We start from the raw sequence: 72,089 nt of genomic DNA, 5'->3' as shown, positions 1-72,089 counted from the left end.
TTATCAGTAAAGCCACAATTATTAGGAAACTGCATTCACTGTGGGAAGCTTGATTCAAGAAAATAATGGAATGTGTAAATAATAAATTAGAGATTTGGCAACACAATTTTAAAACTATCACAAATAAATAAACCAATAAGATTTTTGCTTTTGCATGGGGTGTGTATTTATCCACCTGAAGAAATATGTACTGTGCATGTGGTAAAAAAAATAATATCACTGAACTGACTAATATAGTCTATGACAGGTAAAGCATTATCTTCTGGGGATGAGGGACTGTTCTGATTCTTAGAGTCTGGGCTTGCTGGTTACCTCTAACAAAAAGAAAGGAAAATAATACAATTTTACCAAACATCTATAAAATGGGATAAGAGCAGAACTCTCTCCTCATAGGTTTGTTTCTGAGAATTAAATGAGATAAGCCACCAAAGAACTTGGCACAGCAGTTGACACATTTATTTGAGGTGCTTAGACCATTTCTCTTTAATATGCATATTGCTATTGTTACATTTACATCTATCATCCTGTTGTTTGTTTTCTATTTGTTCCACCTCTGATGTGTTCCCATTATTCTCTTTTTCAGCTTGTGTTGGATTAATTCAGCATATTTATGATGTCATTTTTCTCTTTCATAGGCTCATTAGGTATAACTTTTTGTTTTGCTATTTTGGTGGTTGCCTTAGGGTTTATAGTATACATCTTTAATTCCTCGCAATTGACTTCAAGTGGTATTATTATACCATTTCACATACAGAATAAAAACCTTACAACAGTAAACACGCACGTCTCCCCTCTTAATCTTGTGCTATGTTATCATATATTTTACCTTTACATATGTTATAAACTGCAATATATCATAATATCATATTTGGTTTTAAACAGTAATTTATCTTTTTAAATCGTTTACATAATAAAAAGTTCTTTATATTTACTCAGTTTCCAGTACTCCTCGTTCCTTTATATAGATCCAAATTTCCATCTATTATCATTTTCATTTGGCCTGAAGGACTTCCTTTAACATTTATTCATGTGTTCATCTGCTTTGATAAATGTTTTCTGATTTTTTGTCTTTAGTTCTTCAATTTTGACAAATATTTTCTTTCAATATAGAATTCTAGGTCAACATGTCTTGCTTTCAGTGCTTTCAAACCGTTGTTCCACTGCCTGGCTTGTATTGTTTCTGATGACAAAATGTAGTTATCCTTATTTCTCCTCTATACATAATGTTTTTTGTTTTGTTTTTTTCTTTAACTGTTTCTAAGATTTGTATTATTTGTTTTGAGCAATTGAATGTGATGAGCCTTGGTGTAACTTGCTTGATTTTTCTTGTTCTTGGAGTTTATTGAGCTTCTTGGATTTATGGATTTGTAGATTTCCTTGAAATTGGAAACTATTTAGCTATTCTTCTTTAAATAATTTTTTTGTTCCCCTTTCTCTCCTCCTCAAGTACTCCAATTGCAGAGACTCTTATGGTTGTCCCATTGCTCACTGCTGCTCTGTTCATTTTTTTTATTCTTTTTTCTGTTTCATTTTGTAGCATTGCAAGGTCTTCTTTTTCACTGATCTTTCTTTCTGCTATGTCTAATTTTCCATTAATTCTACTTATTGTATTTTTTACCTGATTGTATTTTTTATCTACTTATTGTATTTTTATTGTATTGCAGTTTTAATCACTAACGTATTGATTTGGGTGTTTTTTCTCATCTTACTTGTGTCTACTTAGCTTTTTCAATGTGTAAAGTATAGAAAAAATAACTCTTTCAATGAGCTTGTCTTTAATTCTAGCCTCCATATCAGTTCTGGGTTACTTTAGTTTGGTTTTTCTTCTTATTCTGGGTCACATTGTCTTGCTGCTTTGCATGACTGGTAACTTTGAACTGGATGCCTATTAAATTGAGAATTTTATCTTGCTGAGTGCTCAATATTTTTATATTCCCATCAATATGCTTCAGCTTTTTCTGGAATTCAGTTAAGTTACTAGGAAAGAGTTTAATCATTTTTCGGTCTTGTTTTTAAGATTTGTTAGGCAGGACCAAAGTTCTGTATAGTAAAAGTCTGATTATTCCCCACCAATGAGTTAAGACTCTTCTGAATATTGTGCCCAATGCCAACAAATGATGAGGTTTTCCCAGTCTGGCTGGTGGGAACAGGCATTATTTCCAGCTTTCTGTGAGTGCCAAGTACTGGGTGATTCTTCTCTGAGCCACATGGTAGTATGTGCCTCACACATGGGCACTGATCAGTACTCTGCTGAACCCTCACGGAGGACCTTCTGCGTGTCTCTTGCGTTCTCTCTGCACGGTTCTCTCCTCTTCGGTACTCATCATGTGAACTTCAGCCCCTTTAGTCATCTGAAACTTTTAGCTATGTTTCCTCAACTCCTGCCCTATGCTGGGCTCTGCCTCAGTCTCCTTCACTGTGCTACAGCCTGGAAACAAAATGCAGTAAGCTAGGACAGTGATAGAGCTTAACTCATTTGTTGGCTATCTCTCAGGGATCACTCACTGTCCTATATGGCCTGGTGTCCAATGTCTTAAAAAACTTTGTTTTACAAATTTTATCTGTATATTTTTTTTCATTGTTTCAGATGGAAGGTTTATTCCATCTTGGCTGAAATAGATATTCTCATGTGGCATTTCTGAGTTCTTAATAGCAATATTTCATAGTCAAATTTAATTGTGTCTATTTTCATTACTTTTACAACTTTCAGCATGAATAATTTTTCATTCTTACTGAAATAAGATGATTTTATTCTAACATATTTGAGAGAACAACCACAGCTTTATAGGTGTTAGGAGAAGTGCTATCAAATCCTGCGTGTGGGGTGTGTGTGTGTGTGTGTGTGTGTGTGTGTGTGTGTGTGTGTAAGAGTTATAGCTAACTTTAACACAAGACTGTAGGTAAGAAAACATTGGTCATCAATAAACATTAAATACTGGCGCAACTTTATTAAATAATGTTAAAGGAAAAATAAGAAATAACATTTAAAATATTTTTAGCGTCTATAAGCATGACCCTCTCATTCTCTTATATTACATTTTAATTACAATGATAAAATTTGTGTGTAGGTCTTCCTTGCTTTTATAAAAACATCCAGTTTAATCCAACTTAAAGACTATCCTAATCTGATTTCTCATCTGGGATCTTCTTTTAATTTATTAAAACAATATTGATTATACACTGTTTCTAATGTTGTGTTTAATGCATAGAAACAAACTAAAAAAAAGACTATTATAAGTTGGTGTTGGAGGAAAAGACATAACTATTAGGTTGGTGCAAAAGTAATTGTGGTTTAAAAGGTTAAAAAATAATTGCAAAAACAGCAATTACTTTTGCACCAACCTAATACTACTTATTGCCTGGTCATATTTCAGTGAGGAGAACAGGTGTTAATTTGCATTTGAAGAATACAGTCACAATTGCCTATGACATGCAGTCTCTGCAGCATCTAAGCACTAACCAAAGAATTGACATCAGGTCACTACGGAGGACGCTCCAATTGAAAACCGATGTTAATGAGCACGAAGCTTTCTTTACGGTCCAGCCACAGCTCCTGAAATTATGGTCTGACTCAAGAATAAGCAGAATTACGGTGCTCAAAAGATCTTTATATAGAGTTTACTAAACAGATACTTTTCAATTTATAAATAGGCTAAACAACACAAAGTGTTAATTTTTAAATGGTTGTTTTTCAGATTAGTAAACAATTTTTATTATGCAAATATTTCAAATAATAATTGCTTCAATATTAACCTCAGAAAGCTAATTAAAGCATATACTCCTCATACATAGGCTCAATGGAAGTATTTTAAATGCAGGTAGCTACCATTCCTATTGCCATTTATAAGGGAAAATGCACTTCAGTAAACAACTAAGGATACCAGGAGTCTATCTTTCTCCAGAACTCCATTAGAATAGGAAGGACCACATTAGTTCTTGTGTGGGGGCGGGGTGGGGATCATCACACAGGGGATAGCCACTTTGGGGTGGGGATTACTCACTTATTAGGTGAATGGATAATTTTAATAAAATAAATTATTTTATTATAATAATTTTAATAAAATTAATTTTAATAAAATAATTTATTTTATTTGCATAAAATAAAATGTATTTATTAGTTACCCACTCCCAAAAGTTCCAAACTGAAGGATAAAAACAGACAAAAGTCAGGGATGCTAGGCAAAACATGTTTCTCATCCCCTCATGTCCTCTATTTTGTTAAGTAGAATCTTTACTTAGAATTTGTTTTAATGTAAAAAAAGAATGGAATGAAATAATCTTTGATTAGCTCATGAGAAAGTATAAGGATTATTACTTTATTGTTATTACTACTACTACTACTACTACTACTACTACTACTACTACTACTACTACTACAACAACCACCACCACTGGCTTATAAATTCAAATGTGGATAGGTCAATATTTTGTTCTTTTTTCAAAGGTATTACATTATTTAAAATACCTAATAAAACCTAACATTTATTACATGTGTTACAGTTTTTAAGTCATTTTCATGTACAGTGTCCTATTTGATCTTCAAAACCCAATGCTTGAGAAATGGAAAAGTTGATTATCATATATATTTTATTACTCATAAATAGCACAAAATATAGCCACTGGAAATTCACTTAGCTGCTAAGTGTTTAAGGTATCAGAGATATGAAATTGCAGCAATTCCAGTTTATTTTGTCACAGACACACAATTGCTTAATATATTAAAAAGCACTGAGCCTTATAGACCTATTAACTCTTTAGAGCTTGTACAATATACTATTATCTGTGGTTTATTTATTCAGCCATATTTATTTAACATAATGCCTAGCAGTGAAGTCTTTTAAGACCTCCTTTGAAATGAAAGAATTTCACAAGGACCAAATATAAAATAAGATCATGGATTATAATGGCCATAATAGTTTCTGCTTCTTCCTTTCTCCTTCAGTAACTGAAAACTTGTACTTTCAAGGAACTTTAAGAATTGGTTTACTATCTCTATTTTAATATATTTTTCATACACTATTTCTTAGAACTCATTTTGCATTATATTTGCTCCATTCTTTTCTCTTTTACCCTTTTTCTTTATGCTTGCATTCGATTTCAGTGGATATTATTTATCATTTCAGTCACCTTTAAAGAGAATTTGTCACCTAAATGCCTTTTTCTGTCTATGGCAAAGAAACCCAGTAAGCCTGAGCTCACATTCCAACTTAACAGCTAAAAAATCATACCAGAATTAAGACCATAGTTCTGGGTTTTTAATAAAATGTCATATATATATATATATATATATATATATATATATATCATATATATACACATATATATTTAATCAAATGTCACATATATATGACATTTGATTAAATATATGTGTATACATATACACACATATATGTATATATATATATACCATGTTTCCCCAAAAATAAGACCTAGCTGGACAATCAGCTCTAATGCATCTTTTGGAACAAAAATTAATGTAAGAACCAGTTTTATATTATATTATGTTAGATAAGACGCAGTCTTATATTAAAATAAGACCGGGTCTTACATTAATTTTTGCTCCAAAAGACTCATTAGAGCTGATGGTCCAGGTAGGTCTTATATTAACCAGGGGTGCAAAAAAAATGTATACAAGTAGACATTTTGGTCCACGTTGCTCAAGCAGGAGTTCGCCATAATCAGAAGTGTCTGGACGCTGATGGTTACCACTTTGAGCACCTCTTGTGATTGCAGAAGTCAAACGTGACTTGTATTCATCTTTTGGCATCAGTATATATTGAGTATTACAATTTTAATACAGTTTTCCCTTCTTAAAATGTGTATAATTTTTTTTTGGCACCGTGTGTGTGTGTGTGTGTGTGTGTGTGTGTGTGTGTGTGTGTGTAGTTTGAATAAATAAAATCAGTCTGCAAACAGACAAGCTTAAAAATATTAAACCCAAGCCTTCTAACTGATGGACATGCTAGAGAGACATGCTATGGTGTGTAAGCTCTTGTCTTTTGTGTAAAAAGGTTATCTGACCAGGCAAGCCTCTTAGGCTATGTGCGTAATTAAAGTCAATGGAGGGAAAAGCATAAGCATTTAAAAAAATGCAACTTAAAAATGGTCAGTTGACTATTTGCACTTTTGGGGTGAAGCGAAATGGTTGGGAGATTCTGCATTTTCCACAGCCAAGCAGGAGGTAAAGCTGTCCACCTCTAGTTAAATTCTATCCCCACCTGCCAAGGCAAAGCTTGGTAATTGCTCCACTGAGAACAGAGCAGGGTTAAATCTGCCTGTAATGTGCTTTATTGTGATTTGCATTTTTCTTCATAGTAATTCATAGTCTTTAATAAAACATTGATTTACATGCTGTTACAAAGTGCATCATCTTTCAGGCTTTAAATTAAACATTTCTGCAGTGCAGTGTGTGTTGGTGGGGGTGAGAGTGGGGTATAGATTAGCTTGAGTCTCTGCCCTAGGGAAGAAGTCTTTCCTTTCCCATCTGGCCTCTGAATGCAAAGCCTTACTTGAGCGTTTTTTTATTCGCGAGGAGTTTGTCACTCTCTAATTTCTGTTAAATTTCATAAGACCTGACACATTTAAATTTACAGGGCTGTTAGATAATGTTTATCACTTTTCAACCCCAAAGTGCCTCATAAATATTAACTAATCAAAGCAGCTAGCACACCCATGAGGCTGAGAAGTATTGGGTTGTTGTTTTTATCTTACTTGGTTTACCTTATGGGGAATTTGTAAGATCGCTGAATGTTACCCAGTGTTAAGTGGCTTTTCTCTACTGATAGTTAGGAATTTCATCTTTTCTGGGATCTGAACATGGAGGCCTGTGATTCATTACTTACTGCGTGTAGCCTTGAATACTTACTTAAATTTCTGCACTTGTGGATTGTTTTCTTCCTTAGATTATAACCTTCATTGCAATAAGGGCCATTGTTTGAGAACATTAGATGAAGGAACTATTTAGTAAATATGGATAGGGCTAACAGAGCTAAGCAGCACTGGTGAAGATCCAGGGACCCACAACAGTGGCAAGATATTATCTACCCCTAGGACTTGAGGGGTCAGAGCTGAAGCCATAGAATAGGGTCCGTCCAACAAGAGACATGATCTCAGAGAATGAAACCATTCCCAGGACTGTAGATAAGGAAGGAAGGAGTGGGGAAAGGAATACTCCAAACTCTCCATTTTCCCACCTTTTTATGTATTCCCAGAGCCTGGTGAAAGCTACCTGGAAACAAGAGGTAAAGAGAGCCTGTGTAACATATTCCCTGAAGGTCACAGCATACATCTCAGGACAGAGAAGGGATGGGAGACACACAAAGGCTGGCAGACAACATCCAACACAAGACTCTTACAAGGTAAGGACTGAGCTAAGCAAACTTATATATGTATGAAAATGTGTATAAGCATATGTATGGGAAGAGAAAAAGGAAAGATACATTTCTGTGTGTACATCAGAGATGGGAACATTCTGTCTGTAAGCATTCGAAAGGCTGTAAAAAGAATGTAAGTTTTTACCTAAGTCTTGAAGGCTAATATTTAGAATTATTTGGACTGTGAAGCTTAACATTGTTGGTTTGCAAAGCTACAAATGACAGAACAACTTCTTTTTTTCCCTGTGGTATTCACTAGATTGCATTTGACTAGACGTTGGCAATGACCCAGACAACTTCTATTCTGACCACTTACTAAGCTGTCAATTTAAAAAAACAAAAATCATTAACAGTCAATTAAAATTACTTCCTTGGAATGTTTCATTTTTTTCAACTGTTTAACTTTTTTCTTCTCATTAAATATTCTAACATAACTTGGAGGAAATTTGACTAGCCCAGCAGTGAATGTGCTATAACTGCTTCCCCAGGGGTAGAATCTAAGATTCACCGTCTACATAGGTGCTTCCCTATTCCATTGTCATTTCTTTCCATTAAAAAAACCAACACATAGGTAAAAGATGGCTAGTTTTATTTAAATAAGGAGTTTCCGTACAAGCATTGGTTTCTCTATATTTCTCAAGTATACAACATATGTCTCTTTTTTTCTCTAATTTGGAGGCTCTCATTTCTTCATTTTTCTCCAAAAGTAGCAATGAGTAATTGATGACTCAGGTTTTCTCCTTTATTATTATCCCTGAAGTCATTTTCATAGTATATCAAAACAACTGATTTTTCTTAGTGAGTGTGCTATGGCAGATGAATACAAAGTGAAGCAAATTCAGGAGGATCTGTGTTCCAACAGCTCCCGTTACAAGGTGTACAAATCTGCCTCATGCATTATCCAGATGTGTGTCCAAGAGTTTTACTTAATTCTGCTGGGTAGCAAGAAAAATGTTTCCCAAATAGCGATTACAATTTAGACTGCTGACCTTAATATGCACTTCTTTCCCTCAGTTCTGGTGATGTTCTTTTTCAGGGTTTCACAGAATGAATTCTGTGTAACATTTCCTGTGCAAGGCATAAAAGCAAAAACAAAGCACAAGTGGAGATGTAGTTCTAGAAGTTATCTTGCATCATGTCTATATCTGAATATCGCTTAGTGTCATTGGAGTATTATTGGAGGCTATCATATTTATGGTATTTGTTTGAAGGTATACAAAAAAATGTATACACATTTTAAGAGATGTTGTCTGCCTATTGGCACCCCCAGATTTGGAGGTATATTTTGAATGACTCACATATCTATTTTACTTTAGGATTCAGCAGTTGTTTCTAATCCTTTCAAGTTTAGGATTGTTAAATACAAGGATGAGTTTCCCAGTCAAGGGAGTGAAATTATTAGTCCCATCAGATTACATAGTCCCTACATTTTGAAAAATGCAAATATTTAAGATACAGTCTAACATGGTATGAACTATCTTATCACCACTCAATAGTAGATCATGGAATCTGCAACAAACTTGAAGATCATTATGAAAAAGATTGTAAGTAAATGATACCAGCTAGAGAGTAATATGTGTACATAGTTACCATTCATGACTGTACAGAAGGGGTGCAATATGAGAAAGAAGCGTCTCTCTCACACTTCCCTGACCCTCTCCCAAATGTAAGCATTATTCTCAGTTTCTTTCATAACTTTTATGGAAAAAATATGTATATACCAACATATAATTTTTTAGAATAGGAAATTTTATTACATTCACACTGATATTGATTTACTTCTCCCCCTTAATTATTTATCTTGGAGATACACAGATGTATGTATATATCATAATTCATTTTCATATCATAAACCATTTTTCAAATAATGGATATTTCCCTTTATTCCCAAAGTTATTGTTAATAAAACAGTGTTAAAACAAATATTTATGTATATGTATAAACATGTATTTATTTATGTGTATGTGTATATATATGTACAAATACAAACACACTTTTAAGTAAACTTTTACTAGTACATACACAGAAAGTAAATCATTAGAATGAATATCCTGAATCAAATGATATATCCACTTTACGTTTTGATGGCTATTGCTAAGTTGCCCTACAAAAATATTACAATTTATACTACCCAAAATAACACCTACCCATTCTTATTTCCTCCATCGACTCTTGTTGTTATCAAACTTTTAAGTTGCCAATCAAAACCATGAAAACAATATTTTGCATTTATTTTGATTTGTATTTTCTTACTTTTAATGAATTAATCTCATTCATTCACAAAGAAATATGAATGATGTGCCTTATCATATGTCTCACATAACCATAAACATTTCTTTTCCACATTTAAAATTCTGATTTGATATTACTAAGGGGGAAAATACGCTCTGGCTGTTTTTGAAAAATACACTTTTACGCTCTGGCTGTTTTTGAAAAATACAACAAAAAAAAGAATTTACTTTTCTGGGCCATTCTAGTGGAATTTTGTTCCACTTTGTAAAATACAGTGATAAAGAACAAAAATAATTTATAATTGAGAATCCAGAGTTCAGATCCCACTTACTAGCTATGTGACCTTAGGCAAGTCACTAAATTTTGTTTATTTGTAAATCAGATGAGAATGAACTCAATTTAGAGCACCATTATGAGTCCCAAATAAAATGATGGGTGAGAGAGATATTTGTATGCTATAGTGTTCTTCATAAATGTTGGTTGTTATTACAAAGAAACACATTATTAAATGGGTACCTAGTGCTTTAGAAAAAAATGCAGTTGATGGGGTGGGGGTCTTTACACCTGAGTGGTGGCAATAGGAGTAGCTCTTGATTCGTAAACTTCAACCGGTACCCAGTCTGTTGGAGCTTGGGTACATTAGTACGTCATTTCTTCTTCTTTCATGATTCTGCATACAGAAAGTTACTTTATAGGATGGGCTTGTTTGAAACACTGGAAGTTTAAGACAGCCCCCAGGCATTCTGGAATGGTAAAATTTACATGAAAGGGGAGAGATAATTCATTTTGTAGAATGCCTTGTTCCATTCTAAGTTTTCCTTTTTAGAAACACTTTTCTTGTGTTGTTTTTGTTTTGTTCTGTTTTGTTTTACTCATAGAGGGAAAAGTAAACATTTCTCTAGTTACTTAATCAAATTTACATATACCCACCCAATCAAAGTTGTCTTTCCTAAATCTGACACTTAGTAACGTTTATCCTCACTATTTTTTCCTCCTCCTTGTTCCTTACTCTTGTCTTTAATATATTAAAGTAAAATAATAAAGGTTGAGAACATTTTTATTGATTTGTGTTTTCAGAGTATTATTACCATTTAATTTTCGGAGTCTAAACAGCTACTAGATTCTTCTATTGTCAACTATTACTCAGCAATTTTGTTGGTTAGTTTCGTACCAAGTTTAGTTGCCAAAGGAACATCCAGCAATGATGCATTTATCCTCAGATAATAAAGTTAGCTTCAAACCTTATAACCTCAGCTGAAGGGATTGCATTTCTGCAATTACATTAGGCTCCCCTGAAGCAGGTTAATTGAACTGCTGTGTACTGTTTTGTCAAGATTTATCCCCTTGTGTAAATCTACTTTTGTCAGCTCGGTAGCACATTGTTCTAAAGAAAACTATCTGCCTCTAGAAAAATCCTAAACAAGTCTCAGTAATTAAATAGAATGGAGAGACAGATTCTTCCAAGCATTGGTTTAAGGGGAAAAGTGTCATCCTGTGGTTAGAAAGTTTCCAAGTTACATATAATTAATTGTGATTTTTGCTTGGGAGATCCATTGTTAGGTAGAGACAAGAGTCCTTAAGAAATCTTTCTTTTGTTTCATGGAGGACAATGAGTTGGAGGGGAGTGAGCATTATAGTTGTTATAAAAGGTTTGTATTTGGAGACTCAAAATCTAGGCTGGTCTTTTTTGTGAGAATGACAGGTATTGGCTTTTGTGCTGTTATTTGAACAGTTCCAAAAAGAAGTTAGTATATATGTACATATATATGAATTTATGGTTATATAATTTATTATTTACAATTATATAATTATAAAATTATATAGTTTATGTAATTTTAACATCTTCAACAGTGGTTTAAAGTAGTATCTTATGTATTGGGGGATGAAATGGAGTTGGTTAGGCATGGTTTGATAAGGGGCAAACTTTAAAAATTCTGATCCACAAATTGAACAGGATTTTGTGGATAAGAAAAAAAGAGTAGAGGAGGGTGAACAGAATTGCAGGAAGCTAGGGCCTAAGGAAGAAAGTGGGTCATAAGCAATTCCCACTCAGTAAAATTTAGCCACTGTTTTATGATTGCAAAGGACTTCATAATTTTGTTATTCCCATCACCAAATGGTACAGCTAATGGCAGTTTAGGAGTTCAGGAAAGAGAGGTCATAGTTAATTGGAGTGGACGGAAAAGATTTTGTGGAGAAATTTGAGCTGGGTTTATGGGAAAATTAGGTGGGATTTGACAAGGTAGAAATGTGAGTTAAATTAATCACAGGAGCAAGAAAAAACAACAGTGGTGTAAGAGACAGCAGGACGGGAGCACTGGGGTGTGAAGTTGCAATATGTTAGAGTTTGACTGTGGGGGCCTGGCTTCCAGGTCTAAGTAATTTGGACTTGATCGTGCTGACCATAGGAGTCTTTTAAGACTTGTTGGCAGGGGTCTGAAGTGATCAAAGTCATGTTTTATAGTCATTAATGTGGTCTTATTTTATAGAATAGACAGGAATTAATTGTTCATAGGTTTTTTGTTTTTTGTTTTTCGTTTTTTCCCCCCCAAAAAATATGAAGTTGGTGCCTTCTGAAGACTCACAATAATATTACAAGTCAGTATTTTGAATGAGTTCAATTCTGCCCCTTTTAACCTCCTTAACTCTGTGAGACTCATAAGCCAAGGCCTGAGTATTTGGATGCTGAAGAAAAATATGGGGAAGGTGAGACTTTCCTAATTAATTTATCCACAATTTCAGCATTTAAAGGGTTAGGAAGAAAATATCTGTGTGTGGCTGTGCAGCACCCGTGTGAATTTGTCTTTGCAAGTGGGTCATCTTCAGCCAAGCATGTGATACTTCATCTCTACATGCAATTTTATCAATTTCAATACGAAGTCATTTCCTTGGTCTTAAATCAGTCCATGTATGAGTGAATCACGAACTACATGGAGTCATTTTAGCAACTTATTGTCATCTGCAGTCTTAGATTTAGAAACTAACTTTCTCTGTCACGTGAACTCAGAGACTTAGCTTTTCTGTTCAGCTGGTATGTGTGTTCTTTTTAAGGGAAAGAACAAAGCCTATGTGACATTGTGGGTTGTGATGGGGTCAGGGGAAATCATTTAAGAACTAAATGTGGTTTTGATGATGTTGGAAATTGTTGTCTTTGGGAAGGGCAGTTGAGGAGGGGAATGGAGTACAGAAGCAGTTCTGGAATTCTTGGAAGAAAGGGTTTTTCTTGCAGAAGACTTGACCTTTTAAAAATGATTTTTTTTTTCATGATCCTCAGCTACTATTGGTTTTTCTTATCACTTTAATAAGGAATGTTTAGAACATCTTATTTAGGAAGATGTCATTTACCTTTCTAGACAGAGTTGAGTTCTTTTTCCCTAAAAAACCCTGTTGGAGGCTCTCAGACTTTGTAATTATTTTGCTATTATGTTGTCTCCACTACTACTCTCGGAGACCCTGGAGGAGGGAGCAGACCTGTGTCATACCAAGCTGTTGTAGCTCCAGCACCTAAGAGAGTGAGAGGCATACCGTAAATACTTAATGAATGTCAGTGAAATACATGGATAAATCAATCAATAAATCCATGATGAGATGAGTACTTCTCATTTGCAAGACATCATGTCAAACTGGTGGGGAAATATATAACTTTTATTTTTGATATCTGCTTATAAGGAATTAAACTTTAGTTTGGCAGCTAAAACTTTGATACAAAAGTAGTTAGTCATATTTGGTAGTTTATGTTCTCTGTCTCCATTTTCTCTCATTTATTACCAAGTTTTAATCTGCCTTCATCCTGTGTCTTCAAAGGATACTAAATGATTTCCTATTTGTCAAATCCAGTGTTTTAAATTTTATTAATTTACCCAACCTCGATGTAGCACTGGGCACTAAAGAATTTGAACTTCTCTTTTCGTTTTGCTTCCAAGACATTGCACTGGATTTTGATGTCTCCCTCCTTCCACAACTGTGTTCGTCATATGAGATGTGACAATTAAGATCACAAACTTGTTGCAATGATGTCGCTAACCTTTTGTGATATCACAGGGATTTTTCATTAGGAATTTGTACCAACTGGACAAACTATTTGGAAGTGCTGAAAAGGATGCCTGAAAAAGTTAGACAAAAATGGCCTGAACTTTTTGCCAACAATTCATGGCTCTTGCATCATGACAATGCACCAGCTCACATGGCGCTATCTGGCCCCCAATTACTTCTTTCTTTACCCAAAAATAAAGGAAATATTGAAAGGAAGACATTTGGATGACATTCAGAACAAGGGTAGTACAACGACAGCTCTGATGGCTATTCCAGAAAAAGTCTTCCAAAATTGCTTTGAAAAAGTCTTCCAAAATTTCACTAGGCGCTGGCTTCAGTGCATAGCTTCTCAAGGGGAATACTTCAAAGGTGACCCTAGTGATATTCAGCAATAAGGTATGTAGCACTTTTCCTAGGATGAGTTCGCAAACTTAATTGTCCGACCTTCATACAGCCTCCATAATCCGCGTTTTTCAGTATTCTCATCAATACATATGTGCTCCCTCTTCTCTGCCTTTTTACACTATATGTCCTTTAGAGTGTTTCCTAGGCTAATATATCTATTCATGATTTAAATTGGGTAGGTAAAACCTATTTCTGTCACTAAGTATCATGCATTTGAATACCATACCATCCTCTCAAACAACATTTTTAAGATTTAAAATCACATTTTCCCTTAAGTCCTTTTATTCCTTTCTTCAAATTTTCCTTTTCTGTCATGGTGCTTACAGTCTCCTTGTAATCCAGCCTTGAAACTCGGCACATGCTATTTTCTGCAGTTTCTTACTTTTTCTCTTCAACATTTGCTTCTTCTGGCAAAGACACAAAGATTTCCATTTCCTGAGACAACCACCAAGGCACTGGTTTCCCTGCATCCAGGTATTGCCTTCTTGAGTCCATGTTCTATACTATATTGAATGGAGCGTCATGAACTATGCGTGTTACCCCAGCCGCAGAATCCTTCAGTGATGCTTGTTGCTTGCAGTCTGCCTTGCTTAGTCTGGAACTCCAGGCCCTATGCATTATGACAGGCAGAAATCTCTAGCTGCTTTTTACCTCGTCACAAACCCAACGATTTAATGACAGTGCACTAGTCAACATACCTGATTCGGTGCATTTGCTCACACTATTCCCTTTTCCAGATTATTGAGTTAAGACTCAATCAGTATCTGAACTCCATCCTCATATCAAAGTCCAATTAAAGTCTAAGGGTCTCCCCAAAGCTTCTGGCATAGTAGTCTTTCCCAAAATGTGAGAGATATAATATTAAGTGACTGGTGTACAGGAAAGCATTGAAAGACGTGGATTATTTAACTAAAGAAGGGTATTCCCTTTTCTGTTTCCTTTCATCTTTCTAATTTTATTAAGGAGGATACCTCAGTTTGGTTCTAACTTGTTTTTAACATCACAATAATGCTTGATAATGTTTCTTTTAATCAGTAAGGACACAGGGAGATGATAGCTCCGTACATTTGGCACTCAACCTTATGTAAATAAATAACATCATTTTGTTTATATTTGTTTGTTACCTTCTATTATGGCAAAAATATTAGTTTTTTCCTTTAGAGTGATGATATTAAGCTACAATTTATATCATATTGTATTTACATATACAGAAAAGTACCAAGTAATAACATGGATAGTAATTATTAAGAAGAAAATTCAAGAAGGTGGAACATAGGGATACATAGAAATCATAAAAGCCGTTCATGAATGACTACAATCTGGAAAACCCTCCATTACCATTTTGGCCTACATTGTTTTTTCTTTTTCAAACCATGGAAGTTCAGGCACTCTTGTAAGTGGTTTTCCTGTATGAACTGATGGAATCCTCTCAAGAATCCTATATAAGATGCTATAGTTTTCCCTATTTTAGAGAAGATGTAATTTGTCCAATTTCTCCCAGGTAGTAAAATTGTAGACAGATTTTGAACCCAGGTTTTCAGCCTCCAGAGTATGTGCTCTTCTTAACCACAAAGCAACTCTGCCTCAGGAGAAACACATCAATCTTCGGTTTGAAACAAATAGGATCTTCTGTGCTCACTATCTTTCATTTTTCCCTTTCCCCCAGAAGGAGGAATTTGACTCTGATATGAAGCCAAACTCTGAAGAAACCTGCTATGAGTAATTGTATTTAGAATTGATTTCCATCTCTACTGACAACTTGAAAAACCTTTGCTTCTAACAGTTTATTTAAACTGAGGGAGCACTCAGTCTATTGCCAGTTAGCTCGAGGTTCAATAACAAATAGGAAAACACCAGTCTCTGCATGAATAACTTTTACAGTTTGTCCATTAGAAAGTTCAGGAGCATGATGACCAAGCACAATTTGCATCTGCTTCCTCAGCAGACTGCCTCAGTAGATGAACAGCCCTTGGCAGTTCAAGTGAAATATTTAGTAACTAAACAGGGTGTAGTAGGAAAGCAAATTATATACACTGGAGAAATGCATCACAGAAAATGTTATGGCTGGGCTCAATGTTAGAATGTATTACATTACATTTGCCTTTTCAATTCTCTAAAAACAAAACAAACAAACAGAAAACTGAAGAGGTACTTTTTTGTGGAACTTCAGTGTCCTAATTTTATAACTGCTGTAAATCATAATTTGACTTAAAAATTTTATAATAAACACATATTTTCAGCATCCGTATATTTGAGATAAAGATCTCATATACAACTAAGAAATATTTAAGGTAGAAATTTATTCATAAACACCCCATGTTTGTTGTTGAACCACTTAATATAACCAGAATTGCTACATTTCTTTCATAATTCTAGTATCTACCAATTATTGATCTAACATGGGTAGGCCAATTATGGCCTGCAGGTCAAATCTGGCTCATGGCTTCTTTTCATGTGGTCCACAAGCTAAAATGATTTCCACATTTTTAGGAGTTATAAAAGAAGAAAGAAAAAGAATATGAGGCAATGATGGTATATGGCTGGTGAAGCCTAGAATATTTACAATATAACCTTTTACAGAAAAGTTTGCCACCCTCTAATCTATCTCCTAAATTCTTCTATAGCATGCTTCCAATTTTTATTTTTGCTATGAAATTATTTAATTTTTCTTAAATATTGCTAATTAAATTCCAGTATCTGGTAGTACTTTGTCTTTCAATTTATGATATGTGATTCTGGTGTTGTAATACAAGGTCAATCAGTTAAAGTCATTTCATTTTTACCTAAGTTAGTGTTTATTACATTTGGGAACTTCACTTTAGGAAATACACCCAAGGAACCAACTCCAAAGACTTCCATCTGTACTAGAATGTCACATCGGAGTCCGATAATGTTTTAAATGAAACTGGGAGGGTTGAGGGGTTATCCCTAGAGGAGATTAGTGTATTTTGCCTATGGGAGGAATGTGAGTCACTGAAGCCCGAGGGCTGACCATGGTCTCTAGAATCCAAAGACGGCCTGCCTGTGAACCATGCCTCCTGTTATATACATGCTTGTATATACCCATATTGACTTTGGGTTTTTCCTCAGTAAATAACAGAATGTAGCAGAAGTGACATAGTACTTCCAAGCTAAGTCTTATAGAAGTCTGGAAGCTTCAGCTTTGTATTCTTGGCATGCTTCCTCTTAAAATGCTTCCTGTCAAAATCCAGCAACCATTCAGTAAGAATCACAGCAAGAGCGCATGTAGGCATTTAGCCTCAGCTGAGCTCCTATAAAACAGCTAGCATCAATTACCAGTCATTTGAGTAAGCTATCCTGGACATCTATCTAGTCTAATCAGAACTTCAAATGATTCCAGCGTCACCTACCCTTTTTTTTTTTTTTAATCACTTGAGAGATTCCAAGTAAGAACCACCAAGTGGAGTTTCTACCACCATGAGAGATAATAATAAATTGTTTCAAACCATTAAATATTGGGTTAGTTTGTCATGCAGCAATAGATAATTGAAACAGCATATTCTTGTCATTTTTTGAGTACTTCCTTACTTATAGGCTTATTTTGTACTTTCTTGTGACAGCCTTGGAATCAACCATTTCTCCAAGAAACACTTGTTTCTATTATGGCAGAATGATATTTAGAAACTAAGCTCTGATTGTTAGATGATCTCATTGTAATAGGGATCTACTTTGAGGTCCTCCAAGGATCAGAACTAAAATAGATAATATAGGTTATGTATGTATGTAAATATGTATATATGTATTTATATTTATCTATCTATTCATGAGCTCACACAGAAAACCTTCAATTTTCTAAACCAAACACACAGAGATTATTATAGCCATTCCATTTATCATATTCATAACTCTCATTAATAACAATATATTTACATATTTGATTAGTTACCCATACTTCATACCAACTTCATATTGAGGGAGACTTTGCCTCGCTCAGTTTAGATATTGTTCTTATTGTACTCAAGTTTCAACTCATACCCAGAAAAGACACTAATGCTACACCCATCTACTATATGAGCTCCAATCTTTATTGACACATGAATGATTTTTGAACAGAATGATGAAAGAAGGAAAGAAGGAAGAAAGAAGGAAGGAAGGAAGGAAGGAAGGAAGGAAGGAAGGAAGGAAGGAAGGAAGGAAGGAAGAAAGAAGAAAAGAAAATCTATCAAATGGGAAAAAGCATAATATCAAAGATGAAAAATTCTTGATTGGCCTTATAAGCAGACTGAACAGAAGTGAAGAAATAATCAGTGCACTTTAAGATAGATCAATATGCTTTATTCAAGGTATAACACAAGAGGGGAAAACATTTAAAGAAGAGAATAATAGAACTGTGGGACAGTAGTATACATGTAATTGGAGTTCCAAACAGAGATGAAGAGAGATGATGGGGCAGAAGTAACATATGAAGAGAAAAAAGGAAAAGTATTTTTCAAAATTAATGAAAGACAAACCACAAATCCAAGAAGGCTGGAGAACATCAACAACCAGAATAAAGGAAAAATAAAACTAAAGCACACTTAGACATATCATAGTCAAGCTGCTAGAAAACCAAAGCCAAAGAGAAAATCTTGAAGACAGCCAGAGATAAAAGTAACTAGAGAAACAAAGATAAGAATTACAGCAGATTTTCATCTGAAATAGTGCAAATCAGAGACAAAGGAACATCTTCAAAATACTGAAAGAATAAAAGTTATCCACACAGAGCTCTATACCCAATGAAAATAACTTGCAAAATTGAAACTGAAAAAATATATTTTCAAAGAAACAAAAAACAGTTTATTTAAAATAGAACTTTATTACAACATTATAAGAAATCTTAAATTCCTTGAGGCAAAAGGAGGACAATATCACGTGTAAATCAGGATCTACACAAAGAAATGAAGTTAACCAGAAATAGGAAAACTAAGGGGAAATATAAAAGATACTTTTCTTATTTACATTTACTTTAAAAGTTACTTGACTTTGTAAAGCAAAAATATTAACAATATATTGTGTGGTTTATAACCAAAGAATGTAAGAGGAAAAGGAAGTATGCTGTTGTGAATTTCTTACAGCATACATGAAAATAGACTATAATAACTTCAAGATGCATTGTAAGCGCTCCCCAATTACTAAAAATAAAATCTTGGGAAAATGTTAAAGCTATTTACACTTATGAATACTGATGTATAATTTAAGAATGTACTTTAGCAAACTAAATCCCAAATATACTTTAAAAATGTTACTAGCAAACAGTTATCACATTTAAGAGATGAAAGGATTATCAATATTAGGAAATCTTTTAATATAAATTATCATGGGTGAAAAGCCTTATGACCATCTCTTGTAGATAGAAAGGATATTTGATAAAATTTAAAATCCAAATTTTAAATATTAAAATCGTCTTCACAAAACTGAAACATAAATATATTTCATTAACATCGTAGAATTATTTTAAGCCTGCAAGCTGTTTAATTACAATACACTGGACTGGAAGCATTGCTTTGAGAGACAGGAATACATTAGTATAGCCACAGCCTTGATTTTACATGGTTTTGAAAATGCTTACCAATGAGTCGAGAAAAAAAATGCATCAATGTAATTAATATCCTCAGATGAAACTATTATCTACTTGTACAAGAAAGAAATCATTACAAATATTTTAAAAGAAAATGATATCAAAAATTACCAATTTCAATATGGATATGTAAATAATAGTTCCCATATAAAACAAAAGGAAAAAACTGAAAATGCAATATAAATAAAATTCCTACTCATAAGACCAAGAAATATATAAATGTAAAAAATACAGAAAATACATAGAAATTACTTTAAATAAATGTCAGTGTTTCCTAAAAATTCTTATCAATTTAATAAACTCAAAACTATAAAAATCTTTAAAATAGGCTTGATTAGGGGAGAAGTATTTTCCTACAAAATATTATAATATTTTATAAAGTTACAATAACAACGCAGTATATTGTTGATGGGAAAACAAAGAGATTACTAAAATAGAATTGGAAATATAGAAAAAAAGCAAAGTATATTATGGGTAGGATACATGATGAAATTTTCACTACTTTCATTTCAAATCAGGAATAACAAATCTTTTTTCAATTAGATGGTAAAGTGACAAATGGGCAACTATTTGGGAAATATAAATATATAGAGAGTATGTACTCACACACAAATCTGTAACTGAAATTAAAGTGAATTCCATAAAAATTAAAATTTTCCATGGAGAAATGAAATCACAAAATATAAAGAAATTTTCCATGGAGAAATGAGCTCTTAAAATATAAACAATAGTAAAAGATACTTAAACAATAGTAAAAGATACATTAACAATTATAATGTAAAAGGCAGTGAGAAATTTCCTAAGTCTAATAATGCCAGAACTCTAACGAAGAAATGTTTAGAAGTGACCATGTGTTTAAAACATCTTTACTCCAAATTAAAGTAAATGAATAAACAAATATATAACAGGCAAATAAACCAATAGGAAAATGTTGCAATATATACCAAAAGATTATATTTCTTGATACCAAAAGATTATATTTCTTGATACATAGAATGTTCTTACACAACAATAAAAAACACACAAGCACCCAATAGAAAAATGGGAAAAGATATGAACAAACAATTCAAATGAATAACATTAGACATATTTAAAATGTTACCTCAATATAAATCAAGGAAATAGTAATTTAAAACTTATTTTTAAATTATCATATTGCAAAATACTAATGAAATAATGTTTGGGAGAGTGGGTAGTTTCATATACAACTATCACATTGTAGTTTGTATAACTCTAGAGGTATTATGAAACCAAAAGCTTTGATACATTTCTTTACACCTCAAAATTCTGCTTTTAGGAATATTCCCTTCTAGCCAAATGATTGGAGAAGTGCAAAGAAATGTAAATATATAAGAAAATGACATTAATGATTTTGTAAGTAAATAGTAAAAATACTTAAAAAAATAAACCCTCAGCCTGATTTCATCTCATGCAATCATAGGTCCTTCAAGAACCTGGAAAAAGGAAGTCTTTGTACATATACTTTTGATAATGGACATTTATTTGGGCTAAATAATCTTCTCAGATAAATTTTTTATCCCAATTTTATGTACTGTACTCCTCTAGTTTCCTGCATTCCCTTATGTACCTGTTCTGAATATACAACTATAGGTATGTGAACACTGGAATGTGAAAAGCCTCCGATATAATTTCAAGTATATAAGCTTCATTAACTTGCATTGATTCTTTATTGAATTGTTGTTCCTTCAGCCTGAATGTCCGAGATGGATTTCAAGCAAATGCAGCAATAAATCAAGTGTTCTTCCTTGGGAAGAGGTGATGTTTTGCCTATTGTCAACTCTGGGTAAGTTCCATTACCATCTCTTTCTCTTTGTATGGAGTTTTGAGTGTCTGTTTAAACATTTTATCAGTATTTTTTATAGTTCTGGTATCCTGAGTATTCTCAAGTAAATTTAATAGAGAAGATGGACTAAATTTGGGTATGCCAGTCTTCCCACAGTTGATAGGCAGCATGCATGATTATAAGCGCTATCATACGGATACCAAATCCTATCAGAGAGTCTCATTTGCTGTACAGGTTGTCAGAGGTTGCTGGACTTTGGACAAAGTACTTGAACATTCTCCCTGACCCTTACTGTCTTAATGTAAGATGATGAATTTGATCGCAATAGATGGATTCTGTAAATAATCTCTTTCAATTCAAAATTAGTGCAGTGGTTAACTCATGGACTTTGGATCAGACAGACCCTTATTGGTATCCAAATTCCATTATTTAGTGACTTGTGTAACCTTGGCAAAGTTACTTAACTTTAATCACTTCAGCTCTAAAATGAGTATAAAAACAGACTAACTTCTAAGCAAATTTGACTAAGAATTCCTGTGAAATGTGTAGCCCAGTGCCTGATGCCTGGATTAAGTGATGAGAGCTCATCTTTGATTTTCCGGCATTTGCAACCCTTTTCTGTATTTGAGAAATGTCCTACTTTGTAAGTCTCAGAACACCTCCCACCACAGAAGCCAGCTATCAGTTTTGCTAGTCTCCCTTGTAGCTATACACACGTCTGTGTGCTAAATGTTGCTAATCACATCACTGAATTACTGGATAATAAAATAAAGGCTTATGTCGAATTTACTTGACCAGATTATGGTAAAGGTAGACACTACACTTAATTTCCAGTGGACATTAAGGAAGCTTCCCTGTGATTTTTCAGCAGTGTCCTTGAACGTTTTATCTCCAATAAGCTTTTGATCCTTCTATAGATGATTTTATTTTTATTAAATACCCTGTTTTCCACTTAAATTAGCCAGCTTTTTTCTACTGTTTACAGCTAAGAACCTCCCCTGAAACACTAGCAGGTAATACTAGTCTTCAAATGGTGGTGGTGGTAGTTTTTAATAGTTTTAGTAGAAACTCATATTATACAAAAAGATGAATGACTAAATGTTGATAATTGTTGAAGCTGGAAGATGAGTATACAGGTTTATTGCACTATTCTGTCTTCTTTTACATATGTTTTAAATTTTCTGTGATAATTAAAAAACATGATATACATATGTGTGTGTATACACACACACACACACACACACACATATATGCATGACAGACACATGTGGTGACAGGAGGAAATAATTTGATTTCTAACAGCCGCTTTACAGTTTTATTTTTGAAACCAAGTAAAAGAGATAGCTGCAAGAACCAACAATTTCCAAATCAGGTTTTAATAAGTTTAATGTTTCGCTTAATATTGTGAGTATGTACTTGCCCCACCTAGAGGTTATAATCATAAATGCTGTTAGGGGTTAAGCAGTTCTTCATCCCATCTTAATATATTCATCAGCAATAAGTCTTATGTTTTAAACTTTAATCATGCAGTTTCTCTAAAGAATCATATTTTACATTAAAATGTGTAGTGAAGCAGGATGCAAAATAAATAAATTACAAGTAACTTTTAAAAATTGTGTTAGGAATAGATACTGCTAATAAAATTATACTTCTGTAAAACGATCTACTTTGAAATATATACTGTACTAATCAATCTCTTTAAAGTTTTAAAGGTTGAATTTAATTATTGTAAAAATGTTAAAATAATGCCAGGGATGTGCTTCGTAGTTAATGTTAGCTACATATGCACATCGGGAGATATTGTTAATGCAAATAAGATGTTTTATCCACTAAAATGCATAGCAAGAAAAAAATAGTGATGATATTTCAAGGTACAATCTGTCTATTTAATCATGAAGTGGAAGAGAATAAATCTAAACCAGTAACTGAACAGAAGGACAATTTGTACTGAATTACAAAGTATTATCATAATATTTTATGAGAGTATTGTTTCAGAAAAAGACTCCCTAAGCTACAGGAGTATGACCAGAAGCTGAGGTTGAACATCAGTGTTTAATAAATGGAAATCACTTGTGTGGAAGTTACCCTTTTTGCACACCCTACTGATACCCTAATATTGGCAACAGATTTCACTGAATCGGTATAAATCTACAAATTCATTAAGAACCATGAAATCATAAAAAGTTCTACAAATTTACAATGAGCCTCAGTCTTTATATAGAGATACCCATTTGTAAATATATGTTGTTTGAAATAAAATAACCGCTAATAAACTCCAGAACCTTTAATATAAGTGTATTAAGAGTATCTTCACTTAGGATCTTTTTCACTTTTTAGGATCTTTTTTACTTTAAATATCCATATTGGTTTTGCTTTTTAAATGCAACTCAAATCTCTTCTCAATCTACTGTTAATGTTCTAGTACAGGTCCTTGTCATCTTTTGCCTCGATCAAAACAAATGCCATGTAGCCCATTTTCCTAATTATTATTTATCCATTTGCAATTCTTCTTCATTTACCATAGTTTATTGATTCTAAGTACAAAATTTTTCATATTTTAGCTTCTTTGAAATCAGAATACTTGTTACAATCACTGTCAGCCAGGTAACAGTCATGATGAGGTTAATATCTTTGCCCAAACATCAAGTGGCCCAGTGTCATAGCTTGTGGATGTTAATAACTTAAGAAAAAAACAAACAAACCTAGGAATAACGGTAAAACAACTTTCATGAAGAGAAAGTCAAAAGTAATCCAGCTTCATATGAATGACCTCAAACCTAGCTTTTGAGCACTGATGACTTTTAGTTATTTTATTAATTCTTTAAGAAATGTTGTATTACCAACATTCTTGTTGGCACAGAGCAAGATTTAGTAGTAATCATAGATGTTGACTACTCTGAGTTGAGAAAGGACTCAATATTCGTATACTCCATATGAAGAAGTTTTGAAAATACTTTAACCATTTTATTTACATTGTGAATTCCATTTTTAATGTTTGCACCAAGAGATAATTGATAAAAAAATATGTGTCATTAACTCTAAAATGGTTTTCAAAAAATAGTTTTCAACAAATATAAAGTAATAATTTTAACTGATCAAGAAGCTTTGCTTTATTTAATAGCAGTGATTTTTTTTCTAGTGCACCTTAAAACATTTGGCATCTTCGTTTAGTAATCAGTAATTATCTTGTTACCTTTCTAATTGGTTAAGAAGACAATTGCCATTCAGCATCACTCTGTTAACTATGAAATACAGTCACAGCTCATAGCTATCATGCAGTCAGGTATAAATACAGTCATGGCATAACGGAGCCTGCTTTCGGTTGGGTTATCTAGAAACAGAGACCAAAGCAAAAATCTCGTGGAAGTGATTTGCTGATGTGAGACTTTCAGGGGAAACCTGGGAGTGTATGGGAAACAGAATGAGCAGAAGAAGAAGGAAGGTAAAAATGCGTGTTCAGCTGAATTCTATGTAAATTCTCGTCAAGATATGTGTTCGGCTGGTCCTATAGGGAACTCGTGGTGACTCTGGACTATGTCAACAGAGTTCAGTTGACACTCCGTTTTCTAGAATCCACTTCCCTCTGTGGTTGGCCACAAGAGCAACATGCATGCAATTTGGGAGGCAGAAGGGAAGCAGTAGCCATTTTACTTGTATGGTCAGTGAAGGTCACCACAAGCTGTTGTGAATCTATCGGGTCTTGGACTTTGCAGGAGGCAGCGGCTGGGTCCAGGGCGACTCCACCTCCATCTGATCTCTTTCTTCAGTTTCTCTAAGTCCTGGGCCGGGTGAATGCGCAGCTCCATGGTGCAGGTCTCCCGCTTTATCTATACGGCAGCTACGTCATTGCAATTGGAGGTAATGGGAGACAGACGGGGATTTCAGTCTGAACTCATTGGTTCTAGTCTATCCACGAGTTCTGGTTGGCTCTGTGCACTCCCACTTTATGTCCACTTTTTCTTCCTAATGGCCATTATGTTGACTTGGCAATTTCAGTTCTTCCATCAATGCAGAAGCCACAGTGTTCCTCAGACTTCTTCCCATCACTCATAATTGTATACGTCTAATGCCTTAATAAAACCACTTACTTCATATCACTACAAATGATCAGTTCTCTGACCAAACCCTGGAATGTACAGACTTCTAGAGCAAGAATGCTACCATAGATTTGTCCCATGACAAGGAGCTTTCTTTACTACCCCATGTGAGACATTGGCAATGGGCCGCGCTCCAGGAGGGGACAAGTAACCTCCCAAGGGTTTCTGGCAAAATGACTTTTGTGGATCAAAGCCAGGTGTCCTGAGAAGGATGCAGCAATGGGTTGTTGGTAGATCCACTAACAATAGCTGGGGGATGAGTCCACCATCCAAGGGAGGAGATCTGAGCAGGGAACCCATAGCATCTACTACAAGGTCCTACAATTTACCCTTTATGTAGTTTGTAGCCTCATTTCTTGACACTTCATATGGGCCCTAACTTTTTGTCTATTTTCTTAACATCCATTTTTTTTATACCTCAGACCTAAATAGATTTTCTTCTTTCTGCCTGGAAAACTGCTATGTGACCTATAAGATTATTCTCCAATGTACCGTCCTCCGAGCTATCACATCACCTGTACATGCTTCTATTATAGTGATTATTTTATTTGCATTATGGATATGTCTCTGATTTTTAGGTTGAGTGTTCGGTAACTCCAGATTAGCTATTATTCAAAGTAGATGAGATTATCTTTGAAAGGTTAAATTGCTTTGTACCTTGGCTAATTGAAATTAGAATGCTAGCAGTATTGCATTTTAAAATCTTAATATTTATAATGTATGTGTACATTAAGACGATTCTAATTCAGCTGTGCACAAGTTATCATATTCTTCTGGGGAAAGTTAGGGCAAATGGAAATTAGGGGCATGTGGCCTAGAGTTACTGTAGATTTCTTTTTTGTTTTGTGTTTCTGTTGTTGTTGTTTTTTTCTTTTTCTTTTTTAATCAACACTCCAAATGAAAGGCTCAACAGACAAATTGCTTGCATTTCTGTGTGCTCATGAAAAAATTACATGGGAGCATTTACTACAAGGTCCTACAATTTACCCTTTATGTAGTTTGTAGCCTCATTTCTTGACACTTCATATGGGCCCTAACTTTTTGTCTATTTTCTTAACATCCATTTCTTTTTATACTTCAGATCTAAATAGATTTTCTCTGTTTCTCTATTTCTTATTTTCTCTCTAACATTTTTCTGATAAGCAGTTCTAGTTTCACTAGTATTTTCACATAATGTGTTGTTAAAAATCAATAGAAGAAAAGAAAGTTAGTAGAAGAAAAGGTAGAAATATAGTTGAAGAACCAAATTCTTCTGACAATTATAGAGTTTGCAAATTTCTAGAATTGATGACAAGATTTTAAGACCAAATTAGAATCATATGTACTGTACTTTACAGAATCAGATTTTGGAACTGGCTTCTTATTCAGTGGTTAACAGAGAGATGTTTGGGGCATGAAAGCTCTATGCAGGTACTTTAAACAGGACAGCAATTAATGAACAACTGGACTGAAGCATACATGTTATAGAACCTGAAGATTTTTTCCCAGAAGATAGTGTCAGGAAAAAAAAAAATGCCAATGAAAGATATGAACAAGGAACTAACTGGAAAAAATGATCTAAGGGGTGGACAAGGGCATAAAGGTAAACATAATATGCTGAAGATTAAAGACCACAAATTTTAAATCGTTCCCATGTAATATAAACTACATATTTTTCCAGTAACTAACTAGCTGCTGTAACAATGCAAAATTATCAGTGCTTAACCCAATAGAGGTTTATTTCGTGCTCTCCTTACAGTTTAATCAGGTTTGGCAGAAGATCTTCCCCATAATTCAGGAATCATGATTTCTTGCACTGGTGTTGCTATCATCTTTAATGGCTTCCTCAGAGCCGTCCTCTGGGTCCTCCCTCTTCATTCAGCCAGTCAGGAGAGCACTGAGTAAAGAATCTGCATGGCATTTCATGACTTTTTTGTTTCTTCCCTGAAGCAATCACCTGACCCCAACCTAATTAAAATGGAGAGTGAGGTATGCAGTGTTCCTGTGTATTTAGCAGGAGGAAACAAATTCAATTCTGGCATGTTGCTACTTTTACCACTGCTGCTTTTAGGAGCTGAGCTGGGATTCTGTAGTCAGACTGCCTGAGTTCAAACTCTGACTATTTATCAGCTCTGAAAACAACAGCAAATTAACTTTCTCTCAATGTCTCAGTTTCTTTATCTGTAAAATAGGGGCAAATAATGGAATCTACCTCCTAAGATTGTAATGATTAAATTAGTTACTGCATTAAAGTATTTATCTCAATACCTTTGCATATTAGCTTTAATTTAGTGGGTTTTTTTTGCCGTTGATACTTATCATCTGCTAAAGGAAAATTAAAAGTAATAATTTCCAATTGGCATCTCTTAGAAGCATTTCATGCAAACACTACTGACACTTATATGATCCTCCAATGTAAACTAGAAGAATACTTTTGGGAAAATAAAATTCTACTAGACACTAGAAAAAAATGTTTGCTGATCCAAGTTTAACTCTCACCTCTCAGTGAGAATGAGAAGAGGAAATCAAGGAAGATAACTAAAATAGGGATGATGTGGGGACAGAACCCCAAAGAACATTTTACAGGCTCTCAGCCTCATGTGGAAAGGTGCTGGCTCAGCTAGTAAATGGCCATCAACTGTGATTGGATGGCCATCAGCTGTGGCTAGTTGGCCGTCAGCTGTAACCAGTGAGCCATTGGCCACTAATATAACTGCTGTGGCTATGCTAACAGCAAAATGGGGGCTTGTAAGAAGATGGTGGCTGAGCTAGCAAGCGCGGATTGCGAGAGGCGGATGCCGCCAGCCAGAATATAATGGTATGACTCCCCTATCTATGGCTCCATGGGTGTTCCTGTTTGGCCTCACCATGTCCTGCGTTCTTATGTGGGGAGCGGGAGCTGAGACCCTTGCAGGCCGCCCCGGACAGCAGATGATTTTGGCTCTATTCCTTTAATCACCTTCCTATTCTATCCTGGGAGCCTCCTGGATATTCATACAGTCATTATGTATTAGTGTTTCTCTAGATCATGTTGGTTGTACTCGGCATTATAAGTCAAACTGAAAAAAAAGGAGGATACAGCAATGCAAAAGGAAAACAGACAAAACTAGTCAAGGCTATATTTGAAACATCTGCACTTGATTATAAGTACTTCAGAGGCAAAGGGAAAATGGAAAGATACATTTACATCAGCAGAGGGTGATGGGAATTTGAATGGGAAAAAATATGTACTTTGGTATATCTGAGTGTCCTTCTCGATTGGCCTCATCCTTTTTTCATTTGTTTTTAATCGTTTTACTTTTTCCCTATTTATGACCTATATATACTCCTGACCCATTGGATTGTTGTATCACCACAAATATGTGTCACATTTTTCTAGTTTTATTTCCTCGTGCATACCATTTCCTCTACCAGACACGACTTAGTAGAGTTTTTACCAATCTGCACTGATGATAAGCCAGCTGCTGTCATAAATATACCCCCCAAAATATCATAGTTCAAGCACAAATTAATTGCTTGCTTAAGTGACAGTAGTCAATAGGCAACCCTCTGGCTACGTGGCCCTCTGTCACACAGTCATTCCGAAGGTTGGAGGCTCTTCCACATGTGGCCTCCAAGTCACCCTGAGGGGATCTTCTTTATTCCAATGAGGCAGAAGAAAGGAATCAATTAATTAAGGAATCAATTAAGAAATGAATCAATTAAGGAATTGATGTCTTAATAGGCCAAGTCTAACAGGGACACTTCTACTACTATTCCCCTTCAATTAGCTAGAACCAGTCATACAACAAAATTGCAAGGGTGTTGCAATGTTACTTGAGATGTGTGCTCAGGAAAATGAGAATACTGGTTTTGGTAAGCAGCTATGGCAGTAATCTCTACCAAACCTATGTTCAAAGTCCATGTCAGCAGATACCCCTTTTATAAAGCTTTTCCTGATTCCCCTTAGTTCTACTAATTTCCCTTGAATTGATCTAAGTCACCTATCTCGTTTGACTTGTATAAGACAGGGCTTTTGTTTGTTTCATGCCAGATCTGTCCTTCACATTAGAGTGAATGTAAGTTCCTCTGAGGAAAACAACTGAGTGCTAATCATCTTTGTGTCTCTTCTAGTAATTAGTGCAGTATCTTATGCACTGCAGAGACACAATATATTTTTTTTAATTTAGTAGAAAGACATAAATTCTTAAAAAATTAAAATCGTAAAAATCACAATTGGCAGCTTTATATAATTATTTATTTAGCTTTACTTATGTTGTGCAGGGCGTCCCGCGGGGTCTCTGGTCCCGCTCCCCACAAAAGAACGCAGGACATGGTGAGGCCATAAAGGAACACCTACAGAGCCATAAGTAGGGGAGTCATATCACTATATTCTCACCGGCGGCATCTGCCTCTCTGCAATCCACTCTGTCTAGCCCCCATCTTCTCTCTGCTAGCGTAGCCACAGCTGTTATATTAGTGGCCAATGGCTTACGGGTTACAGCTGACGGCCAACTAGCCACAGCTGATGGCCATCTGATCACAGTTGATGGCTATTTACTACCCGAGCCGGCACCTTTCTATGTGAGGCGGAGAGCCTGGAAACTTTTTTGGGGCTTTGTCCCCACAATTTAGGAGATTATTTTATGGCTTAGCATATACTCTAATAAAGATATACTTTAGAAAATGCATTCCAGGCATGAACAGTGATGGCATATCTATTAGAGATGGAAAAGAACAAAAGATGCCACTTACACATTCAACATACTGAAAATAATATAATAAAGGATCTTCTAAAGGACTGTGCTTGCTTCTCTCATATAATGAGGATAAAACAATTCACAAGAACAAAAGGACAGTTTTAGAATGAATGGTAAATGGAATAGAACTACTCAGTAAGGAAGGGAGTCATTATTGAAAGATGAAAGAGAAAGAAACAAATCTAAACAATAAGACTATACCCCTTGATTGTTTTCACATTTTTACTTTGAGAAGGTAGATAAGTTACAGAACTCAGCTTGATTCTATTAAGTATTTAAAGTAAAACTGTGGGAATAAAATTTTGAAAAAGTTTAAAAAAAAAAATGTCAATATTGACCATAGCTGCAGACTAATTAAGGAATTTCTTCATAGTGATAAGAAAGCTGGCTCATTCCCAATTCAGATTGATTATTCACCAAGACAGACAACATAATTGATGGCCACACAATACTATTAAGATATATATCAAGGAGTCTGTGAGGGAAAATTTGATAACTATAGTAGGATTGTCAATCCATGGGAAAATATAGTCAGCTCAGATCAGTTTTCAATTTTTTGTCTTGTAAAAAGATGTGTGGAATGATCAATTAATGGTGTACCACAAATGAAAGGTTAGTTCAATAACATTGTATACACTGTTAAAAAATTAAAAGCCACCTACTTAGAGCATTGGTCATACTAATCCCATGTTTAAATCTTAAAATGGAGATGAAACACATACATAAAAATAGCATGAGATGAAACACATACTGTAAAAATACTGTATTTTATTTCAAGTATTGGGAGACTTATTGGATTTGTTTACTGTACTGGAATTCAGTTGTATTTAATATTGCTTGAAATAAGTACACTTCTGAAAATTTCATGTTATAGCCTTTGGCTATAGTAGGATTTGTTATTATAAGAATAGAACAGAATTTAATTTTTTAAATTTCATTTAATTTTTTAAGGAGGGCACAGGTCACAGTGATCCATGCAGGGATTGAACCCGCAACCTTGGTGTTATTAGCACCATGCTCTCACCAACTGAGCTAACCGGCCACCCCCAGAATTTAATTTTTAAGAATAAAATAATCACATACATTGTCAGGCATATTATTACCTAGATTTGGATAAATTGCAGATCAGAATATATCCCTAAAATGTTAACAACCTTGCCCACTACTTCAATTGGTTTATAAATAGTTTAGCCAGATCCCACAACAGTAGCATTTGTAAATGCTCTCTGTCTTATTTGGGGTGAACACAAGATCTAAAGCCTCTTTGGGTTTAAAGATCAGTATCATTATTTCTGAAAAAGTAGATTCATTAATTCTAACAATAATTGAGATTCTTAGGAAGACTCTGTCTCCACCCAGATAATATATATTTTACTTGTCATGAGAATACTAAATTTTCAAATGAATCTAATATTTAACAATAATAGTTTGAGATAATAGCAGAGCCATTTTTTTTTTCTTAGAGACCAAAATTTCTCATCATCCTGAGGCCATTTGCCCCGTGAATCAGTGGCATTCATTACTTCTGGGAAAGGGTTGACCTGGACTAAAACAAAGAAGTCAGTTGAATATTTTATACATAGAGCAGACTTGGTATAAATGAGAATATCTATTGAAAATACTAGAATTTTTGTACACAAAGAGATTTGGGGCTCCATAATGTTAAAAGCTATCAATCTCAGAAAAGAACGATTACACTTAAAGCACATCAGAAAGGAAATACATGAATTATATAAAAGCTCATTTTTCTGCCATGGTAAGCGTTGAAAATAGCACAATCGAGCAGACAGAGAGAGATTTGAAAGAGATGTGGCTAAAGCTTTAGATATTCCTTGAGTCTCTTCGAAAGGACCTAATATCTTCTCTAGGGAAAATTGCAAAAGGTGTATGTGAGAATAAGTTTAGCAGAGTCTGAGACAGATGGAACTTCTGCTCCACTTCCCTGATTGTAGCATGGAGAAATTAGACTCTTTTAGAGTGCTCCATGTCCAGACTGAATCCTGAGTGGTTATTCTAACAATGGATAAAGGTGGAGCCAAGAGAAATGAGCTTAATGTCATATTTGCAGAGTCCTTGCAACCCATCACCATCTAGGAATATCTATAAACGTTCCCCAGGTCCAGTTAGAGTGTATGGTACTGCCTGGGAGCAAGTGAGGACCAAAGATGTATGGATCACAAAGGGACATTCACCTGGATACAAAATACACATGGGAGGATCACGGACATTAGCAGTAGATGCCATTGTACAATGATGGAGACCAAACAGATTGAGTTACTCTTGGAAAGCCCGTGAAGATAAAAAATAATGGTAGAAAATAATTTTCCCATAATGCCAAGGCAATGAATAAACCACCCTAACCTCACTCATCTAACTTAGATCACTTCGGAGAGAAGGAATAAAACAAACAAAAAGAGACTATTGAGGAAGATTCATAATTGACTGAATAGTTATGTAAGTATAGTCTTACACTGTTTAAGGACAGATACATGTTCTGAGAAGTGCATCATTGGGTGATTTCATCATTGTGCAAACATCATAGGGTGTACTTGTACAAACCTAATAGTACAGCCTACTACACACCTAGGCTGTATGGTACAGCCTATTGCTCCTAGGCTACAAAGCTGTACAGCATGTTACTGTACTAAATACTGTAAGCAGTTTTAACACAATGATAAGTATTTGTGTATCTAAACATAGAAAAGGTAAGAAAAGGTACTGTACTTTTATATGACTGGTAGCACAGTAGGTTTGTTTACACCAGCGTCACCTCAAAAACATTACACTACATTAGAGGATGGCTACAGGTATCATTAAGTGATAGGAATTTTTCAGCTTCATAATAGTCTTATGGACCCACCATCATATATGTGGTCTGTCGTTGACCAACCTGTCAGAATTTGGCTCCTGACCATATCAAACCTAAAAACTGAACTCATTACCTAAAATGTAAGACAACCAATGCCACACCAATAAGTTTAATAAAAACAAAACCATAATTTGGGGAATGTAATCAATAATGTTGTAAAGATTTTGTAGGGTATCCCATGGACACTTGTCTCATTAGGGAGACCACCTCAGGGATGATGTAGATGCCTGATCACTGCACCATACACCTGAAGCTGAACAATAATGAATGCCAACTATAATTATATATATATATGTATATATATATATATATATATATATATATATATATATATATATACATATATATGTATATATATATGTGTGTGTGTGTGTGTATAGTTACAAGAAGCGGAGTACAGCATTAGGAATAGAGACAGTGGAAATGTAATTAATGGCTCTGTGCGATGTCAGAGGGATAGTGGATGGGGGAGGGGGGTTGACACAGTGTGAGGGATATAAATGATAAATGTCTAACTATTACATTGTTTTGTGCACCTGAAACTAATAAAAAAACACTTTAGTTTAACAAAGGCCATGTTTGAATCAAAATACTAGCTATATAAACTTTGGAAGATTAAACTTCAACTGAGTAGCAATTTAAAAAGAAACAGAATAAGGTATAGTTAGGAAAAGCATACTTACCTACTTGGAACTCAAAATTGGAAGTTTTTTTATCTTGGCAAAACTTCTCCAAGATATATGTGCATTTTGAAATTTCTCATTGCAAAACTCTCTCCAATAAAAAATCTTTCTGATCTGCTCAATAGAAGAAAACCAAAACTATATGAATTAAGCCTTAATTGACCCATAAAACAACCCTTGTACTTGTTCATGTTTTCTCTGAATTACAATATATTCTTTCAATATATTTGCTTTGCTCTTGTATAGATAACATTATAGATACAAATTCATTTTAAAGATGCTGTAGGAAACATTTAATAAGCCATGAACATAAAATATATATATATGATTATTAGTGATTTGAGCTAATTGAAAAGCAATCTAATCTGTTTTGTCTTCCATAATTAATTTTAGGTACAAATTGTGATGCAGAGATGTGGGAAGAGAGTTAGGGAGTACACTGCATTTAGCGAACAGTTCAGTTTGACTAGGATATTAAGTGATAGGCTGGAAAGGAAAAAAAGCCACATCATATAGTATTGTGGGTGGTATTCTGAGTTGAAACTGAGATTTAGATGTTAAGACACCTAATTTTAGACCAGTCTGCACTTCAAAAGCATAGTGGAATTGAGCAGGTGAATTAATACCGTATCTTTTAATACATAAAAAAGGGGAAATTTAGAGTTCATAAATTTTATAGTCTCTTCATTACTTTGGAATTCTTCCATTTATATTTTTTCTGTACATTTTTGTGATTATACAACCTTATCAATTAAAGGTAATTACTCCTCATGCTATCTATCTACATGTTTAAAGTTATTTTCATGTTTATTAGAAATATAGACAAGCTATCAATCTTTAAAATAAGAGGTAAAACAAGTAAATGATATTTCAAAAATACTTTCTAATTTTATTCATTAAAGTAACAAAAGACCTCTTTGTTTTCCCTAAATAATATACTTAGCAGTGAAATACGTTTCAATAGTTTTGAAAAATTTGGTTTAACATTTTCTGATGTTAAATAGAAATATGTTCTATTACCTCAAATAGAAATATGTTTTATTACCAAACAAATAGAAATATGTTCTATTACCTCAAAGGGACAAATTAAGTACATTTTTAATAGATTCCTATCCATAGCCACTTGCTATGGTAAAGGTGAAATAACTGAAAATCTTCATCTTTTTGTTAAAGAAAATACTTTCAACTCATCTCTAAGTTAAACAGTTCTTCTACAGTTTTTGGTATGCGTTAGTTTATGAAGATTCATGTACTACAAAATATTTGATAACATTCCAAAATTTTGTAAAGATTTCACTACTTAAAGGTCTTGTTTTTTATAAAATCAGCAACATTACTATTATTCCCGTGCTTGCTGCAGCATTATGCCTATATTATTTGTGCCAAACCAGTGAAGAAATGAGTGCAAATTTATATTAATATATTAAGAAAGGAGGAAGAGGTGGGGGTGAGCAAAAAAGGTAAAGTGGATTAAGAGGTACAAACACCAGATACAAAATAAATAAACCATGGAGATTTAATATACAACATAGGGAATATGGTTGTTCACACAAGAAATGTTCGAAGCTGTAGAGAATTTTTATGAGTTTATTCGAGCCAAACTGACGATTGCTGGGAAGCAAAACCTTCTTAATCCTGGAGGATTAAGAAAATGCTCTAGAGAATGGTAGTTTTGCAGTCTATATTATACATTAGAATCAAAGGAGGAGACCTAAGGAGAGTTATATGAATTCCATTGGTGATAGATTAAGGGGATGGGAGAAAGCAAAGTGGGAAGGAAGTCTTTGGGATTGGATAAAACGTAAAATGGAGAGACACACACTTCTTTTACACTGGTGGGCACAGGATAGCTAACAACATTTACAACACATGGAGAGAGTATTCAGGGAACAAGATAACAATGAGGGGTTCTGTAGTCTGATGCTCTGGTGTGGTGGTTGGTGCCCCGAGGGATCTGGAAAAAGGAATTACCCTGATATTCCAAGGGCATGTTATTTTACATGCAAAAAAACAATAAATAGGCTCACCGAAGGTAAAGATTGACCTTTGGCAAGGAAGCTACAGGCCAAGGATGTGACTACGGCCTTGACCAGCTTTTAGTTAAGAATTTTTATGTTCAGACCATCCTATGTGGTTAATTTTGGTTTTTGAATTTGTAGGGTCTGCCATGCTGGACTCCCCTGAGTTTGTCAGTTTTAGTATGTGGCTTCTTTTTTATCCACATAGTCAAAAATATCATAACTTTGCATGGTGACAGATGGGTACGAGACTTACCACATTGATGACTTCGTAGGGTACATAAATGTTGAATCACTCAGTTGTACACCTGAAGCTAATATAGTATTATGTCAAATGTATTTTATTTTTTTAAAAAAGTGAGTTTTAAATGCATTTTTTTAAAAATAAAAGAGTAAGTAGAAACAAGTTCTACTGCTTTCATCCTGTATCCCAATATACCACTTTGGAGCTCATATCTTTATCTGTTCAATTTAGGGAGGAAAACAATCTATATGAACAGGTTTTTAACTACAAATTCTCTAATTATTAAATGATTTATAATTTAACATTAAGAGCCTAATGTTAGTTTGAAAATATTAAATTGTAAAAGAAACCATGCCAATGCTTTTTTCCTCTGGAAAATTATGAAAATTCTTTTCTGTAAAATGTAATTTGAAGTTTTATCTTTTAAGCTAAAGTTAATTAGCATCAGTTGCTTAGAGGATGTTTTGGGAGAGTGAAGACACAGGAAAGGCCACCTGCAGAGCACAATAATCAGAAGTTCTTCCATGGAAATTTTAGCATTAATATTTTTACAAAGGAAAGGCATGTGCTGCAGTGATTATTGATTGCCTGTTAAAAAAGGGAGGGTGGAGGTGAGAAAGAAGGGGTCTTGAGGGAATTCAAGGGTTTGAACATCCGATTAAGAAGCACAACTAAAGGATCCAGTAAGGAAAATAAATTTGTGCAGATGGCTGTGAAAGGAAAACAATTGTCTTTGCTCTCATGGGTCATAAATTCACTCTTTTTCTCTAAAAAGAGATAATTAATGCTTCAAACATTATAGACCAAAAGCACAGCAATGAATTCACAGTTAGTATGTTGGGTTAATATTGTCTTTTCTTAAATGTTAACTGGGAGCTTTCCTTCATAGAATGGCCTAATTTAGGACATAAAGAAAATCCATCCTAATGATAAAAAGGATTTTCATGAGAGAGCTCCTGGGGTGATTGTTTCCCCATTATGACTTGATCTATTTTTTTGTTTTCATGCAATGTTCAGTTATATTGAACCTTGTAGTTTTTCAGAAACTGACAGGTATAGAGTTAGTGAGAAAAGGATATGCTTTATGTATGTATTATTTTAATAAGAAAATGAAAGAAGACTGAAGTAATACTTGAACAGGACCCATATATGAAGGTAATGTTGCAGTTTCAGTTTCTAGACCTTAATGAATTTCTCCCAATTTCTTTCCTCAAGCTCTCTTTACTCTCCTCCACCTTTCTTTCCTTCCTCATTGAGACACATTTTTCTTTTCTTGTGGAAACAAAACCCTTATCCTTCTACTTTTCAGGGGAATTTCACAGCTGATTTTTGTTATTGTTGTTGTTGTTATTTTTATTTGAGTTTGAGCAATATAACCTGAACTTCAAGGTTTTCTTTTTCTGTAAAATGGGAGTAAATAATTTATCCTTTTTAATATAAATCCTTGAAACTGGGTAGCTTATCATTACTTGCAGGATGCATCATGATACTTCACACATAGTAGTAACTTAATAAATATTGTCTTTTTTTTCTGAGTAACAGACTGACAGTTGTTTCCCCAACTGGTCATTATTTCTTAAGCTAACACATGAAATAACTTCATCAAATAAGGCGATTTACAAATATGCTTTTTTAATTAAGTCGCAAAGGAATTTAGTCACATCAAGATACAAAGAAGACTCAAGACAAAATTGTATAATAATTATTGGGACCGGAATGATTCCTATTATGAACCAGGCACTGTGCCTATTATGTATTTTAACTCATTTATTCCTTACCATAACCCTTTTACCTAACAACACTTAATTTCAATTATCAGATATATACAATCCTTTCAAAACAACTAAAAACAAAATATATAATATCGAGACATTTTTAGTTATTTTTAATGCAGAATTTAGTGAAATTGAAAAAAGAGTTTATTGACATTAATGTCTAAATCTACTCTTGTAAAAAGGATTCTAATCAGTTCACTGGACAGATACAAACACTATGAGTTGCTCCATCATTCCCCAAATCTTTTCCACCAGGGAACTTATGGTAACTCTTAGTAGTAGGTAAAGGGTGTAACCCAGTATAGACTCAATTCTGTATGTTTTATATTGTTCTTGTCCCATGCTGAGATGTCCACTGTTTGTTTCTGGATTTCTGTTTTTAAGTTAATTTTCTGATTAATTTGAAGAGTAACCATGAATATTTTTCTCTCTAACCTCAGTTTTTACATCCAGTGTTTCTTGTAAAATGAGAAAGAGGACAACAAAAAAAAAGCATTCAAGCATTTTTGTCATTGAGTCTTTTCCTGTTTGGATCCTGAATTCAAAATGGCTTCGCTAAGGAATAGAGACATTGGTGGCATAGTACATTCTGTGCTATACCATTAAACAGCACCCCGTCCTCAAAACTTTTGGGACAGATAATCAGTGGAATCATGTTCTTATAATTGCTGAAGGCCAATTTCTGATGGCTGCCAAAGCCATGTGATTCTGGGTCCTGTGACTGAATTATTCTGAAATACGTCTTTCTGGAAATATCTTTTCCTTTTCTCTACCTTTTCTACCACACTTGTACACTTGCCACTATTCCCCTTCTCTTCTTGCCTCAACATCTTCACTTAGATTCTTAAATTTTATACACTCTTGGCAATATTAGTTTAACACTTAATTATATTTTATACCATAATCTTTAGTTTCTGATCTCCTAGAACATACTGAGGCTGTTTCATAAAGAGAATTCTTCTCTAAAGACTGCTAGTATCAAAGTTCCAAGAGAAGAGATCACTTGGAAAATCATTGACCGTGTGTTTCTTTGTCTCTGGAAAATAAGTTCCCCTTGAAATATTATTATGAATAAGTCATATTCTAGGCTACAGTCCAGCTGTAATATTTCTGTTATCTGGAATGCCCTAGTGTAATATTGTACAAGCCCAGCAGAGAACAGGTAGGGCTTTCAGAGGCAATGCCCCAAATAGATTTCAGCCTACAGATTTGCACTTTGGTTCAAGTAGAACAGGCATCCTGCCCGAGAAAAACAGGCATCATGGTTTAGGGGAGGAGCCATGACTTAGGATACCTAATATTTGACAATGTCTTTGCTGAGACAGTAACATGAGCTCAAAATATGCTTTTGATATTTAGTGTGCCATAATGTCTCTTTTTCTTGTATCTGTAATATTTACCACCAACAGGATTGTCAATGATAAATGACAATGAAAAAAGAATGACTAAGCAATTGAGTATATTAAACATTCATCTCCCAGAGCCCCTAAGCTAATTACTTAGTCAGATCATTCATGTTAGGTTTACTCTCCCTTACAGTGTATTTTCATCACACAGATATATTACTTCCTATTTGTAAAAGTCAGTATAAGAAACAGTAGTAAGTTCCCAAGAATAATGTCTTTATTTTTTTCTTAAAAATTAAAGGAATCTTACCTATCCTCTCAAACTAATAAATTTTTCACCCATTAAAATATATATACCCATCCATCCATTTATTCACTTTTTCATTCACCCACTTATTTAACAGAAAGGTTTTTAATGCCAAATGAACTTCCAAGCACTCTTCTGGGTACCAGGAATATGGAAGTGAAAAGTCAGAGCTCTTTTCTGAGAAAGGAATCACATTCTTGTGGCTTAACCAGATTAAAAAATCAAACAATTATAATAGGCAGCCCTATGATAGGAATTTGCCCAAGACTATTTCAACACAGCATCAGAGTATCTGACTGAATAAAGCAAGTCAGGGAGAATTTTCCTTGAATTACTTTTTGAAGGATAAAATGGATAATCTACTCGTAATTGGATAGAGTAAAGCAACAGTACTCTATGCATAGACAATATTCTCTAAGTATAAAGTGAACATGGCATATTCTGGAGCTATATGTGAATAATGAGGTAGTGGTGAGAGGATGTGTGTGTAGACTGAAGAAGCCAACCCTTATATGACTTTTTAAGAAACTTCTATTTGATTCTGAACACAAGGTTTATCCATTGAAGTCTTTTAAGAAGTAGAGTCCTTATCAAGTTTGTAGTTGTAGTGAGTTCTGGCCTGGGGAAATGATTAGAAAAGTTGAGACAATAGACAGGGAAATAAAACAAGAGGACTTCACACTGAACTCTTTACCTAATTAAGTCCTCTTCTTCATACTGATCTATTTAATGTCTCCTAATCATAAATGGTCCTACCTCTTACCAATCCACCTGAAATATTATTGAGTAAATTCTATTAAAATATCTATTAAAGATAGTATGTGCACAGCTCTATGAGGAACTAGAGGAATAAAAGAGAAACATCACCATTTTCTCTACTCAAGACATTTTTTGTTAAATTGGAAGTATTCAGGACCCAAATAGTTTTAATGGAGGCATGTTGAAGAAAGAATGCTCATGAGAGACAGTGAAAAGAAGAGGAGATAGTATGTATTTAAGACAGTGGGTGCTTGTGAAAGTCTACAAAGGAAAACGAATAGAATTTTAGTCAGTGAAACTAAGAAAGGGGAGAAGAAAACATTTCCAAGAAAAGAATGTTATGCAGATCTCCTGGCCTGTATCACAGAACATTTTTTCCTTCTTTAGGGAACAGAGGGAATTCATGGATTGTGACCACACTTCTGAAGAGTCTAATTAAGTTGGCTATGTCCTTCTGTATGTCATTTGTATATTGTGTAGTGAAAAAATTAGCAAAATATGCTAAGCCCCTGTTTTAATTTATTCAAGCAAAGACTTATTTTATTCCTTCTATGTCCCAGATCCAATTCAAGATCCTAGAAATATAATGGTGAAAAAGACAAGCAAAATGCATGCCCTAAACAACTCACATTCTTTCTGGGGAAGACATGCTAAACTTGTAAGCGTTTAGATACATTAGTTGCTTTCTGGAAGTGTTAAGTTGTATAAGGGAAATAAAACTGAGTAATGTGATAGAGAGAGTCAGAGGGGCTGGTGCTTGGGCAAGCTATTCAGATAGGTGATCATGGGAAATTTCTGAATAGTTTTTTGTTTTTTTAACATTTTAGTGAGGTATAAATATACATTGAAATGTATATAAAAATTGCTAATCTTAAAGGCATCACTCCATCATTCTGCGGGTATATTTTTGCATGTTCACCACATGGATCAAGATGTAGACCATATCCAACACCTCAGAATTTTCCCTTTGATTCCCTCCCTATCAAAATACTGTTATTGAACTGTAATTACAATAGTTTATATTTTAAATAAGACCTGAGTGCTGATATGAACTCTGAAAATCTGCAAGTAGAGTATTCTAGGCAAAAAGAACAGCAAGTGCAGAGTCTGTGAGGCAAGAACAACGTTGCTTGTTTGACACAAAATTAATGTCAACATAGCTATACAGTGAAATATAGAAAAATGGTAGAAGATCATGTCAGAGTTATGCAGCAAGCAGATCATAAAAGGCTTTGTTAGTTACACATAGTAATCTGGATTTTTCGACTTCCACTGTGGAAACTGTTGAAGGGATATGAACAATGTCAAATATCATTGATTTTTGTAAGTGTTCATTTTTAAAAGAGTTTCTCTGGAAGGTATGTGGAGACTGAATTATGGACAGTAGGCATGGAAGCTGGGACCCCACTAATGAGATTGTACTCAAGAAAAGAGATGATGGAGTCTTGAGTTATGGTAATAGTTGTGAAGATGTAAGAATTTATAGGGTTTGCTAGATTCAATCAAAACATAGGTAAATAAAATAAACTCATGGGACAGATTGCCTGGATGTGGCATAATCAAAAAAAAAAAAAATTGAGGATGATTCCTAGGGCTAAGCAACTCAGTAACAAATGAAAATATTCAGGAGACGTCATCGAAATGGCCGTGTGAGGTGAGCCTCTGTAAAGCTCCCCTAGAATTTACAACTAATTGAACAACAATAACTCCACAAAGGACTCCCTGCACAGCAGACAGGCAAGACGAAGAGGCCCACTACTGAATTCACCTAAAGGTGGACTAATTGTGTGAGCAGGGGAGGAGGGAAGGAAGAAGTGCGGAGACAGAGCCCAGCGGTTGCAGGACGCAGACCTAGCTCGGAGTGCTCCGAGCTTGCTGCACCCCGGAACTACTGCAGCTGCGGGTAAGGGAAAAACTCGACTGCTAGGACTCTGCTTAGGGCCCACAGGGCTGAGGGGGCAGCATATAACACGGCTGAACCCAAAGCTCACAGCAGAGACCTCAGAGAAAAGACTGAGGGAAGAAGGCTGAAAACGGTGGTTTAAGCCCTCACTGCCGAGAAGAGAATGAAAGCCTTAGGCACTGAGACTAGCCGCCCCCTCCTTACCGTCCCAGAGCTCATCCTGCCCCGACCTGCTCGGTGCTAGAAGCAGAACAGTAGCAGTGTCAGATCAAAAGAACAGAATATTTGCTGTTCTGAGAACTGTGGACCCCAGACACAGATTCACAGCCCAAATAGTTCCGGCAAAGGGGAGGGAACTGTGGAAGTAGGACCCGCTGTGGTGGTGGTAGCCACCATTGCTCTGGGCCACCTCTCACAACTCACCCCGCCCTTGGCCCCACCTATCTGGGCGGATCCCTGCAGGAGTAAACAGAACTGCTGAAACATACGGGCTCAGAATCTGGTGCAGAAAGAGCTTTGGAACTTCAAAAGCTCTCCGCATACCCACACTGACACTGCGCCCTGTGACCCAGGTGAACTATTAACAGAGGAGAAGCCCGTCTCCCAGGGAATCCCCCCATTGTGTGAGAAGCTGGAATAGGGCAGAGAAAACATAGCACTACCGTGTGAGAGAGAGAAAAAAGGCTGCAGTAGGAGAGAAAATAAAACATTCTACCAACAAGTACTGAAAAACAAAAGAAAGACCTCTTCCTATCAACCTGTTGCAGAAGCCACTCCTGTAGATGTCTAGGAAGAGAAATAACAAATCAGTAATTGCCATGAATAACAAAGGCAAGAAGACAGCTCAGAAATAAAATGAATAGTCTCCAGAAAAGGAACTTAAACATATGGAAATATGTGACTTAAATGACAGAGAATTCAAGATTGCAGTTCTGAAAAAAACTCAATGAGATGCAAAAAAACACAGAAAGGCAGTTTAATGAACTCAGAAACGCAATCAATGAACAACATGAGCATTTTACGAAAGAGATTAAAAATTTTAAAAAGAACCAAATGGAATTTCTGGAGACTAAGAACTCAATAGAAGAAATTAAGAATGAAATAACCAGCTTAGGTAGTAGAGTTAACCAGATGGAGGAAAGAATAAGTGACATCGAAGATAGAAACCTGGAAATTACAGAGATGGAAGAAGAAAGAGACTTGAGACTTAAAAGAAATGAAAGAACTCTACAAGAACTTTCTGACTCCATCAGAAAGAGCAATATAAGAATAATGGGCATACCAGAAGGAGAAGAGCGAAGGGAACAGAGAATATATTCAAACAAATTGTTGATGAGAACTTCCCAAACTTGTGGACAGAACTGGATCCTCGAATCCAAGAAGCAAATAGAACACCTAATTACTTCAATCCCAACAGGCCTTTTCCAAAGCACATTATATTGAAGCTGTCTGAAATCAACGACAAAGAAAGAATCTTCAAGGCAGCCAGGGAAAAGAAGACGGTAACCTACAAAGGAAAGCCCATTAGATTATCATCAGATTTTTCAGCAGAAACTCTACAAGTCAGGAGGGAGTGAAAGCAAATATTCAAACTATTGAAAGAGAGAAATTATGAACCAAGAATAATATACCCAGAAAATATATTCTTTAGGTATGAAGAGGAATAAAGACCTTTCCAGACATACAGAAGCTGAGGGAATTTTCTAATACATGACCTGCACTCCAAGAAATACTAAAGGAGGCTATTCAACCACCATCAACAGGGACAATTTGTGGCAACCAAAACATAAAAAAAGGGGAGAGTAAAGGCCTGAACTGGAATATGGGAATGGAGAAAGTAAGCGTGCTGAAGAAAATGGAATACTCTAAATATCAAACTTTCTTTTACATAAACTTAAGGGTAACCACTCAAAAATAATCCAGAACTGAAATATATACTATAATAAAAGAAGAAACAGGGGGAAACATCATAGAATACCACCACACAGAAATAATAGACAACAAAAAAGGGAAACAAACAATGGAGACACAGCCTTACCAGAAAACTAAAGATAGAATGACAGGAAATCCTCACGTATCAATAATCACCCTAAATGTAAATGGACTGGACTCACCAATAAAAAGGCACAGAGTAGCAGATTGGATCAAAAAACTAAACCCAACCATATGCTATCTATAAGAGACACATCTCAGCTACAAGGACAAGCATAGACTCAAAGGGAAAGGGTGGAAATTGACACTCCAAGCAAATGGTACCCAGAGAAAATCAGGTGTAGCCATAATGATATCAGGCAAAAGAGACTTCAGGGTGAAAAAGATAACAAGAGACAAATATGGACATTTAATAACGATAAAGGGGACTATACAACAAGAAGACATAACAGTCATCAATATTTATGCCCCCAATCAGGGAGCACCAAAACATACAAAGCAACTACTAACAGAACTAAAGGGAGAAATTGACCAAAACACAATTATATTAGGGGACTTAAATACATCATTGGCAGCTATCCAAACAGAACATAAATAATGAAATAGCAGCCCTAAATGACACATTAGATGAAATGGACATCATTGACATATATAGAGCCCTTCATCCTAAAACATCAGACTATACATTCTTTTCTAGTGTACATGGAATATTCTCAAGGATAGACCATATATTGGGAAATAAAATCAGCCTCAGCAAATTTAAGAAGATTGAAATCATACCAAGAATATTCTCTGATCACAAGGCTTTGAAATTGGATATCAACTGCGAAAAGAAAGCAGTAAAAAACACAAATACGTGGAGATTAAACAACATACTTTTAAAGAACGACTGGGTCAAAGAAGAAATTAGAGGAGAGATCAAAAGATACATAGAAACAAATGACAATGAAAATACATCCTACCAAAATTTTGGGGATGCAATGAAAGCAGTTTTAAGAGGGAAATTTATATCATTACAGGCATATCTCACAAAACAAGAAGAATCCCAAATAAATAACCTCACATTACACCTTAAAGAACTAGAATAAGAAGAACAAGTGAAACCCAAGATCAGCAGAAGAAAGGAAATAACAAAAATCAGAGTAAAACTAAAGGAAATAGAGAACAAAAAGACAATAGAAAAAAATCAATGTGACAAAGAGCTGGTTCTTTGAAAAGATTAACAAAATTGACAAACCTTGGCTAGACTCACTAAGATAAAAAGACAGAAGACACTAATTAACAAAATCAGAAATGAAAAAGAGTAAGTTATCACGGACACCACAGAAATACAAAGGATCATCTAAGAATACTATGAAGGACTGTATGCCACCAAATTCAATAACCTAGAAGAAATGGACAAGTTCTTAGAAACATATAGCCTTTCAAGGCTGAACCATGAAGAAATGGAAAATCTAAACAGACCAGTCACCAGTAACGAAATTGAATCAGTCATCCAAAACCTTCCGAAAAGCAAAAGTCCTGGACCAGATGGCTTCACTAATGAATTCTACCAAACCTTCAAAGAGGATCTAATGCCAAGCCTGCTCAAACTCTTCCAAAAAATTGAAGAAGAGACAGTACTCCCTAACTCATTTTACGAGGCCAACATTACCCTGATACCAAAACCTGGTAAGGACAACACAAAAAAAGAAAACTACAGACCAATATCTTTGATGAATACAGATGGAAAAATCCTAAACAAAATTCTAGCAAATCAAATACAACAATGCATTAAAAAGATTATTCATCACAACCAAGTGGGGTTCATCCCCGGGGCACAAGGGTGGTTCAACATCCGCAAATCCATCAATGTGATACATCATATAAACAAAATAAAGAACAAAAATCATATGATTATATCAATTGATCCAGAAAAAGCATTTGACAAGATACAACATCCATTTATAATTAAAGCACTTAATAAAATAGGTATGGAAGGAAAAAAACCTTAACATAATGAAGGCCATATATGACAAGCCCTCAGCTAATCTCATAATTAAAGCTGAAAAACTGAAGCCGTTTGCTCTACGTTCAGGAACACAACAGGGCTGTCCCCTATCATCTCTGCTTTTCAACATAGTTTTAGAAGTCGTTGCCAGAGCAATCAAGCAAGAGAAAGAAATAAAAGGCATCCAAATTGGGAATGAAGAAGTTAAATTGTCACTCTTTGCAGATGCCATATATAGAAAACCCTAAAGATTCCACCAAAAAGCTATTAGAAACAATCAATGAATGCAGTAAAGTTGCTGGCTACAAAATCAACGTACAAAAGTCCATTGCTTTCCTATATACTAACAATGAAATCTCAGTAAAAGAAATACAAAAAAACAATTCCTTTTGCAATTGCAGCGAAAAGAATAAAATACCTACGAATAAACTTAACCAAGGATGTGAAAGACCTATATGCTGAGAACTATAAGACATTTTTGAAAGAAATAGAAGAAGACACAAAGAAATGGAAAGACATTCTGTGCTCATGGATTGGAAGAATCAACGTAGTTAAAATGGCCATATTACCCAAAGCAATATACAGATTTAATGCAATCCCCATCAAAATCCCAATGGCATTTTTTAAAGAAATAGAACAAAATATCATCAGATTTGTTTGGAACCACAAAAGACCTTGAATAGCCAAAGCAATCTTAAGAAAAAAGAACAATACTGGATGTATCACACTTCCTGACTTTAGCTTGTACTACAGGGCTACAATAATCAAAACAGCATGGTATTGGCAGAAAAACAGACACATAGACCAATGGAATAGAATTGAGAACCCAGAAATAAACTCACATAAATATGGACAGATAATTTTTGACAAAGAAGCTAAAAACATACAATGGAGGAGAGACAGCCTCTTCAATAAATGGTGCTGGGAGAATTGGATAGCCACGTGCAAAAGAATGAAACTGGACTGCTATCTGCCACCATGTACCAAAATTAATTCAAAATGGATCAAAGACTTAAGCATACGACCTGACACAATAAACTGTATAGAAGAAAACATAGGTACTAAACTTATGGACCTTGGGTTCAAAGAGCATTTTATGAGTTTGACTCCAAAGGCAATGGAAGTAAAAGCTAAAATAAACGAATGGGACTACATGAAACTTAAAAGCTTCTGCACAGCAAAAGAAACCATCGACAAAATAAAGAGGCAACCAACTGAATGGGAGAAGGTTTTTTCAAACAGTGCCTTCAATAAGGGGATAATATCCAAAATATACAAGGAACTCATGAAACTCAACAACAAGAAAACAACCCAATTGAAAAATGGGCAGATGACCTGAAGAGACATTTCTCCAAAGAGGATATACAAATGGCAAATAGACATATGAAAAAATGCTCAACATCACTAATCATCAGAGAAATGCAAATAAAAACCACAATGAGATATCATCTCACCCCAGTCAGAATGGCTATCATCAACAAGACAAATAGTTACAAGTGTTGGAGAGGCTGTGGAGAAAAAGGAACCCTCATACACTGTTGGTGGGAATGCAGTCTGGTGCAGCCTTTATGGAAGGCAGTGTGGAGGTTCCTCAAAATTTACGACTAGAATTCCCATATGACCCAGCAATCCCTCTCCTGGGTATCTACCCCAAAAATATGAAAACATTTATACATAAAGACACGGGTGCTCCAATGTTCTTTGCAGCTTTGTTTACGGTGGCCAAGACATGGAAACAACCAAAATGCCCTTCGATAGATGAATGGATAAAGAAGTTGTGGTATATATACACAATGGAATAGTATTCGGCGGTAAGAAAAGATAATATAGGAACATTTGTGACAACATGGATGGATCTTGAAAGTATAATGCTAAGCGCAATAAGTCAGACAGAAAAAAGCAGAGAACCCTATGATTTCACTGATATGTGGTATATAAACCAAAAACAACAAAAGAACAAGACAAACAAATGAGAAACAAAAACTCATAGACACATACAATAGTTTAGTGGTTACCAGAGGCTATGGGGGAAGGGGGGGTGGGAGATGAGGGTAAGGGGGATCAAATATATGGTGATGGAAGGAGAACTGACTCTGGGTGGTGAACACACAATGGGATTTATAGATGATGTAATACAGAATTCTACACCTGAAATCTATGTAATTTTACTAGCAATTGTCACCCCAATAAATTTTAAAAAATGAAAAAAAAAAGAAAATATTCATTAAGATGGAGAATACTTAGGGAAGAATAACTTTGGCAAGAGTTAGGGATATGTGTAAATGTATGCTTCTGTTTTGGCCACTTACATTTGAGATGTCCTTTTTACATGACCGAACAAAACATAAATTTGAGATTCAAGGGAAAAATTTGGGTTGATTTGGATTAGACTTGGAAATTCTATGTTAGATATTTCAAACCACAAGACAGAATGAAAGTACCTAGAGACAGAGTACAGAGAAACAAAGAGAACTGAAATCCATACCTTGGTGCCTAGCAGCAGAGACGTACAAACTGGCAAGGGAGACTCAGAAGGAGTAGACAGACAAGAGAAAAATAAAAGAATGAGATACAATAAAGTCCCAGTGAAACAGACTCTTTTAGACTCAGTGTCACAGAGACTTTGATAAGACAAAAGGTTGAGACTTGGCCGTGAGATTTGGCAAGATGGAGAACTTTGGAGTAGGAAGAGGTTCTATTTCTTTTTAGCCCCAAATTCCTTTGTCTGTTGATTTAGTCATTATTCAAGAAGAATTTACACATAATCCATGATCTTCTTTTAAGGGAATATTTACAAACTTTAGGATTTCTCGGGGCTTGAACCATTGTCAGTATCAGGAAGGCATGTCCTCACCCAGAAAAAAGAAACCAAAAAAAAAAAAGATTAGGCTATGACCTTGAGTAGGACATCTCTGATTTGAGCGTTTCAGCATTTCAAAAATCCCATTACCCTGAGTCTGCCAGTGTTTTTGATTTAATACGTTTTTATCTATGTGGTTCTGAATTTGGACAGAAAAAACATAATCACAAATTTATTTTCCCATAGCAGGTCACCTCTTACTATATCATAGCTGACTACTGCCCTGTCGATACTGAAGAAACAGATCTACCTCTTATTTTCACCAAATGTGGTTAAGATATAGTTATACAGTTTGACAAAGTTATTTTTATGGATTTTATTTTTTTAGAGCCGTTTTAAGGTTTACAGCAAAATTGAGGAGAGGGTACAGCAATTTCCTATATATCCTCTGCCCCCACACCTACATAACCTCTACCTAGCCCAACAAAATTGTAATGAAGATGGTGTTATAATACAAGAGCTAATAAATAAATAAATAAATAAATAAATAAATAAATAAATAAATACAAGGAGAAAACATATACAAATTTCTCCAGGAGTATTTGCTGAAACTAAATACACACACACACACACACACATACACACACACACACACTTTTTTTTCCTTCCCCCAAATGAGAGAACAGCTCACCTCCAAAGTAAATAAATTATCTTTCACTGGAGAGACAAAGACTGTATGAGAGGACATTCACCTCTGACACGGTGACTAGGAAATGTGGACTGATCCTCCCCACCATGAACAAATAGAAAACCTAATCAAAAATATATTTTTTTTAAATCTATTTAAAGATATCAAAGAGCTAACAAAGCACTGAAAAATTATGAATACAAGGTCTTAACCAGAACCTGCCAAGGAAGCAATGACTATAAACACACATAATAAGGACTACTCTTTGGGAGTAAGCATAAACTAGACATGGTCTGGCTCTCACAGGGTAATGACGTCCTACTTTAAATTGTCTTGCTTTCTATAATTAGATTAAATGCATGGAAGGTTGTTAGTTCCCCTAGACATACATCCCTTTGGAGGAAGAGAAGACATAATACTAGGCTTAATTATATATAATTTATGTTACTCAACCAAAAATAATCAAGCACACAGGAAAAAACTATTTTTTTTTAAAAAAAAGGAATACATGGATAATAGAGCTAGACATACAAAAGATTCAGGTAATGGAGTTATAATAACTTTGATATAATATTCTGAATATGTTTCAGATAATGGTGTTACAAAATGACTTATATATCAATATACTGAATATTTTAAAGACATAGACATAACTGAGCATCTGGAAAAAAATAGTATTTAAGAAAATAGAAATCTAGGTATTGAAAAATACAGTAACTGAAGTTAAGAATATAATGGATAAGTTTCACAATAGACTACAAACATCTGAAGATATTGTTAGGAAAAATGGAAGATAAGTAAGAACATTGTATAAAGAAAGAAATACAGTAAAGAAAAATGATGGAAAAGTACAAAACAACATGAACTACTATATGTGTAAGTGGAGTCTAAGAAAGCAAAGAAAAAATGAAATAGAAGCAATACGTGGAACGACATGCCTATAATTTTCTAAATCATTAGAGAGTTATGAAAAGAATAATTCAAGAATAACTGTGAACTCAGGTGGGATAAATACAAAGGAAATTGTACTCGACATAGTCGCAGTAAAGCTGCAGATAAGAGAAAAAGATAAAAGTCTTAAAGGAACCAGGCAGAGGAAAAGATAGATTAAAATTAAGAAAAAAAAGAAAGAAAGAAACCTCTGAATAGGGAAAAAAAATCTAAGACAGAAAAGAATTGTATTGGTGTAAAACAAAATATCCCAAATGTAGTTGCTTAAAACAACAAGCATTTATTATTTCATAGATTCTGTGGGCCGGTAACCTGTAAGCAGCATGGCTGAGTGGTTCTGACTCAAGTTCTCTAAAGAGATAACATCTAAACTGTGTGCATCCAAGCATCTACTGAGGGGCTGTTGTCTCAAGGCTCAAACCGAGGAGGTCTATTTCCAAACTTACTCACATGGCTGCCTGCGGGCCTCATTTACTTGCTCTGTAGGGTATTTCATAAGCTGACTGAGTGTCATCATGACATGACAGTTTGCTTCCCTCTTTCCAAGACAGCCTCACAGCATGACAGGCTGGCTTTCCTCAAAGAGAGAGAAGGAGAGTGAGAGAGCACCTCAACATGGAAGTCATAGTCTTTTTACAACCAAATATCCCAAACGGCATCCTATCATTTCTACTATATTTTGTTTGCTGGAATCAATTCACTAGGTTTGCTTTGTGCTTTCTTGACAGAGCAGCATTCAAGTGTCATGTGATATTACTATTGTGACTTAAGAAATTACTCCAAATTTAGTATTTGAAAACAAACATTTTATTTTACTCATTTTTGGGTCAGGAAATAAAGATTTGCAGATGTGGATGGTACATCTCAGCTGGGTTGTCTGGGGTTGGAACACCCACTTTTAAAATAGGTTCTTCATTCACATGACTGCTGCCTCGGTGCTTCTCGGCTTCTCTGTCTCTCTCCACTTGATGAGCCATCCTGTAGAACCTCTCCACATCCTTTGTATGTCTCATCGCATGGTGGTTTCAAAATAATCATATCTGTTACATTGTATATGGCTTCAGAGATAGGAAAAGGAAGCTGCCTCACCACCCAAGGGCTATACCCAGGACGTTGGAGCCTTACTTCTGCTGTATTCATATCATCATTTTAATCATACAGTCAATTCAGATTCCAAGGGTTGAGGATATAAATACCACCTCTTAATGAAGAATCAGGAAGGTCACATTGCAGAAGAATCTTGTGGTTTTGGAGATAATATTGTTGCCATTTGGGGGACAATGCTGTCTTCCACAAAATTCAGATTGAAAAGCGACCAGTTCCTTTTATCTCATCTCTCTATAGCCATATTTTATGATACACAAATAAAAGAAACCAATTGGCACTTTCAACATTCTACCTAACATCTGCTAAACACGATCTTCTAGTTCATAGGCACACTTGTACTTCATATTCTCTTCTATATTGTTTATTTCTGTGTAAAAAATTACCCCAAAACTTAGACTCTTAAGGCAAAATGAAACAAAATTTATTTTCTCACATAGTTTCTGAGAATCAGGAATCTGAAGGTGTCTTAAATGGATGGTTAGGGCTCGAGGTCTTCTCATGAAGCTACAGATGAGATGTTAGCAGAGCTGCAGCTAGCTGCAGGCATGGCTGGAGATGGAGGATGAGCATTGAAGAAAGCGTGCTCACACAGCTATTGGCAGAACACTTCAATTCAGCATTGGCTATTGGTAGAAGGGGTCAGTATGACCAGACAGCCTGGGAGTCCTCTCAGCATCACAGATGTCTTCCTCCGGAGCCAGTGCTCCAAAAGAGACAGCAAGAAAGAAGCTGCAGTTACTTTTATGACCTAATATTTGGAGTCATACATTTCTATTTCATTCCATTAGAAGCAAGTCACTAAGGTCAGCCCACACTCAAGGAGGGAAAATAAGTTCTACCTTTTCAAAGGGGGCAAGTGTCAAAGAATTTGTGGACATATTGTAAAACTGGTATACCTGTGTTACCTCAGTCAAGTTTTGCTAAATTTTCTATCATTACATAACACAATTTGTCTGTTCTTCAACCTCCAGTAACACTTTTCTCAGCAGCCTTCTACTGCCACAAAGAGTCTATTTGAGGTCCTTCACACCGTCACCCAACGTGTGGTCCCAAATCCAAAAGCACATGTTTTGCATTTCTGTTATAACAAAAACCTACATCCAGTTTCAAATTTTGGTTCTGGAACATATTCCCCAGCAAGAAACCATCCCAACCGATTATCAGTAGATTAAAACAGCAACCATTTACTTCACTATACATGGTCATCCTGTGGGTCAAGTATTTTTTCAGGGCATAGTGGGATGGTGATTTCCTGCTCTAGGAACTGTGGACCTCATCTGGAATGGCGCAAATGGTTGGAGATGACTGGTATGGCTTGACTGGGGTCATATGTCTAGGACCTCAGTTTTGGGTGTTAGCTGGGTTTTTCAGTTCTCCTCCATTGGGTCTACTGGAGTTGGAAAAACTAAGATACGTTATTTCCTCATGGCTGGTGCCTGGATCGGAATGGCTAGAATAGCCGGGTCTGGTCAAGCATCCCCTTTTCTCTCTCCAAGTGGCCCTGCAGAGTTTGGCAGTCTCACATTTGCTAGAATTCTTTTACGGCACTTACTTCTTCCAGAAGGAGCATCTTAAGAAACTCAGGTAGAAGTTGCAAGGCTTGATAGGACCTAATGTCGAAAGTCACTCAGCATCACTTCCTTTGTATTCTCTTGATTACACAGGGCTAACCCACATTCACTATGGAAGGGGAATGCACAAGTGTGCAAAAACCAAGATCCTTGGTTAATTTGGGGACCATATTTGGAAAGCAGTTACCACACAGTCCCTGACTAGTTATACATGTGCTCACTGACTTCTAGAATACACTTTTTAAAAAAATTCCCTACCCAAAGTGCACTTCCTAAAACACTTGCCAAAGTGCACTTCCTAATTTCGACCTGCTTTAGTGGGGTAAATCATTTAAACTTATTGCAATGGTTTTACAGATGTAACTAAATTTGAATGGGTTTCATAAGGCATAATGATACTAGATAATAATATTATCTTCATTTCCCCAAACGAATAAGTTTGGTTTTTATAAGCACCAACAGAGCAATTTTATAGGTATTGCTTATTCATTTAAGAATTTTATATAGTGTTCCTTCTATATTCTTCTGTGGTCCCAGTGCTTAGATATTTAATCTCTAAGAATTGGTTATTACTTTTAGTCATACAATTTCTCTTCAATCACAAAAATGTAAAGGAAAGTGTTATACTAAGTAGGTAGTCAATATGTTTGTTAGTGCTACTATTTATATAGGAAATGATGAATTAATGTGCATACGTTTATTCAATAAACATGCATGAAGCATTTATTTCATGCTGGGCTCTTCATAATATTTTATGGAAGTATGCATCCTTGAAACAGCTGCAGAACCCACTCCTCTCCGCTCCCCACCATCTTTCTTCCTGGCTGCATGGCTTTGAGTACCACTCAGGCTAATTAAAGTTTCAAGAGCACTGATAGCCATTTAAATATAGTAATTTTATACATAGCAATTTTCTCCAAATTGCCCCTGGAACAGGTATAAGATTTTAAAATTTTCATGGTAGTAGAATAGAATACATTCCAATTTCCTTCAAAATAACAACAAACAGTATCATAAAAGGATGACCCACAGTGTGCAAATCTTTAGTAAATCTTTCTTCCTTTCCTCCTTTTCTTTCTTCTCTTCATCCCTTCCCCCTTTTGTCCTTCTTTTCTGTATCAAGAAAGATAGGAAAATAATATAGGATTGCCAAGAACATTACCTTCTAATGTGGTCTCTGGTCATTATTGCTGAGGTGGTGTCTTCCCTTAATGTGATTGATCACATTACCTTCTTTGCTTCATTCACCACACTTACCATCATAATCTATAAGTCTATTATTTGTTTGCTTATTTCCTCTTCTCTCTTGAAAATCAAGATCAAGGAGAGTAGACACAATTTGTGTCTAGTATACCACTGTATCCTTGGTGCCTGGTCTAAAGTTAGCAATGAATAAAGATCTGTAGCATACATTAGTAAAATAAATTATTCCACATGGCCACAGATACTAAGCAATGCCATGTGCATTGTGGGTCATGGTGGATGCCTCCTCGGTACGTTTCCCTTTGCCTTGGCAACTACCCCTATTTTCGTTCAAGTTTCCACACTGTCAATGCACAATCCAAATGTTTTAGGGGAAAATAAGTGTACTCTTAACTCTGAAATGAGGCCTATGAGCCAGGACAAAGAAAATCAGGGACTGACTTTTCTTTCCCAGGCTGCGGTGAGAGAATAGTTTTTGATCCAGTTGAGCCAGTGAAAAACTCTGGGAAGCAGTTTCTTCACTGTTGCATAAGAAGAGATGCATATTTGTATGTCCTGAAATTTACACAATATGGTTGAACATCCATCATTAAGAAAAAGAGTGCACCAGTGACTTCCACCAGGCTTAATCCAATGGTCAAGTCAGAACTTGACTTACTCCCTCTGCCTCTCAGCAGCAGTTGACACATTCTGTGGTGGACACTGCTATGAATCACATGGAAGCCTATTTAGAAATTAAATATTTATTACACCAGCTGCCAGAATGCTGCAGACAGATAGCCCTTGGCTGTCATCTCCTTCAAGGATTACCTCAGCTGCACAAAGTCACCTCACCCGAGGTTATGCCTACTTTGTGGGGAAGCCCACATCCAATGACAGACAGATGTGTGGGTACAAAGGCTTGGTCCTCTCATTTAATTTATAACAGCTTTGGGTTTCTTCCCATCCTCAGTACTCCCCTCAGAATCAGCAAAGTCTACAAAGAGACTGCATTGCAGTTTGACTTCTTCCTCTGTCAAATCCTGTTTTCTTCTTTGCCCAGTAGGTGTTAATCCCAAGCACATTTTTAAAAGGACATATATCCACAGTAGACATTACTCAAACTGATACAGTAAGACATGTCACCTAGAAGAAATCCCAAGGCACCGAAATTTAACTTTCTCCACACTACCCCAAACAGAGTTAGTGAGTGTGTGTGTGTGTGTTTTAAGATTTATTAATCATTCCTTAGGGCTACAACAATCAGAAATGTAGATTGGCTACTGTTGAGCCATGGTTGACCTTCAGGGGCAGTTATTATGAGCAAAGTAAACAAGTAAGTATATTTTTACTCAAAATTGGTGTTAAGAGGAGAGCCAATACATGAAATTAATTATATTTTATATTTTAGCCACATTTAAAATATACCTAAGATTTTCTGTTCTTCAAAATATTTTGCAGAAAGCAAATCCACTGAGCTCTTGACATATGTTTTAAAAAGCATAACTTAAACTAGCACCACTACTGTACTCCAGCATTACTTTATGATGTTAGAAGTTTCCAATCAGTTTACAAGCCTTGCCTGAGAGTCCTTCTGACATTCAAAAGCTCTCTGATTGCCTTAGAGCTCGAATCTCTAAAAAGTTAAGGTGACTTTATTCTAGAATTTTTGAATGTTACATTTTAAGTAAGAATTTGTTTTATTCATCTGATTCTTTATGAGAAATTAAAGTGTGGAAAGAGAAACGACAATGTGCATTTGTCAGCCTATATACCATAAAAGCCAGCAAAAATGTAAGACGTTTTGTTCATTATCCATTGGTTGGTCCAGTTAGTATGGTTGGACAAGATTTGGGAATTGAAGAATCTGTTTTTAATGAAATCAGTTGTAGGCTTTGCATTTCTAGACAAAGAAGCATGGTTTAACAAAATAAGGAACAGAGTGCGACGAGGCCAGATTCAACCTGTCACTTTCTAGCAGAATGGCCTTGCTAAATTGCTTACCTTCTTTGAGGCTCATTATTTTCATCTGATATTATGGAGCAAATAACATAATGCTTTTGGATATATAGCCAGAAGTGGGATTGCTAGATCATATGGTAGTTCTATCTTTAATTTTTTGAGGAACCTCCATACTGTTTTTCACAGCAGCTTACAGTCCCACCAGGTGTGTACAAAGTTCCAATTTCTTTACAACCTCACCAACACTTTTTACCTTTGTTTTTTTGATAATAGCCATCCTAACAGGTCTGAGGTGATACCCCATGATTTGGAGTTGCATTTCCCTGATAATTAGTGACATTAACTACTTTTTAGTATACTTGTTGGACATTTGTGTGTCTTCTTGGGTAAATGTCTGTGCAAGTTCTTTGCCCATTTTAAAATCAGGTTATTTGTTGTTTTGCTATTGAGTCGTAGGGGTTCCTTATATTTTTTAGAAGTTAACTTCTTATCAAATATATGGTTTGAAAATATTTTCTCCCATTCCATAGGTTGCATTTTTACTTTATTGATTGTTTTTTTTTATTGCTGTGTAGAAGCTTCTTATAGCATTAATCACAACAGACAAGATATGGAAACAACCCCATGTTAAACAGAAAACTGGATAAAGAAAATACTATATATGCACACAATGGAATATTACTCAGCCATTAAAAAAAGGAAATCCTATCATTTGCAAGAACATGGATGGACCTGGAAAACATGCTAAGTGAAATAAGCCAGTGAGAAAAGAACAAATTTTACATGATCCCACCTATACGGGATATCTGAAATAGTCAAACTTACAGAATCGGCAAATAGACTGGGGGGTTGCTGGGGGATGATGGGTAGCGGGGAAATGGAAAGATTTTCTTCAATGAGTGTAAAGTTACAGTTGTACAAAATATATAAATTCTAGAGATCTGCTGTAAAACAGTGCGTATAGGTAACAAGATGGCATTGTGCATTTAAAAATTGGTTAAGAGAGTAGATCTCATGTTAAGTGTTCTTATCAGACACCCCTAAAATAGGAAAAGAGACATAAGAAAACGTTTTGAAGTGATGGATATGTTTATTACCTTAATTGCGGTGATGGTATCATGGATACATGCAAATGGCATGCAAAAAAGCTGTATTAAAAGGTATTCAACAGCACTAATAATCAGGGAAATGCAAACGCATCTACTTGTGTATATGAAATATGTGCAGTTTTTTGTATGTCAATTATACCTCAATCATTGAAAAGCTAAAACAATGTATAATAATGTATGTGAAGGTACTTTGAAAACTGTGGCAAATTATACACATTTAAGAAATGAGCATTATTATTAACATTATAATCTATGTGTCAGTTGGAACACTAGTTTGGAAGCAACCAAAAATAATTAGGATAGATTTAAGCATAAAGTTAAGTTATGGAAGGATATTGGATATGTCATGGGAGCAGTAGGAAGGCTGAGAATTGAGCTCAGGAATTTTAGGAGTTTAGGAAGTAGGAAACCCAGCCAGGGCTGTCGTCCAGGAGTAATCTGGTAAACACACCAGCCTCGTCACCACGAGCATACTTACTCCATCTGTGTCAGTAGCTCACCACTGACACAGGGCACCATCATTGTCACAGGAAATGAATTCCAACTGTATCTTTAGATAACTAATTCAAATTTCAAAACTCTCTGACTATCTGAACTTTAGTTATGGGTCTGCATCTTACCTGCTGGAATCAGAAGGGGAGTCACTTAGCCCAAGTCAGACTTTGTAGCAGGAATCAGAGTCCCCCAAGAATGGGCATGAGTTACATCAATAGCATTTTCAAAATAAAGCTAGAGTAAAGAATCACCCAGGGACGCAAAACTTCCCATCAAGTTTTTCATAGCAGTCACTCTACTTTAATTACTCCGATAGAAGAACATTTTGGCTGACAAATAGTTATAGGAACTGTGCTATAACTGTTAGGCTATATCTGTAATAATTGTTTTTGCAGAAATGAAAGCCAAATAATGAAGCTGGCAAGAATAAGGTAAAAAATACAAAAGGAAAGAAAAATGTCTTCATAGTTATACAGAGTACTGAATTACTTGTGAACAAGAAGGAAAATGCACAGTTCTAGTCAGACAATGGTAATTATTTCAAATGCGCATTGTATGGGTAATTTGTGGAAATGAGCTAAATGACTTATTAATTATATGTTTAATGGGCTAATTTTCCAATTTTCAAAAGAAAATATATATTTATTCCTTATGAAACCCTGAAAATTATTTACAGTCTTTAGTAGTAACTTGAATGTGAATCTTAATTTCATAGAATTTTATTCTTGTTGATCAACGTAAAACTTTTCGTACATAATTTCAGCTTTCTTGACTGATCATATTGGATGGCAATTGGAATTTTTCCTATGCCCTGAACAGAGAAAAATTAGAATGATATTTCAGTTTAACAAGATGATGAAAGTTATCTTTTTAAGATATATTAAAATTATGAATACATATATTCACATATATAACTTCATTTCTGTATATGGAAATAAGTACATTTTTATTTCATGACAACTTTCCAAGTGACAGAACTATCTCTTACTGAACACAAAATGCTAGTTTACAGTATGGAAGGGTTGTAGACCACGCATTGAGAAGAGGTATTCAATTACAGATTACGCTGAGGGAAAAGACAGGCACAGATTATTTTGTCGTCTTTTGAGACAGCTCAACCCAAATTATAAAATTTATCTTTGGCACAGCTTATCTCTGTTGATTCACCATGAGGAAGCAGGTGATATCAGAAATAATTCCATGCTGGATTTTTAATTTGTGATGAGAACTTGGTGTCATGTAGATCAAAGGCTCGATTCCACTGTGCATCCCTTTATAAAGATGTCATAAATTTAAGAAAGTACAGAGTCAGCCCTGGACTCACTTTACAAGTCCATTAGTGTGCTTCCCTGAGAAACGTGGGTGACTGACCCTTTTCCTGGTTTGTAATAGCAGGTGCCCTGCCATTGCTCTTCAGCACTCCCTGCAGCTCACCTGCAGCTTCAGTGGGAAGTGTCCATTCACCCCTCTGGTTCCCTTGAGTATGCGAGCCTCTATGTCTGAGAGATTTATCTGGCCCCACAAGTGAAACAGGACCAAAGTGCTGGGACTTAGTGTCCCAGGAGCAACTCTCAACCAATGAGGATTGCGGTCTGTCGGTAAAATACACCTCCCTGGGCTTTCTGGGTCCTGGAACTCTGAGGTGTGCTTATGGGGTTGCTCAGAAGGTGCCCAGGGAGACTCAGCTTTAGTTCCTTAATACTAGTGGTAACTGTGTTATTGACAAACATGTTTTTCTGACTCTCCTTCTTCCCTTCCCTAACTTCTTCCCTATTCCCTCATTGTACCTTCTGGGGTCGCCTCCCAAATAAACTCTTTGCATCCCAGTTTTTGTCTTGGGGTCTGCTAATATAAACGTCCACTGGATTTATTTTTTTAAAAGCACTTAGTGTCACTGTTCTGGAGACACAAGATTGATCAAGGAGGAGCAAGTCTCTGCTACAGTGATTACATTTATGAAGAGCTGAAACTCTGATTGTCTCTGTATTCTTGTCACAGGGGCCATGGCCTGCTCTGGTGACTGCTTCTTTGTTTTGTATGTCTGCCATGAGTTGAAGCCTTCTCTCAAAGCATTGACACAAAGGAATATATGAATGAAATTCATTTGTTAAGCTATAAGAACAAATAGCTTTATTGAGATACTGTTTCTGATGGATTGCAATACTTGCTTCCTCCTAATCATACTTTCCTTGGACATTTTCTTTATGACAGTTTTGAATAATTGCCTGTGGAAATGGGACTTAAAATATTTAAATTCTCTGGCTCACAAAACTCAATAGTTCTTACCCTTATTTTCCCTCTGCCAAGTCTAGCCCAACATCTCAACTTCCATGAGAGCAGAGACTTTCTTTTGTTCATCTCTAAAACAAGTACAATAACCAAAAGTGCCTGGCAAACAGTAAGTGCTTCATAAATATTTGTCGAGTGAATCAATGTAATCAATTCAATTATCTAGTAACCTCACAAACTTGGACAAATTGATCAACATTTCTGTGCCTCGGTTTTCTCAAAGTAAAATGGGGATAACAAGAGTCCCTCCCTTAAATAATTGTTTTGAGATTTGAATAAGTTTTTGTATGTAATATGCTCACTATAGTGCCTGATACATAATAAATGCTCAAAAAAAGCATAGCATTATTGTTACTATTAACTTAATATGTATTTATTGAAGGATGACTGTATGCCAGGCATCGTTAGGTGTTGAGATTGCAGCAGTGAAACATACAAGTTGGGGGGTTAGGATAAGAGGATAAATGAGGACTCTTGAAGTAGTTGGGGAGAGGGAGATGGCTCAGAGGTGAAGGGAAAGGACAGATCAGGAACATTTTCTAAGTATTTTCAAAAAGTCGTGTATCTCCTTATGTCTAGGTTGTGCTTTTCATCACTTCTGTTTTCAGAGTGACTCAATTTCTGATTTTACCCAGAATGCGCTTCCTCACCTCCCAAGAGAGAGCCAGGAAGCTTAGCATTTCTGGCATCACCTTAATCTGAAAAAGATATTCTTATTCCATCAGATCAGAGACTGTTTTCCAACCTTGTTGTTTTCTTTTTAATCTCTAAGAGATAGGATTCTTATCTTTTTAACATAAACATAATATCATCATCATGCTAAAAATAATAACTTTTTAATATCATAAATATCTAGCCAGTTCAAACTTTTTTTTCCATTTGTGACTCATTTAGTCCTTGTTTTGGCAATCGATCAGCCTTAAGTTTTTATTATTTCCAGACTTGGTTTTCTTCCTCCTGCCAAAGTAAAAATACAAATAAAAAATTGGGTTCTCATAAAGGTTCTCTCACTCCTGTGGGGATTTAAGCAAAATACCACTAACTAAAATCATCTGAAACAATCAGTTTCTATGATCATGAAAATGTAAACAGGTCAGCAAAATCAAATATGACTCTTATATATCTAGCCCAAAGGGATGAAGGCCTAACGTAAACACCAAAGTGTGCCTGCTTTCTAAGAGAGGAAAGGGCATTGCAAGTTCATAACTAAATGAAAGACTTCAGTAATTTGAATATATTTTCCAGGAGCCAAAAAGCTTAGAAGGTGACTATGCAAGACTTATGCAAGACTCTGGATTATGAAAATTAAATCTTTTAGAAAATAGAAGTAGATGTTCTTCCACCAAGATAACACACCCTAAGAAAAATATCTCCTTTGTGGCAGTCCTTACATTAGGAATTTTACGTAAGACAATCTTCACAATAACTGTATAAAGCAAGGATTATCAAGCCCACATTACAGCTTTGTAAAAGAAGGTTCTTTAATGTGCCCAAGGTCACTTAACAAGTTAAGTGGATTTGCTTCCAGGCTTCTTAGACTTTAAAATGCCTACTCTTGTCCATTAGTTCTATAACTGGCTGCCTCTTCCTGACTTTGTCAAGTTGTGATATCACCTGCTTAAAGATGAGGAAAACTGAATTTGAGATATACCTATGTAGACAAGATAAACAAGTGACTGCGCTGTCCTCTATGGAGAGGATCTGCCCTGTTCATCCCAAATGGCAAATGAAGTGTCGTGTGCAGGCTTAGAGCAGCTGGAACACTTGCTGGAATTTGGTTGTAGCTAACTTCTTTCTTATGCACAGGCATGTAGTTAAATTTTCCCGTTAAATTGACCTCCTGTATAAATCAGAGTCCAATCAGGAAAAGAGAGCCACAATAAGAGTTACGTGTATAAAGGATTTATGATGTGAATTATAATATTTAATTATGTTAATTAGACCGCTCACTAATGTGCAACAACCTGTGGAAGTGAAGGTCTAACAATGAGGAGGGATGGGCACCATCGTTCCATCAGACACACAAATACAGGTATCTACTAGACAGAAGTTGCAGGATAGTGTTGCCAGATTTAGAAAATAAAAATATAGAACTTCCAGTTAAATTTGAATTTTAAATAAATGATACATAAGTTTTTAATGTAAGTATGTCCCGTGAAATATACTAAACATTTTCCATTGATTATCTTAAATATAAATTTAGCTCATGTCCTGTATCATATCTGGCCATGTGATAGTGAGTGCATCTAGGAAGCTAAATGGTTTTTAACCACTGAACAGAGACCCTGTAGGGAAAGTTTGTGACATCTCCATGGAGATAGCTACCAGCTCTCTGTTTATACAGGTAAGTGTCTGGGGGTGGGCCTAGGGCTGCTGTGGGTCAACCAGGTCAAAAAGAGGAGCTGGATATAGAGTAGAGGAGAGCAGGGATGACCTGGGACCTGCTGGGTTCCTCCTCTAAGATGGTCAGACATGATGTTTAACCACAGCCACCTCAGGAGAATGGTGACTTGTGCTTCATGCCTGCCCTCTGAATTGTACAGGGACCTCTTTCAGGAAGGAAGTTCTGGGAAAGGCAGCTCCTAGTCTTAGACAAATCAGTGTAACTTAATGCAGTACATTATCCTTTTTGCCCCAAACAAGCTGTTCTTTTCTCTCTCTCTCTTTTGTTGAGTTAAAATGTGTAACTAAAAATGCATGGGTTTTAAATACACAGTTATATGAGGTTTGACAAATTTATACACCTATTTAAGAACTACCAAATCAGATAGAGAACATTTCCATCACCCTAGAAAGTTTTCTCATGCCTCTTCCAGTCATTCCCCTCTCCCATAAATAAACACTACTGATTATTTATTTAAGGAAAACACATTTTTATTTTCCTTCAATTACAGTCGACATACAATATTATATTAGTTTCAGATGTACAACATAGTGAGTAGACATTTATATGACTTACAAAGTGATCACCCTGATAACTCTAGTACCCACATGACACAATACATAGTTATTACAATGTTATTGACTACATTCCTTATGCTATACTTTACAGCCCCATGACTATTTTGTAATTACCAATTTGTACTTCTTAATCCATTCTCATTTTTCACCCAACCCTCCTCCCATCTTGTAACCATTAAAACGTTCTTTGTATCTATGGGTTTGTTTCTGTTTTCTTTGTTCATTTATTCTGTTCTGTAGACTCCACATATAAATTAAATCATATGGTATTTGTCTTTCTCTGTCTGACTTACTACACTCAGCATAATGTCTTCTAGGTTCATCCATGTTGTTACGAATGGCAAGGAGAATATTAGGTCTTCTAACACTAAAAACATTGTTTTATACACTGGCTAAAGATCCAAAAAGACAATAAAGGACATAGGGTGTAAATCTCCTTGCTCCTAACTGGATGGATGGATGGATGGATGGATGGATGGATGGATGGATGGATGGGTGGGTGGATGGACAGATAGATAGATGATAGAATTACCAGTGCTTCTTTGTACCTGTTTATATCTATGTGTATTTATAGAGTTTACCTATGTTTTCTAATTTTTATATGATGATCATGGCTTATTTTATAATTAAAATAATATTAAAAACTTGAAATACAACTTTAAGCACATTTCACATGACCAATAAATTGAGAAAGATTTCTTGAGAAGTAGTACTTAAAAGTGAGGTACAAAATAGTACCCTTAATGCAGTCTCTCCTGATTCTATATTGAACAAGGAGAGTGAGAACTAATGACAATATGTGGACTATATCATATTCCATTTGAGCTAATATCAGAGTAATATTTTCAAAGATAGCAAAACATAAAGACTGTTGTGAAATAATCTGTAAAAAGCCTGCAACATGATGTCTGCCCCTTAGTAGGCAGTCGATAAACATTAGTGTCTTTTCATCTATTAAAATCTCAAGATTAGGAAGTCTTGTGCCGCCTAGAAATGGGATTGATAACTCTCACTGATAAAATAGTTCCACTTTTTGAAAATGCTTAAGACTGATAGAGAAAATCCTAAAATGTTTTTGAACTTTAACCTAGATTAGATCTACAAAAATGAATGAATAGAGGAAACCATTTGGTATAAAATAAAGTCATATTCTTATGACTGAAAGCTGAATTTACTTCACAGGTACTCCAGAGGAATCGTTTTATTCATGCCATGTGTACACAAAGGAAGTTTTGCAACACCATTTTACTATTTGGCATGAAAATGCTTTTTGGATTCTATATCTTCGTTTATGAAATCAGCATATCTTAACTTTCATATAGCAGCGCCTAATAAATATTTGCAGGTTCCAGGATAAATCAAAAGAAAATTAGGCAACGAGGGAGGCTAAGTGGGCATGGAGAGTTCTCTTTACATGAAGCCAGAATTACATCAGGAGGAATCTGTGTGGGAAATTTTTCCTCAATATATCAGAAGAAAGAAGTGCATAATGCTTTGAAGAATCATTTTTTTTCTCGTGTAAGTCCAGCTCTCAGCAAAACCATGCTGTAGATGGGTCACTTTCCCTTGCGTTACATGACCTTTCCTCTTTCTTTTGGGACCCTTATCCTCGTCAGTCCCATTCTAGCCTCAATTCTGTGCCCTGGTCAGTGTAATCTAAACAATGACTGATAAGTTACTAACTTGTGTGTGCAGGCAAAGCTCCTCTCCCCTCAGACTCTCTTTCTGTCCCCAGAGCCTAACCAAGTGTCTAGTGCGCCTACCAATCTTTGCTATAAATTGAACTGTTTGCTATGTCTCCCAAAAGTATTTGCATTTTATTAGAGGACTGAAAGTTCAAAATAATGCACTGCTAATGCAAAAATTCAGTATTTAGGAGAGAGCTTTTTGATAAGAGGTTCTTCCTGATACCTTTCAAATGGTTTTCATGGAGTTTTGCTGGCGCTGCTTATGGATATTATTAACTTATTATTTCTCTTGAAACTTTAAGCCTCATTGCCTATTTGAAACCATCTGTACCAATCAGTTGTATCCAGACTAGTTCTGTCAACCTGTACTCATGGTATTTATAACATCACAATCTCTGGTAGCATTCAAACTGTTCTGGAGTCAAGGATAAGCACATGTGCTAAAACATTTCCCTTGGAAAAATCCAGCCTGCTAGACACTGGGGAAATGTAGCTTACTAGAGAATAAGCCAGTTAGACACAGCAGGACACATGCACTTCAGGATAAATAAATCTTGAAAAATTGGCTCCCTCTCCTTTTTTCACAAAGTATGAAGAAAATTTACAAGATTTCTCTTAAATGAATGATTGGAGGACAGGGAATAAATAGCAATTTTTGGATCACATTTAATGAATCATAACATTATTCAATATTTTACTGCATATTCCTAATCTACAAAATGTTTGCATTTTTCCCCATGTGACTTTTTTTTAAAAACTCATGGTTATATTTTATAAAAGACATTTTATTTGTCCCTTTAATGATCTTTGTTTAAACCTGATGGTCTTAGAAATGTGTGGCTAGCCATAGTGCTTCCCTGTTGCTCTTTTAGTTACCAGTGGTAAAATAAATAAATAAATAACAATCCAAACTGGCTTAAGCAGAAGGCAAAGTATGGATGGTTTCATGTAACTGCAGATTTCTGGAGTAGCTCAGGTATGGCTTGCTCTTAAAGCTCAAATAATGTTATCCAGGACACCTTCTTCGTTTTTGCTTTGTTTCTGAGGGATTTTTTTTTTCTCTCCATCCTCTGTGTTGGCTTCATGCTCAGAAAGCTTCTATCCTGTGGTTAAAGCATGGTTGCTGTAGGTGCAAGCTCACATTTTGTCAGGTTCAAGATCAGTGAAAAAGATATTTTTCCTATAGCCCTTGTAATTCCCTCTGTTGGAATTAACCTGAGTCTTTGGCCCATCCCTGAACCAATCGCTACCTCTACCTAGGGAGGTAGATTAAGAAAGATAGACATAAACAGAGAGAAGAAGAGAGGGAGCTAAAGGGAAAGCGAGTGAGAGAGATTGATTTTCCTGAGGGCAGAAACTGTATCTTAGTCACCCCTTTCCCCCCCCCAATTTATTCCTAAAGTTTGGTACAATGCTAGGTCCATAGCACATATTCAACACATATAAATTTAACTAATATTAAATTAATGTCTGATTTTTTCTCTTTTTTATCTTCTTTTCTCTTTTTATCTATCTTTTCTCTTTGTTATCTTGTTTGATCATTATAACCCTGCCAAGACAATTTTAAAGCTCCTTCAACTTTTACTTACCTAACACTGCTTCACTTACCTTCTTTACTTTACCTGTTATTCTGTTATCTTTGTATCACAGCTTCTCGTTATATATCCATGTTTCTCTTAAAGTGGCTACCTCTGTTAGTATCATATGGAAAACCATAAAACCTGTGTTTGAAAAGCAGATTTGGGGAATGGGTATTTGAATACTAGTTAAAACCCCTTCTCAGACAGTCCGCTTGAGGACAGGTTGGTGTACATGTTTCCTGACTGAATTTTCATATTTTACAGCTATTTCATCTAGGAAGATTCATGTTCTTAATAGGATTTTTTTCCTGATCCTACAAGCTGTTCTTCTGACATGCTGTGTGTGTGTGTGGGGGGCATATAAATAACTACAATTACCACTGTTTAGCAGTGATTGTGCAGCTTTCTGTTGGAGTAGATCCTGGCTCTCTGAGCGAGAGGCTATATATTAGTGAGAAATATCCTCGTGCTATGTGTCCTCATGTTCCTTCAGCTGGAGGATGTCATTATGTTCCATGAAGCAAAACACGGGAGAAATACCATTTCCTACCCCATGTCTAGTTCCTCCTAACTTATGTTTAGTAGAAATCCCTCTCATATTCCAATAATATATTGTATGGTAGTCTTAATATTTTGGTCTTATGAATTTATATGTTTTTTTGGATCTCACAGATAATTTTATGGAAATTTATAAAGCTATTAGCCAGCAACCATTTTAAACCAGACAACTCATTCATTAGGTTCACTGAATTTTCTAATTTAACTATCACAGGGTAATCTTCTATATTTCCCTTACTTACACATTATTAGTGGGGGAAAGGAAATTCATTTTTCTCCCTTGATCTCTAACTTTATTATTTTATAAACAATTATAAAACCCATAATATAAATAAGAGGAAAAGGAAATTTTAAAAAAGAAGCATCTCAGTACAAGTTATGATTTTTTTAATGCAAAGTCAATTCTACGTCTTTATTCAAATTTAACATCCTTTCTTCTTGAAAGTAAACATTATTTATTCACTTAATAATTCACTTTGCTTCCAGGAATTGAGAAATGCAAGGATTTCAAAGTATTCATTAAATTCATGAGTTCAGCAAATGTTAAGTACTGACTGAAAGACAGAGTGTTCTGGAAATCTGAAGTCAGAGAGTACTAGGGATTGAAGTCATAGTACTAGTAATATGTTCTACTTTATGCTGTTTCCCTCCAAATAAATTACTTGCTTTTGTGGAACCTGTTTTCTCTTTTTTAAAATGGGAATAATAAAATCTATCTTACACATATTATATAGATATAAAGAGATTATAGAGATATAAAAGACAGTTTTTAGGCTATAGGTAATACTTTATAGATACAGGTAAGATTATAGATAATAGATTACAGTATATATAAAATGTTATCTATGAATATGATGAATAATATTTAGGTAAATGATTTGAAATAAAAAATATTACAGAAATGTAGGAATTAGTCATTAATAATTGTGAAAACACGTTGTTTTTTTGTTGCAAAAGATTTTAAATGATATTGTTTGGAGATAGTTCAAATCCTTAACTGTTAACAACTTTTCTAAAAGAAAATTTCACCATTAGGTTTAATGATGTTACTTCCCTCATCTTAGTTTTTGAACTTTCACATGCAGATTAAAAGTAGAAATAGTTCAAAATATGCCACTTTCCCTCTCTTTTTCCAATTAAATAGTCAGAGTCTAAACTTGTTATAATTGTTTTCCAATAAGAGTCTACTTTCATGACCATATTACAAACTACTAATTTGAGCAGTTTCATCTCTTCTTAATCAAAGACAAATCTGCACAGTGAAATTTTGTTCATTATTTCTTTGCTATTTAATAGGCTTTCTTAACAAATAATATTTTTAAAAAGATTTTAACGTATTTGTATATCACCTAACACTCTATTACATGAAATCTAAGATTTAAAATACCCTCTGGAGCGCTCTCTCCATTTAATTCTCTCATCTCCTGCTAATGTCATCGACCATGTCAATATGCTTCATACATTCCAGCTTCTGAATCAACCCACCTGTCATTTCTTCAGTCCAAATCCCCTTCTTCCCTTTCCTCAACTAATTATATTCCTCTGCTGAAGACTCATCTACTCTATAGAGAACCTCCAAGCATAGTGACATCTGACTCCAGGTACCCAATAATGCTACTTTCACCAGCCTTCCCAAGACAGTATATTCAAATTTTGCATTTTATATTTCACTCCAATATTGCCATGGAGATGTAAAAAACTGATTGTAATGAGATGATTGCATTTTGCTTTCTCCAAACATTTGTTTGTATTATTTCCTGAGTAATATTCCCTCTCTGATTTTCCAGCCAGCATTTGCCATGAGAAAGGACTAGGCAGTGAAACCAGTGCTTGCCCCAAAGATGCTTCTCAGTGAAATGTGAGGAAAAACTTGTTCCTAGATGGGTCCATCAGTACAGCGTGTCTTATGATGGCCTATGTTATTGCAGCTTTAAAATCAATATTAATTTGCAGTATCTAAAAATATATTGCTGCTGTTTTTTAGAGAACCAAATAATAGCTAAAACTAACTTTTGTAACTTTAATAACACATTCTAATGCACCTTCACACTTATAAAGTCACATTATGTTCAACTTCCAAATAATAAATCACATCAAAATATGAGTATCATTTACTCCTTACAAATGAAAAAAATGTGAATATAATGTTGTGCTTTAAATATATGGGCAGGATACCTATATCAATCATCTAAACAAGGTATATTATTTAAGAGCTCTTTGAAGGCAAACAGTCTAAAAACATTTTGCTATTTTGGTTTTCCTATGCAATGAAAACTTTGTACAACAGCTCAACCACAATACAGCTATTTAATGATATAACAGGATTTATATGTTGATTGCTTGATATTCGGTTATATATGTGCCTCGTAATAGTTCTTATTTCAATAGTATACCGAAAACTTCAGAAAAAAGAAAATAGAAGCCTAGTAAACCTAGGAATAAATTAAACTAATCATTAGAGTTCTTTAAAAACTTTCCAGTTTTTCATATCCTACGTTATTTAGATTAGGAAACCACAAACTATGGCATGTGGGCCAAATCTGATCTATCACCTATGTTTGTAAATAAAATTTTGTTGGAACATATTTGTGCCCATTATCATCTATGGCTGCTTTCTCATTACAATGGTGGGGTTGAGTCGTTGTGACAGAAACATTAGCCTTCAGAGTCTGAACTATTTACTAGCTTCCCCTTTGCAGAAAGTGTTTGCTGACTCCCAATTTAGTGGGTCTTGGCAATGGAGGCTTCATTTTTTTTTTTTTTTTTGCAGTGATAATGATTTAGGAATTTTTTTTCTTAAATGTCAGCAACAAAGAGTCAGCAAATAGAGTTCCTTTCTATTTAACTACATCTTTTGGAAATGCAAACACCACATTTCAGTCCTAGATATTAGGATGATAATGCTGGTTCCTCACCAGTTTTTATTATGTACCTGACTCTATACCAAGACGTTCATGTGAATTACTTCTCACAGCAATGCTTAGAAATGGATATTATTAGGTAAAGTTACTGTATTGATGACCCCTAGTAATGGTATCCCATTGTGCTGTAACTTTGTAGTTTCCATTCACTTTGACTCCTTCCTAGTATTATGAATTGCTTTAGCAGAAATAATAATGGACCAATTCTGAGCCTCTGCTTCACCCTCTCAGAGCCCTGCCACTGATATGAGAACAAACCCATGCTGGAAAGCACGTGCAACAGAGCTGAATAATCCAACCAAAGCTATCCTACACCAGCCAGTCCTCAGCTAACCTACCAGCTGAGTGCATTCATGTGAAAAAACCAAGATGAGATTAGTCAAATCTAGCCCATATCACCTGACCAGTGCATATAAACCACAGAGCAGAGCCATAAGATATAATAAATGGTTATTGTTTTATGCTGCTAAGTTTGGGGGTTATTTGTTACACAGGAAGAACCAACTGATACAATGTTGTTTTATATCCCACTTTCTAGATAAATAAAATGAGACAGTGATAGGTTATCTAAGTTGATTAATAAATCAGATAATAAATCGAGAAAGCAGGATTAGTAACCAGTAATTAAATTCCAGAGTCTTTTATAAACCATTAAGATCAGGGTAAGCAGATCCATATTTGAAATGAGTTTCAAATGAGTTCCACTTTCTTACTGGTGAAATGTGGGTGAAGGAGAATAGGGAGCATCTTATTAACATTTCATCTGTGAGATTCAGTAGTGCAGACAAGTAACAGCATTGTCTGACTGAGAGGCCGACCAATAAAACAATATGTTTCATCCTTGAGGTATAATAAAACTCCTGAAATGGTCTGTAAAACTCAGTAGCCAAGGGGGAAATGTAGATGAACCACAAGGAGACACAGCAGACATCCAAGAGGAGAGCGGGAGCTAAATAAATCAGAAGTGGGCACTCGGTGCTGAGAAACTTACATTGACAGAAGTTTTCTAAACAGAAATTTGCTAACAAATTTTACAAATGTTTCAAGTGAAAGCACATACCTTAATAATACGCTCAATATGAAATAATAAGCAAGAGACACAGAATACAAAAAGATTTCCTTACTGTTTTCTTTATGATTGCCAGGGCACCTTTTCATTTCTTATGTGAAATGAAGTGGGGTTTTTTGTTTTGTTTTGTTTTGTTTCCCCCGGTATGGTGGGATTTCTGGGGGAAGCGGGTATGATGGTGGAAAATGAGAAGCTAGGTCTAAACTACAGAAATGGGAGAAGAAAATAAATGAGGCCTGCTTCACAAAACCTCATGAAAATTTCCCTAATCATAAACAAAGCTAAAGAGACATCTGTGGCCTACCACCCAGGTAGAAACAAAAAAAAATGGATCTTGCACAGTGTAGTTAATTCCTTTGTGGATTTAATAGTTAATTATAATCTAGATTTTGTTTCACATGAAACAATGTCTGATAAAAAGAACTAAGCAATTTTTAGTAGCAAAAACCAAAACAAAACTGCTCACTGACTAAAAATTAGAGTGTGATATTTGTACGTACATTAGAATAGCACTCAACAGTGAAAATGAAGTTTACTCTATTTGTCAACTAAATGAATGTCACAGATTACATTAACTAAACAAGGTAAATGGCAAAATGAGTTATGATTTCATTTATAAAAAAGTTAATAAACACATACAACTAAGTACTGTGTTGTTTGGGGATATGGATATAGCTGGTGAAACTATCAATAAAAGTAATGGGCTACCTCTGGATGAGGAATAAAGGAATTGCTATTTGGAAGGAGTACTTGGTAGGCTTTAAAAAAAACAGTGGTAATTAGCTTCTATTGGGAGGAAAAAAATGTGCCCATGTTCATTTTTAAATATTAATATTATGTATACCTTACATATAAGTTACATATAGTGTAGACTCAATATAGGTTAGTTATAAGATGGTATCCCTATAACAACATTGATAAGTACATTTGTTTCCATAATAAACTAAAATTTTCTTTGGTTCACACTAGTATAAAATGGTGCCACTGGCCTTTTTCTCTGAGTGACAATGGAATTAAGACTTCCTCCAGTTTGAGAAATTACCTGTAAAAATAATCTTTTGGTGCACAAATACTAAATAAACCACTTTTCGTC

Source organism: Rhinolophus hipposideros (genome assembly GCF_964194185.1).
Source record: "Rhinolophus hipposideros genome assembly, chromosome: 2".
NCBI lineage: Eukaryota > Metazoa > Chordata > Mammalia > Chiroptera > Rhinolophidae > Rhinolophus > Rhinolophus hipposideros.
This window is presented reverse-complemented; position numbering follows the sequence as displayed.